At 47.4% G+C, this 72,089-nt stretch overlaps 1 long non-coding RNA gene across 1 annotated transcript; it reads left to right on the forward strand.

The window, feature by feature from the left end:
- The first annotated feature begins 919 nt into the window (after window positions 1-919).
- On the forward strand, window positions 920-58,964 carry LOC141992823 (uncharacterized). Its single transcript, XR_012640661.1, has 3 exons — window positions 920-954; window positions 56,570-56,606; window positions 58,757-58,964. It is a non-coding gene; the product is annotated as an uncharacterized LOC141992823 (long non-coding RNA).
- Window positions 58,965-72,089: the final 13,125 nt, after the last annotated feature.

The raw sequence follows: 72,089 nt of genomic DNA on the forward strand, positions 1-72,089 counted from the left end.
CAGACACAAGTTGTTGTGTTTTGCTTCTTTAATGACTGCCCATATTCCCCCATTACTACTTTGGCAAATTGGGAGCTCAATTTCCCAACAGCCCTATCCAACCTATGTAATGGGAAGTCTATGGTTAATCTCCATTTTGGCTCTGTCTTAAATTATTTATGGCTGCACATAGAGATAATTTTGAGAGCATCCGGTCACTATGTAAACTAGGTTTCTAGGAGGAAATTCCCCAGAAGTCTTCTTTCACTAGAGAAGGCCAAAATAAGTTTGATCTTCTTGTTGATTGGTAGAAAAAGAGGGATTTGAATATGGCTGTTTTCCATCTCTCCCAGAAGTAACTATTTAAACACGAGTCAAACCGTTAAACATTTTGGTTCAGGTCTAATTCAGGTTCATCAGTATTTTCTAACTCTCCGGTTCAGTGTCGGTTCAGACACTAACTTAGAATGATGGTTTGGTAACTAGTTCAACCATTTGTAACCTGTTTGAACTGATTCAGATACATTTCTTGCAGATTAATGTCACATACTCTTATCCTTGCATTGTAACTCCTAGCAAAAGAATACAAATACAAATATTTCTTTCACTGGAGAAATTTTTTTTATTTATATGCACTAGTACAATGTCCTCCAGAACTCTGTCAGTCATATTTGACTGCTATGGTAACAAAATGAATTTCAGCCCACAAAAATCCCATTTCTGTGCTGACATACCTAGCAGGAAGAGCAAACACAATGTTAGCCAATTGATATAGTTCAGGTCTCATTATTTTTTGCTGCTCCCAGTAGTGAAGAATATTTTCACTTTTACTGAAATAAGGCTCATCAACAAAATAACATAGGAAGGGACTAACATGTTTTTTGACCTTGCTTCAATCAAAATTTGTCTCTGGCGTCTTGGACTTCTCAGATGCTTTGAAGAGGCTGTTATCTGACTGTCCAGACTGAAAAATCGGTAAGTTCAACATTTGGAATATCAGACTGTAGTAATTCCCAATTAGCCCATGTTTGAGTTAGATGAATTTTACTTTTTTATTTGTCCTCATATGAGAGAAGCCTTTTGTACCTGGGGGTCAAGGTAATTACAGGATCAAAATGTATCATTGTCCAATAACATTTTCTTACAGTTCTTCACTGAGGCCACAGTGTTTCAATAAAAGGTGAAGACGACTCCTTTGACGTGTAGAGTTGGCCATTTAGCCAGGCTCTGTAAAAATCATCCAGAGTAAATTGTCCTGATTGAAGTGCCTTTGTTGTTAATATAGAAGGCATTAGTGCCTCCATAATATTTTTAATGGCCTTCCATTTCTCATCGCTCATATAAATGTCTTGGGTTGAAGAAATTATTTTATTTTTAAATCATAACCCCGCAAGTATCCTTAAGTTCTAAGTTGCCATCTGTCAAGGTTCCTTCTCCACTCTGAACTCTAGGGTACAGATGTGGGGACCTGCATTAAAGACCCCCTAAGCTTATTCTTACCAGCTTAGGTTAAAAATTTCCTCAAGGTACAAACTTTGCCTTGTCCTTGAACCCTATGCTGCCACCACCAAGCGTATTAAACAAAGAACAGGGAAAGAGCGCACTTGGAGACGTCTTCCCCCAAAATATCCCCCCAAGTCCTACACCCTCTTTCCTGGGAAAGGATTGATAAAAATCCTCACCAATTTGCATAGGTGAACACAGACCCAAACCCTTGGATCTTAAGAACAATGAAAAAGCAATCAGGTTCTTAAAAGAAGAATTTTAATTAAAGAAAAAGTAAAAGAATCACCTCTGTAAAATCAGGATGGTAAATACCTTACAGGGTAATCAGATTCAAAACATAGAGAATCCCTCTAGGCAAAACTGTAAGTTACAAAAAGACACAAAAACAGGAATATACATTCCATTCAGCACAGCTATTTTACCAGCCATTAAAAAAAGGGAAATCTAACGCACTTCTAGCTAGATTACTTACCAACTTTTTACAGGAGTTCTGAAGAGCATTCCTGTCTGTTCCCGGCAAAAGCATCCCACAGACAGACAGACCCTTTGTCGTCCCCCCCCCCACCAGCTTTGAAAGTATCTTGTCTTCTCATTGGTCATTTTGGTCAGGTGCCAGCGAGGTTATCTTAGCTTCTTAACCCTTTACAGGTAAAGGGTTTTTCCTCTGGCCAGGAGGGATTTTATAGTTCTGTATACAGAAAGGTGGTTACCCTTCCCTTTATATTTATGACACGCCCCCCAAATCACAGATAGGATGGAACACTGCCTGTGATTTCTTCCTGGAGCTCTAGGAGAAAACAGAGTTAGTAAGACACATGCACCTCTAAATATACTACCAGTGTATAAAGACTAACAATATTTTCCACATCTCAAGGACGATTTTCACCAGTTGATTCTGGAAAACTTTCACGGGAGAGTGCATCAGCCACTTTGTTAGAAGCTCCTGAGATGTGTTGTATGTCGAAATCAAAATCTTGGAGAGCTAAACTCCACCGAATAAGTTTTTTGTTATTTCCCGTGGCAGTATGAAGCCACTGTAGTGCAGCATGGTCGGTTTGCAGGTGGAAACGCTGTTCCCAAATGTATGGGCGTAGCTTTTCCAGAGCATAGACAATAGCATAACATTCTTTTTCACTGACTGCCCAGTTGCTTACCCTCTCAGACAGCTTCTTGCGGAGAAACACTACAGGATGGAATTCTCGATCCGGTCCTTCCTGCATTAAAACTACTCCCACACCATGCTCGGATGCATCTGTGGTTAGTAGGAATAGTTTGTCAAAGTCTGGGGCCCTTAGCACAGGGTCAGACATGAGTGTCGCTTTAAGCTGGTTAAAGGCCTTCTGACACTCTTTGGTCCACTGAACGGCATTTGGCTGTTTCTTTTTGGTTAGGTCTGTCAGTGGGGCAGCGATTTGGATGTATTGCGATACAAATTGCCTGTAATAACCGGCCAAGCCTAAGAAGGATTGAACCTGTTTCTTTGACTTTGGGACAGGCCACTTTTGGATAGCATCCACTTTGGCCTGTAGGGGGTTGATAGTTCCTTGACCCACCTGGTGTCCAAGGAAAGTCACTCTGTTGAGGCCTATTTGATACTTCTTAGCCTTAACAGTTAATCCTGCCTCCCTTATGCGCTCAAAGACTTTTTGTAGATGTTCCAGGTGTTCTGCCCAGGAATCCGAAAATATGGCCACATCATCAAGGTAGGCGACTGCATATTCTCCTAATCCCACTAGGAGACCATCTACAAGTCTTTGGAAGGTGGCGGGTGCATTCCGCAGCCCGAAAGGGAGTACATTAAATTCATACAGCCCGACATGTGTGGTGAAGGCTGATCTTTCCTTGGCAGATTCATCTAGCGGTACCTGCCAGTACCCCTTGGTTAAGTCCAAGGTAGAGATGAACTGGGCCCGTCCCAGTTTCTCCAATAGTTCATCTGTGCATGGCATTGGATAGTTGTCTGGGCGAGTTACAGCATTTAGCTTATGGCAGACCATGCAAAAACGTATCTCCCCATCTGGTTTGGGAACTAGAACCACTGGAAATGCCCATGCACTGCCAGAGGGGCGGATTACACCCATCTGTAACATATCCTGGATCTCCCGTTCTATAGCAGTTTTAGCTTGAGGAGACACCCGGTAAGGTTGGACTTTAATTGGGTGAGCATTACCTGTGTCAATGGAGTGGTATGCCCGTTCAGTCAGTCTTGGGGTGGCTAAGAATGTCGCTGCATAGCTAGTGCACAGCTCCTTGATGTGCTGTCGCTGCATACGCCCAAGGGTCATGGAGAGGTTCACCTCTTCCATACCATCAGCACTTTTCCCTTCGTAGTAGACACCTTCAGGCCACTCAGTGTCATCTCCTCCCTGGCCTGTAAACTGACAAACCTTTAATTCTCTGGAATAAAAGGGCTTTAGAGAATTAATATGGTACACCTTAGGCTTTCGGTTGGAGGTGGGGAATGCTATGAGATAATTAACAGCTCCCAGGTGCTCTTGGACCGTGAATGGCTCTTCCCACAACGCTTCCATTTTATGGGCCTGGAGCACCTTTAAGACCATGACCTGGTCCCCTACTCTGAAGGAACACTCTCTGGCATGTTTATCATACCAGGCTTTTTGCTCTTTTTGAGCATCCTGTAGGTTTTCTTTAGCAAGGGCTAAAGAGGTTCGGAGGGTGTTTTGTAGGTTGGTTACAAAGTCCAGAATGTTAGTTCCTGGAGAAGGTGTAAACCCCTCCCATTGCTGCTTCACCAACTGTAACGGCCCCTTAACCTCGTGGCCATATACAAGTTCAAATAGTGAAAACCCTAAACTGGGATGTGGTACAGCTCTGTAGGCAAGGAGCAACTGCTGCAACACTAGGTCCCAATCATTGGAGTGCTCATTTACAAATTTACGTATAATGGCCCCCAAAGTTCCATTAAACTTCTCCACCATGCCATTTGTTTGATGGTGGTAAGGGGTGGCAACCAAGTGATTTACCCCATGAGCTTTCCAAAGGCTTTCCATAGTTCCTGCCAGGAAATTAGTTGCTGCATCTGTGAGAATGTCGGAGGGCCAACCTACCCTGGCAAAAATGTCTGTTAGTGCCTGGCACATGGTTTTAGCCCTGGTGTTGCTTAGAGCTACTGCTTCCAGCCATCGGGTGGCAAAATCCATGAAAGTCAGTATGTACTGCTTTCCTCTGGGTGTCTTTTTCAGAAAAGGACCCAGAATATCCACAGCTACTCGCTGAAATGGAACCTCAATGATGGGGAGTGGCTGTAGAGGGGCTTTGACCTGGTCTTGGGGTTTTCCCACTCTTTGGCGCACCTCACAAGACCGGACATAGGTAGAAACATCCTTGCCCATTCCCTCCCAGTGGAATGACTTTCCCAAATGGTCTTTGGTTCTGTTCACCCCAGCATGGCCACTAGGATGATCGTGGGCTAAACTTATTAGCTTTACCTGGTACTGAGTTGGAACTACCAACTGTCTCTGAGGATGCCAGTCTTCCTGGTGTCCACCAGAAAGAGTTTTCTTGTATAAAAGTCCTCTTTCTGCAACAAACCTGGATCGATTAGAAGAGCTGAGAGGCGGTGGGTTGCTCTGTGCCGCCATCCAAGCTCTCTGGAGGCTTTCATCTGCTTCCTGTTCGGTCTGGAACTGTTCCCTTGATGCTGGAAACATCAGTTCCTCATTGGATTGTGGATCTGGGCTTGGTCCCTCTGGAAGCGATGTAGGGAATGGGGCTGTTTCCATTGACTGTGAACCGCTTTCCGCTGGTGCACTACATTGGGGTTCAGGCTCCGGCTGAGCCTCTTGTGTAGGGTTATCTGCTGCTGTCAGTGCAGGTTCGGTGGGGCCCTCTGGTGTTGGGGCTGCAAGCACTGGATTCAGTGCTGGCACTGGTTCTGGTGCTGGTTGTTCCGCCAGTTCTGGTTGTGGGACTGGCTCTGTCTGGGTCTCTGGGACTGGATCCACTACTGCTGTTGCTGACGTTGGCATGGGGTCTGGTTCCATTACCTCTGACTGGGTCCCGGTAGAAGTTTCCGGAACAGAGCTAGGCATGATAGCTTGCTTAGCCTGGCTGTGGGTGACCATTCCCACCCTCTTGGCTAGCTTCACATGATTGGCCAAGTCTTCCCCCAACAGCATGGCAATGGGATAATCATCATAGACTGCAAAAGTCCACGTTCCTGACCAGCACTGGTACTGGACAGGCAACTTGGCTGTAGGCAAATTGAAAGAATTGGACTTGAAGGGTTGAATTGTTACTTGGATATCTGGGTCGATTAAACTGGGGTCCACTAAGGTAGCATGGATAGCCGACACTTGCGCTCTGGTGTCCCTCCACACGGTGATCTTCTTTCCGCCCACACTCACAGTTTCCCTCCACTCCGAGGGTATCTGGGAGGCATCTGGGCCTGAGGACCTCTGGTGTGATTCCAGTGCAATGAACTGTAATCTGTTGGGGTTCTTGGGGCAGTTGGTCTTTACATGCCCCGGCTCATTACATTTAAAACATCGTCCAGCTGACGGGTCACTGGGGCAAGGTGGGTTGCTGGAGAATGGTGTGGCAGGACGATAAGGTGTCTGGAGTGTTCCTTGGTGTGTAGTTGGGGTCTTGGGCTGTCCCCGGTAGTAGGGTTAGGTCGGAGGTTGTCCCTTCTGGTCTCTGCTCCAACTGTGACCAGGATTGTTCCTCTCTCCTCCCTCCACCCGTTTTGTTCCGGTTTGCCCCTTCTGATATTCACCCCAACTGCTACTATTTTTTTTCTTTTCTACCACCTCCACCCATTTGGCTCCAATCTCCCCCGCCTCGATTACAGTTGTGGGCTTCTCATCTAGGATGTATCTTTCTATTTCCTCAGGAACACCCTCTAAGAACTGCTCCATTTGCATTAGGAAGGGCAACTCTTCTGGAGATTTAACACTTGCTCCTGATATCCAGGCATCCCAATGTTTCACAATGTGGTAGGCATGTTGGGTAAATGACACGTCTGGTTTCCACCTTAGGGCTCTGAACCACCGATGGGAATGATTGGGTGTTAGCCCCATTCTGACTCTCGCCTTGGTTTTAAACAGTTCATACTTGTTCATGTGTTCCTTAGGCATTTCAGCCGCCACCTCTGCTGAGGGTCCACTGAGCTGTGGCCTCAGCTCTACCATGTATTGGTCTGTAGAGATGCTGTACCCAAGGCAGGCCCTTTCGAAGTTTTCTAAGAAGGCCTCGGTATCATCACCTGCCTTGTAGGTGGGGAACTTTCTGGGATGGGAAATGGTACCTGGAGAAGGATTGCTAGGGTTTGTTAGTATATTCTGTTGAGCCTTTGCCTTCTCCATCTCCAGTGCATGCTTCCTCTCTTTTTTCTTCTCCTCCAGTTCTTTTTCCCTTGCCTCCATAGCTCTCCTGTGGGCAGCCTCTAGGGCTTTTTCTGCCTCTTTCACTGCCTCCATTCTGGTTAAATCCAGTCTGTGTTTTGCCTTGGTTTCTGTCATCGTAGCCTCTCTGTTTTTAACTAACTTTACACCCAAGAGTTAGAAAGAAAACCACAAAGAACCTGGCTTGTAAAATTTGCTGTGCTGTAATGTGATACCTATGTTCTCTGATAGCTATTCTCAGCCTACAGAAAAATCCTTTAAAAAAACCTCACACCTTTGTCTCCAGGCAAATAGACAGAAAACCCCTCTAGCTGCTCTTAGCTAAAAAAAAAAAACAACTCTTCAGGTCTGTGAAAACCTTGTGAATTTCCCTGCAGGTAGAGAAAACTCCAGCTCACAAAAGGAAGATCCCTTTGTTATGCTTGCTGCTGTCCCCTTTTACAAAACCCTTTAAAAATCCTGTTGTGCTTCTGGTTGAAAATGATCTAAAAAAAAATCTCAAAGTGATCTCAAAATGATCCCACCGCTCTGCCACCATGTCAAGGTTCCTTCCCCACTCTGAACTCTAGGGTACAGATGTGGGGACCTGCATTAAAGACCCCCTAAGCTTATTCTTACCAGCTTAGGTTAAAAATTTCCTCAAGGTACAAACTTTGCCTTGTCCTTGAACCCTATGCTGCCACCACCAAGCGTATTAAACAAAGAACAGGGAAAGAGCGCACTTGGAGATGTCTTCCCCCAAAATATCCCCCCAAGTCCTACACCCTCTTTCCTGGGAAAGGATTGATAAAAATCCTCACCAATTTGCATAGGTGAACACAGACCCAGACCCTTGGATCTTAAGAACAATGAAAAAGCAATCAGGTTCTTAAAAGAAGAATTTTAATTAAAGAAAAAGTAAAAGAATCACCTCTGTAAAATCAGGATGGTAAATACCTTACAGGGTAATCAGATTCAAAATATAGAGAATCCCTCTAGGCAAAACTGTAAGTTACAAAAAGACACAAAAACAGGAATATACATTCCATTCAGCACAGCTATTTTACCAGCCATTAAAAAAAAGGGAAATCTAGTGCACTTCTAGCTAGACTACTTACTAACTTTTTACAGGAGTTCTGAAGAGCATTCCTGTCCGTTCTCGGCAAAAGCATCCCACAGACAGACAGACCCTTTGTCCCCCCCCCCACCAGCTTTGAAAGTATCTTGTCTTCTCATTGGTCATTTTGGTCAGGTGCCAGTGAGGTTTTCTTAGCTTCTTAACCCTTTACAGGTGAAAGGGTTTTTCCTCTGGCCAGGAGGGATTTTATAGTTCTGTATACAGAAAGGTGGTTACCCTTCCCTTTATATTTATGACACCATCTAATTGGACAATTTTGTATTCACTTTTTAAAATTAAGCTTTTTCATAATCACCATAACTGTTGGGTTCCTAAGCCTTTGGCAAACCAAACATGCTTTTCCAACTATATGGTTCACAGAGCATTCTTTCATAGCATCCACAACAGCAAGTTGCAAGGTATGAGCAGAATGGAGAACTCCTCACAAAGCAACACCATTAGCACCTGCCATGTTGAAATCTGTCTCTTCTGAAGCTGGTCTTGTGTAACATCTCCGGGAGTCTCTTTTCCACAAAAGTCCTCATTATTTTCCTTTTCTTTTTGACACTTATCTTCTTTTTCCTCTTCTTCTTGATCTGCAATCATGCAGTTGACAGATTTGACTATATTAGCCGCCTTATCAGAAGTTATGCTATAGATCTGTTTCAGAGAAATTCCATAACAGCTTATGACTTTGAGTATAATTGCCTTCAGGTGTTCAGTGGGTGTCTCTCAGTGATCTGCTTAATAAGAAGTGTGTGGAGGATAATTTTCCACGTGCAGTATACTGCATATTAAATACTAATATGGTTCTATCAAGATGAGTAGTACAATCAATTTTCAAAGACATAAGCTTGCCCTTGGCCTCCTGCTTAATTTCATGACATACTCTGGTTGCAACGGCAGAAATTTTGTCTTGAATATTTTCAGAAATTATTGACAGTTTATTGCAAAACCTTCAAGAAGAGGGTTAAGAATTTTTGGAAGCCTGAATCTTCCATTTACTGTTACTAATTCAAGGCAAGCAGTAAGTAAAGTAGACTCCTCAATCTTCACTTTTATTGTCTTGCTTTTCAGCACAGAATCTAGAGTACATTGCTTTGAGGACAGGTTCATTGTTTTTGCACTGAGGGTTTGGATTATCATAATTGTTATGTGAACTTGTCTCACTTGGGGATAGCTTCTCTTGAGTAAGGACAGTACACTCATCAGTGTGATGTCTTTGTATCTGTTGCTCTAAATTTGATGCAGGTATTTCTGTCATAACAGTCCTGCAATTATCAACTTTACAAGTAGAAATATTCTTGGCCTGGTCAAATGAGAAGAACTTCCTTGCAGGATTCTACCAGGGCATACAGGAGACCTACCAATCCCAGAACCCCTCTCTTCTCATCTCCTCCAGTGGCTTCCTGTGAAGCGTAGTCTCTGCTGTTCTCTCTGTAGGGTTGGAGCAGAGAGATCCTCCCTCAGCTCCTGCTCATTGAACCTGTTGTTTTGAACTGGTTACTGGTTTTGCTTTTAGTGTTTGCTTTCAGTTTGGGTTCAATGTGACTGAGGTTTTCGGTCCGGGTTCAGTTCCGGTTCACTTAGAAAATCTCTCTGACCCAGTTTTCAGGTTTGGGTTCAGTTTGAGTCCCTGGGTATTTTCTTAGTAAAATCTTCCATCACGCACCTTAAACCTAGATCAGTGTGTTCACGGTGTTAGGAAATTTTCATTTGCACCCTACAAAAGAGATCACGGAAACTCCACCAGAAAACTGGTGTGAGCCTGGAGTGTTAAGGTAGTTCATGTCTATTCATGCACATGCATTCAGTGGGCTACATATGGATTATGTGTACTAACAAAACCCAGCAGGGGGTTCTGATGAGGGCGTCTGTCACAGAGAGTCAAATCAAACAAAAGAGCAGGGCAAGTTATTCCTTAAGCACCTGTCTATAATGGGTGGAACCAAAAGTTGTGTTGTTATGGGGCACCTCAGTTTGGTAGTCAGGCCAGAGATCTCATGCACCCGGTAGTAAATCATCAGTAGAGTTAGTAAAAACTATAGATGATAATTTTCTAGCACAGAAGGTATTGTACCCAACATGAAGTAACTATTGTGGAGCTCATTATAATGGCTAAAGAGTAACTGATCACTGGAAGTTGGTGGTAGCCTACAGACCATGACCTGATTACGTTTAATATGGGCAGAGAACGGTCCTGACCAGTAATATATAAATCTAGTTCTTTAAAAGGGCTAATTTTCCAAAGCTGAGGAAAATTATGAATGAAATTCACCAGGAGGAAAAACGTAGACATAAAAATGTGAATGAAAATTGGGAGTCCTTTATGATTCCACAATCAAGAGAGGATGACTTTGGCCAACAGCCCATCCTGATTCAATGGCAAAGTAAAGGCAGCAATGAGAAATAAAAAAGAAATATAGAACAAATGGAAAAAAGGAGTCAATGTAAATTAGAAGTTATAAAGCATAGAAAATTGATATGAGAAGCTAAAGACATCAGGGAAAAATCCATGGAGGGCAGAACTAAGGACAATAAGGAGTTTTTCAGTATATTAGGAACAAAATAAATCCTAACAATAGTATAGGGCCATTATTGGCTGGAGATGGTAAAACTGTTAATAGTGAGCAAAAGGCAAAAGGGGCCAATAAATATTTCTGTTCTGAACTGATGGGCAGGATCCCCTGGGAGAATAACATGAGGGGGAAAGGAGTCCAGGAAAGCTGGCTGTATTTTAAAGAATCCTTATTCTGGTTACAGGGACAAACCATCCCGATGTGTAGAAAGAATAGTAAATATGGCAGGCGACCAGCTTGGCTTAACAGTGAAATCCTTGCTGATCTTAAACACAAAAAAGAAGCTTACAAGAAGTGGAAGATTGGACAAATGACCAGGGAAGAGTATAAAAATATTGCTCGGGCATGCAGGAGTGAAATCAGGAAGGCCAAATCACACTTGGAGTTGCAGCTAGCAAGAGATGTTAAGAGTAACAAGAAGGGTTTCTTCAGGTATGTTAGCAACAAGAAGAAAGTCAAGGAAAGTGTGGGCCCCTTACTGAACGAGGGAGGCAACCAAGTGACAGAGGATGTGGAAAAAGCTAATGTACTCAATGCTTCTTTTGCCTCTGTCTTCACAAACAAGGTGAGCTCCCAGACTACTGCACTGGGCAGCACAGCATGGGGAGGAGGTGACCAGCCCTCTGTGGAGAAAGAAGTGGTTCGGGACTATTTAGAAAAGCTGGACGAGCACAAGTCCATGGGGCCGGATGCGCTGCATCCGAGAGTGCTAAAGGAGTTGGTGGATGTGATTGCAGAGCCATTGGCCATTATCTCTGAAAACTCATGGCGATCAGGGGAGGTCCCGGATGACTGGAAAAAGGCTAATGTAGTGCCCATCTTTAAAAAAGGGAAGAAGGAGGATCCGGGGAACTACAGGCCAGTCAGCCTCACCTCAGTCCCTGGAAAAATCATGGAGCAGGTCCTCAAGAAATCAATTCTGAAGCACTCAGAGGAGAGGAAAGTGATCAGGAACAGTCAGCATGGATTCACCAAGGGCAAGTCATGCCTGACTAATCTACTTGCCTTCTATGACAAGATAACTGGCTCTGTGGATGAGGGGAAAGCAGTGGACATGTTGTTCCTTGACTTTAGCAAAGCTTTTGACACGGTCTCCCACAGTATTCTTGCCAGCAAGTTAAAGAAGTGTGGGCTGGATGAATGGACTATAAGGTGGATAGAAAGCTGGCTAGATTGTCGGGCTCAACGGGTAGTGATCAATGGCTCCATGTCTAGTTGGCAGCCGGTATCAAGTGGAGTGCCCCAATGGTCAGTCCTGGGACCGGTTTTGTTCAATATCTTCATTAATGATCTGGAGGATGGCATGGACTGCACCCACAGCGAGTTTGCAGATGACACTAAACTGGGAGGAGAGGTAGATACACTGGAGGATAGGGATAGGATACAGAGGGACCTAGAAAAATTAGAGGATTGGGCTAAAAGAAATCTGATGAAGTTCAACAAGGACAAGTGCAGAGTCCTGCACTTAGGATGGAAGAATCCAATGCACTGCCACAGACTAGGGACCGAATTGCTAGGCAGCAGTTCTGCAGAAAAGGACCTAGGGGTTACAGTGGAGAAGAAGCTGGATAGGAGTCAACCGTGTGCCGTTGTTGCCAAGAAGGCCAATGGCATTTGGGGCTGTATAAGTAGGGGCATTGCCAGCAGATCAAGGGACGTGATCGTTCCCCTCTATTTGACATTGGTGAGGCCTCATTTGGGGTACTGTGTCCAGTTTTGGGCCCCACACTACAAGAAGGATGTGGAAAAATTGGAAAGAGTCCAGTGGAGGGCAACAAAAATTATTAGGGGACTGGAACACATGACTTATGAGGAGAGGCTGAGGGAACTGGGATTGTTTAGTCTGCGGAAGAGAAGAATGAGGGGGGGATTTGATAGCTGCTTTCAACTACCTGAAAGGGGGTTCCAAAGAGGATGGATCTAGACTGTTCTCAGTGGTAGCAGATGACAGAACGAGGAGTAAAGGTCTCAAGTTGCAGTGGGGGAGGTTTAGGTTGGATATTAGGAAAAACTTTTTCACTAGAAGGGTGATGAAACACTGGAATGCGTTACCTAGGGAGGTGGTGGAATCTCCTTCCTTTGAAGTTTTTAAGGTCAGGCTTGACAAATCCCTGGCTGGGATGATTTAGTTGGGGATTGGTCCTGCTTTGAGCAGGGGGTTGGACTAGATGACCTCCTGAGGTCCCTTCCAACCCTGATATTCTATGATTCTATGATTCTCTCGTATATTCTATTTTCAGTCACTACATTCACATATAAGGATAAATTAGAAATCAAAATGGACAAGCAAGCTTAACTCTGACCCATAAATGCATACCAACAACTACATCGCATCAAGACCTTGAGGTACGTGTTGCCAAATACCATTCATATGATGCACCTTCTCTTTTCTCAGGGCAATCCCTCTAAAGAGGCACCACTTGTTCCTTACTTTATCATTTATTCTGATTTCTCTCCTGGCTTGGCTTCTAGTACACATATTTGGAAATCCCATAAACTTGTATGTTGATAAAGTGGCTTAGTGGTAAATGGATCTCTTCCCAGAAGGATGCATTTTTAAATACAAGTCAGACACACAAAGATGGACTACAAGCCATCAGGAATAGCATCCCCGATACCATCACGGCAAACCTGTTGGCTGAACTTTGTGACTTTGTCCTCACCCACAACTATTTCAGATTTGGGGACAATTTATACCTTCAAGTCAGCAGGACTGCTATGGGTACCAGCATGGCCCCTCAGTATGCCAAGATTTTTATGGCTGACTTAGAACAACGCTTCCTCAGCTCTCATTCCCTTACATCCCTACTCTACTTGCGCTACATTGATGGCATCTTCATCACCTGGACCCATTGGAAGGAGGCCCTTGAGGAATTCTACCAGGATTTCAACGATTTTCACCCTACCATCAACCTCAGCCTGGACCAGTCCACACAAGAGGTTCACTTCCTAGACACTACAGTACTAATAAGTGATCGTCACATAAACACCATCCTATACTGGAAACCTACTGACCGCTATACTTACCTACATGCTTCCAGCTTCCATCCAGACCACATCACATGATCCATTGTCTACAGCCAAGCTCTAAGATACAACCGCATTTACTCCAATCCCTCCAACAGAGACAAACGTCTACAGAGTCTCTATCAAGCGTTCTTAAAACTGCAATACCCACCTGGTGAAGTGAAGAAACAGATTGACAGAGCCAGAAGGGTACCGAGAAGTCACCTACTACAAGACAGGCCCAACAAAGAAAGTAACAGAACGCCACTAGCCATCACCTACAGTCCCCAACTAAAACCTCTCCAGCGCATCATCAAGGATCTATAACCTATCGTGAAGGATGATCCCTCACTCTCACAGATCTTGGGAGACAGGCCAGTCCTTGCCTACAGACAGCCCCCCAACCTGAAGCAAATACTCACCAGCAACTACACACCACACAACAAAAACACCAACCCAGGAACCAAACCCCGCTACAAACCCCGGTGCCAACTCTGTCCCCATATCTATTCAAGGGACACCATCATAGGACCTAACCACATCAACCATACCATCAAGGGCTCATTCACCTGCACATCTACCAGTGTGATATGTGGCAAATTGCTGGCATGATTATGATGGGTCTCGCGCTTCCTCTTCTTGTGGGGGGTTCAGGGCACAGTTTTCTGCCCCTGAACTAGGATATCTACTGTCCCACTAGTAACCCAGAGAAGGGTAGTGGAGAGGGAGGGACCCAGGCCCGCCCTCTACTCCGGGTCCCAGCCCAGGGGCCCTAGGGAGAGTGGCAACCCACTTGAACTAGTGCTTCCTTCCCCTGGGCTACTTCCCGCTCCTGCTCTTCAGCTTGTGGGGCTTCCTGCCCTCTCTCTGCACAAGCCGGGTGTCTCTTTACCTAGGGTCTTGGTCGTCTAGCCAGCCACGGCATGTCTCCAAACTCTCCTCTACTTCAAATCCTCCAAACTGCACTCTGCTCCAACTCTTTCAAACTGCTCTCTGCTCCAACTCCAAACCACTCTGTTCCAACTCCTTCCCCTGGCTGATTGAAGCAGGGGGTTTTTACCAGGTGACTGACTTCAGGTGTTCTAATTGGCTTCAGGTGCTTTTAATTAATCTATAGAAACACCGGGACCATACGCTGCCATGCTTTGTTATGGTCCCGGTGTTTGTAGACCTGAGGTTGAAAAGGATCCTAAAGGGAGCAGGAAAGAATCCCCTAATTATCCTTCATGTGAGAACAAATGATATGGCTACATTCTCGCTAGAAAGTATTAAGGGAGACTATGCTAGGCTGGGGGAGATGCTTAAGGAAATCGAGGCTCAGGTGATCTTTAGTGGGATTCTGCCTGTTCCTAGAGAAGGGTAACAAAGGTGTGACAAGATTATGACTATTAACAGATGGCTTAGGCAGTGGTGCTATAAGAAGGGCTTTGGGATCTTTGGCCACTGGGAGGCATTCATGGACAAAGGACAGTTCTCTCGGGATGGACTTCATCTGAGTAGGGAAAGAAATAGACTTCTAGGATGGAGGCTGGCACAACTGATTAAAAGAGCTTTAAATTAGGAATTTGGGGGAGATGGTTGGGAGATGTCCAGGTAATCTCCACACCAGATTTTAGCATTGAGAGGGAAGAAAACGAAGTAAGAAAGGATACAGCCGTGGGTAGGAGAATGTGTATAAGAAGGAAGGGCAGTGTGGATACCAGATGCCCGAGAATGCAGTGGGGGGCCTCCAGGCACCAACCACTCCACCCCAGAGGACTGCCCAAGCAACAGAAAGCTGGCATTCAATAAGTTTTGAAGTGCAGTGTGGGCTTGTCCTTCCCTCCTCCCCTCCTCCACCACCCCACCCAGTGCTTCCCTCCTCCCCCACCCCTCCCGGGCTACCTTGGCAGTTATCCCCCCATTTGTGTGACTAATTAATAAAGAATGCATGAATTTGAAACAATAATGACTTTATTGCCTCTGCAAGCGGTGATCAAAGGGGGGAGGGGAGGGTGGTTGGCTTACAGAAAAGTAGAGTGAACCAAGGGGGCGGGTTTTCATCAAGGAGAAACAAACAGAACTGTCACACCGTAGCCTGGCCAGTCATGAAACTGGTTTTCAAAGCTTCTCTGATGCGCAGCACGCCCTGCTGTGCTCTTCTAATTGCCCTGGTGTCTGGCTGCACGTAACCAGCAGCCAGGTGATTTGCCTCAACCTCCCATGCTGCCATAAACGTCTCCCCCTTACTCTCACAGAGATTGTGGAGCACACAGCAAGCAGTAATAACGATGGGAATATTGGTTTCACTGAGGTCTAACCGAGTCAGTAAACTGCGCCAGCGCTTTTTTAAACGCCCAAATGCACATTCTACCACCATTCTGCACTTGCTCAGCCTATAGTCGAACAGCTCCTGACTACTGTCCAGGATGCCTGTGTATGGCTTCATGAGCCAGGGCATTAAGGGGTAGCCTGGGTCCCCAAGGATAACTATAGGCATTTCAACATACCCAACAGTTATTTTCTGGTCTGGAAAGTAAGTCCCTTGCTGCAGCTGTTTCCACAGACTAGAGTTCCTAAAGATGCGAGCGTCATGTACCTTTCTCGGCCATCCCACGTTGATGTTGGTGAAACGTCCCTTGTGATCCACCAGTGCTTGCAGCACCACTGAAAAGTGCCCCTTTCGGTTTATGTACTGGCTGTCTTGGTGGTCCGGTCCCAAGATAGGGATATGCATTCCATCTATCACCCCACCACATTCAGGGAATCCCATTGCAGCAAAGCCATCCACTATGACCTGCACATTTCCCAGAGTCACTACCCTTGATAGCAGCAGCTCAATGATCGCGTTGGCTACTTGGATCACAGCAGCCCCCACAGTAGATTTGCCCGCTCCAAATTGATTCCCAACTGACCGGTAGCTGTCTGGCATTGCAAGCTTCCAGAGGGCTATCGCCACTCGCTTGTGAACTGTGAGGGATGCTCTCATATTGGTATTCTTGCACTTCAGGGCAGGGGAAAGCAAATCACAAAGTTCCATGAAAGTGCCCTTATGCATGCAAAAGTTTTGCAGCCATTGGGAATCATCCCAGACCTGCAACACTATGCGGTCCCACCAGTCTATGCTAGTTTCGCGGGCCCAGAATCGGCATTCCACGGTATGAGCCTGCCCCATTGCCACCAGGATGGCCAAATTCCTGGGGCCTGTACTTTGAGAGAAGTCTGTGTCCACTCTCCTCACCGCGCTGCCATTGCCTACTCGCCTGCTTTTGCAGGTTCTGGTTCTGCATATACTGCTGGATAGTGTGCGTGGTGTTTAGAACGGTCATGACTGTCGCGGTGATTTGAGCGGGCTCCAAGCTTGCCGTGACATGGCTTGAGCAGAAGAGCAGAGTGGCAGCGGAAGTGGCAGGTGGATGATGATGCTGACAGCAGTATGGCGCCCGCACGGAAAAAGGCATGGAACAATTCAGCTGTTGCTTTCATGGAGGGAGGAGCAAGGGGTAGGCTGACAGCAGACAGTGCAGTACGACTGCTAGCTATCATCTCCTGTGTGATGGCGGTGCTGCTGGCTGGGAGAGCAGCCTAAGGCAGAATGGCCCCTTCAAGGATTGAACTCACGACCCTGGGTTTAGCAGGCCAATGCTCAAATCACTGAGCTATCCCTTTTCCAATATTCCAGGCAGGACTGAATCTCCATTAGACAAAGATTAAAGAAGAGAATGACCTGAGTCACTCCCATTTATGTCCAGGCACCCCTGACAGACCTCACTGAGGTCTGCCAGGAGCTCCCATGTCTGCTCAGGTGCCCCTGACAGACCTCACTGAGATCTTCCAGGAGCACCCATGTCTGCCCACGTACCCCGACCGACCTCATCGAGACCGGCCAAGAGCACCCAGGAGACGACGAGGATGGCTACCAGTCGTAATGCACCATCTGCTGCCACAAGACAATGAGCTGCTGCTGTGTAGCGATGCAGTCCCGCGTCTGCCAGCACCCAGGAGACGTACGGTGATGGTGAGCTGAACGGGCTCCATGCTTGCCATGGTATGGTGTCTGCACAGGTAACCCAGGAAAAAAGGTGCAAAACAATTGTCTGCCATTGCTTTCATGGGGGTGAGGGTGGGCTGACGACATGTACGCAGAACCACCTGCGACAATGTTTTTTGCTCCATCAGGCATTGGGATCTCAAGTCAGAATTCCAATGGGTGGCGGAGACTGCTGGAACTGTGGGATAGCTACCCACAGTGCAACGCTCCTGAAGTTCACGCTAGCCTCGGTACTGTGGACGCACTCCGCCGACTTAATGGTCTTAATGGACTTAAGTGGAGACACACACAATTGACTGTATAAAATCGCTTTCTAAAAAATCGACTTCTAGAAATTCGATCTAATTTCGTAGTGTAGACATACCCTAAGGTGCCACAAGGACTCCTCGTTATTTTTGCTGATACAGACTAACACGGCTACCACTCTGAAATCTTTTCACATGGACTCAAGGTTTTCTTCATAGAAACAATAAATCCAGTTAGTTAGTGGTGAACCTGTGAATTCTGCTCTTATCTCAAAGTTTGTATATGGGTGTCATTTATGGCAGAAGGAGAATTAGCAAAGAAAAAGGAGGAGAGGTTTCCATGATTCTGTTCCCTTCAACTTTTTAATGGTAATTAAAATAAGTAACTATAAGAAGCACTCAGCCTCAGCACCTCACCCCCTGGATACGCTGCACAATGAGCATGCACTGCTCAAATTGATAGAAACATAGCTGTGTCCACAGAGAAGATAGCAGGATGCGAACCTTCCCAGTCAAGAATAGATGATGTAGGGCCTGATCCAAAGACCACTGATGTCAATGCAAAGACTGCCATTCACTTAGATGGGTTAAGTGACCACTGGATTTAGAAAGGGGTTCGAGCAGATTATGGAGCAAAGACATGAGGTATCTGAAGGGAAAAGCTCAGACTTGCAGATGGAAGCAGGATTGAGGAATTCTGAGGGGAGACTGGGTGAGGAAAGTGGTGGGTGGAAGCATGTGACTAAAAGAACCAGGCAGAGGAAAAGACAGGCTAGTGAAGGGGAAATAGAGCTCAAGAACAGGTTTGCAGAGTTGGAAAATGAAGAAGGGGCTCAGCAGGTAGTCACTGAAGGTGGAAGGGCAAGGAAGAAGAGAAGAGCGGCTAGTCCTATAGGAAAAGGGAAAGAGTCAGTGGAGACTACACCAAATATGAGCCCCAGGAGGATACAGGATGGGTTGAAGAGGATTACAAGGGAGAATAGGAATGGAAAGAACTTGCAGCCAGATGGAACAGGGGACAGACTGGAGAATAGCACCATCACCAGGAAAAGGCAGGTCTATGTGATCGGGGACTCTTTACTGAGAAGAATAGATGGGCCTGTAACCAGAGCTGATCCAGAGAATAGAAGGGTATGCTGTCTTCCAGGTGCTAAGATACGGGATGTAGACCTGAGGTTGAAAAGGATCCTAAAGGGAGCAGGAAAGAATCCCCTAATTATCCTTCATGTGAGAACAAATGATATGGCTACATTCTCGCTAGAAAGTATTAAGGGAGACTATGCTAGGCTGGGGAAGATGCTTAAGGAAATCGAGGCTCAGGTGATCTTTAGTGGGATTCTGCCTGTTCCTAGAGAAGGGCAACAAAGGTGTGACAAGATTATGACTATTAACAGATGGCTTAGGCAGTGGTGCTATAAGAAGGGCTTTGGGATCTTTGGCCACTGGGAGGCATTCATGGACAAAGGACAGTTCTCTCGGGATGGACTTCATCTGAGTAGGGAAGGAAATAGACTTCTAGGATGGAGGCTGGCACAACTGATTAAAAGAGCTTTAAACTAGGAATTTGGGGGAGATGGTTGGGAGATGTCCAGGTAATCTCCACACCGGATTTTAGCATTGAGAGGGAAGAAAACGAAGTAAGCAAGGATACAGCCATGGGTAGGAGAATGGACATAAAGAGGAAGGGCAGTGTGGATACCAGTCTAATAGGTTATACTGGCTGTAGAATGACCGTGCCTAATAGGGTACAGAATGTGAGCGAGGCCAAACAGCAAAAATTAAGATGTTTGTACACCAATGCGAGAAGCCTAGGTAACAAAATGGAGGAACTAGAGCTACTGGTGCAGGAAGTGAAACCAGATATTATAGGGATAACAGAAACATGGTGGAATAGTAGTCATGACTAGACTACAGGTATTGATGGGTATGTGCTGTTTAGGAAAGACTGAAATAAAGGCAAAGGTGGTGGAGTAGCATTGTATATCAGTGATGAGGTAGAATGTAGAGAAATAAGAAGCGATGGAATGGATAAGACAGAGTCCATCTGGGCAAAAATTACATTGGGGAAGAAAACTATTAGAGCCTCCCCTGGGATAGTGCTTGGGGTGTGCTATAGACCTCCGGGATCTAATTTGGATATGGGATAGAGCCCTTTTTAATGTTTTTAATAAAGTAAATACTAGTGGAAACTGTGTGATCATGGGAGACTTTAACTTCCCAGATATGACTGGAGCACGAGTGCTAGTAATAATAATAGGGCTCAGATTTTCTTAGATGCGATAGCTGAAGGATTCCTTCACCAAGTAGTTGCTGAACCGACTAGAGGGGATGCCATTTTAGATTTGGTTTTGGTGAGTAGTGAGGACCTCATAGAAGAAATGGTTGTAGGGGATAATCTTGGTTCAAGTGATCATGAGCTAATTCAGTTCAAACTGAATGGAAGGATTAACAAAAATAAATCTGCAACTAGGGTTTTTGATTTCAAAAGGGCTGACTTTCAAAAATTAAGGAAATTAATTAGGGAAGTGGATTGGACTGAAGAACTTATGGATCTAAAGGCAGAGGTAGATCATGCCAAACCAACCTGATCTCCTTCTTTGAGAAAGTAACAGATTTTTTAGACAAAGAAAACACAGTGGATCTAATTTACCTAGATTTCAGTAAGGTGTTTGATACCGTGCCACAGGGGGAATTATTAGTTAAATTGGAAAAGATGGGGATCAATATGAAAATTGAAAGGTGGATAAGGAATTGGTTAACAGGGAGACTACAGCGGGTCTTACTGAAAGGTGAACTGTCAGGCTGGAGGGAGGTTACCAGTGGAGTTCCTCAAGGATCAGTTTTGGGACCAATCTTATTTAATCTTTTTATTACTGACCTCGGCACAAAAAGTGGGAGTGTGCTAATAAAGTTTGCAGATGATACAAAGCTGGGAGGTATTGCCAATTTAGAGAAGGACTGGGATATCATACAGGAGGATCTGGATGACCTTGTAAACTGGAGTAATAGTAATAGGATGAAATTTAATAGTGAGAAGTGTAAGGTTATACATTTAGGGATTAATAACAAGAATTTTAGTTATAAGCTGGGGACGCATCAATTAGAAGTAATGGAGGAGGAGAAGGACCTTGGAGTATTGGTTGATCATAGGATGACTATGAGCCGCCAATGTGATATGGCCATAAAAAAAGCTAATGCGGTCTTGGGATGCATCAGGCAGGGTATTTCCAGTAGCGATAAGGAGGTTTTAGTACCGTTATACAAGGCACTGGTGAGACCTCACCTGGAATACTGTGTGCAGTTCTGGTCTCCCATGTTTAAGAAGGATGAATTCAAACTGGAATAGGTACAGAGAAGGGCTACTAGGATGATCCGAGGAATGGAAAACTTGTCTTATGAAAGGAGACTCAAGGAGCTTGGCTTGTTTAGCCTAACTAAAGGAAGGTTGAGGGGAGATATGATTGCTCTCTATAAATATATCAGAGGGATAAATACTGGAGAGGGAGAGGAATTATTTAAGCTCAGTACCAATGTGGACACAAGAACAAATGGATATAAACTGGTCATTGGGAAGTTTAGACTTGAAATTAGACAAAGGTTTCTAACCATCAGAGGAGTGAAGTTTTGGAATAGCCTTCCAACGAAGCAGTGGGGGCAAAAGATCTATCTGGCTTTAAGATTAAACTCTATAAGTTTATGGAGGAGATGGTATGATGGGATAACATGATTTTGGTGATTAATTGATCTTTAAATATTCATGGTAAATAGGCCTAATGGCCTGTGATGGGATGGGATCTGAGTTACTACAGAAAATTCTTTCCTGGGTATCTGGCTGGTGAATCTTGCCCATATGCTCATGCTTTAGCTGATCGCCATATTTGGGGTCGGGAAGGAATTTTCCTCCAGGGCAGATTGGAAGAGGCCCTGGAGGTTTTTCGCCTTCCTCTGTAGCATGGGGCACGGGTCAATTGCTGGAGGATTCTCTGCTCCTTGAAGTCTTTAAACCACGATTTGAGGACTTCAATAGCTCAGACATAGGTGAGAGGTTTTTCGCAGGAGTGGGTGGGTGAGATTCTGTGGCCTGCGTTGTGCAGGAGGTTGGACTAAATGATCATAATGGTCCCTCCTGACCTTAGTATCTATGAATCTATGAGATCCTCTATTCTGACCCCCTGCATAACATATGCATAATAAATTCCTGTTTCTAATCCTGTCACTGTGGTTGAACTAGAGCATACGTTTCAGAAAAACATTCAGCCTTGATTTCTCCTTCTACATAATTTACTAAAAGTGGCATGAGAAAGAGACAGCAGGGCCAGAGGCAGGTCATGCCCCAAACCTAAAGCAAATCAAAAATCCTTGTGCAATGACTGTGAACTGTGCACACTTCCTTGGTAGAGAATAACCTAGGAAACTCAACCAGCTCAACTCTGAAAGTGCACAATGTTTATGTCCCTTGGGTTAAGAGCTGAAATGATCACTGGAAGTCTGTCTACATGGCAATCAATCAGGAGGTGTGAGTGCAGCTAGCGTACACATGCCCAAGCTAGCTCTGATCTCGACTTAGCTAGATCAAAACTAGCTCGAGTAGCCACAGCAGTGAAGCCCCGGCAGCAGGGAGAGTGGCACGGGCTGGTCTCCTGCCCAGAACCCTGGTTACATACCTGAGCAGCTAGCTACCGCCCATGCTGCTGCAGCTCACTGCTGTTATTACTTGATCCAGCTTTGTCCAACTGGAGGAACCATCAATCACACATATGAAAAAATCCAAAGCTAGGTCAGGTAGATAAGCTACATAAGCTGCAATACACCTCCTGATTGCAGCATAGAGTAGCCATACCCTGAGAGAAGATAGTAACTCATGTTCTCTGCCCTGTGCTGATGGGTTGTTTTCTCCAGTCCCCTCCCACCCACCTTTGCTGTCTGTTCACCTCAGCTTCATTCCACACCCACCCTCTTAACATCCTCCCCTCCCATGCCCTGTCGTCCTCACCCCCTTCCCTTCAATGTCTCTTCACCCTTTGCTTTTCTTTCCATTTACTATGAACCCTCCAAACTTACTCCCCCCCACACCAAAAAAATTGGGGTGCTAATATGACATTTGCCGCCATCATGGTGTTTATTATCGGTGGTGGAAAATGAACAGCCAGATCACCCCCTGTTGTGTGAATAGCAAGGTGAAGGACACGATATTGGAAATGGAAATAGAGGAGTGGCGGAGTCCGTGATTTCTGAAGGGGTGCACAAATAAACAGTTCCTGGCGCAAGATTAAGAGAAATGAATGTGCTCCCTGTCTCTGGACTGCTAAAGGTCTCTGTTTACTGTTAGAGTTCATTGTAATGGAAGGAAATGGCCGCCACTAATGGGCACAAACTGCGTAGACATTGGTTTGATGTGCAGTACACCGTGTGCCAGACAGAGTGCAGGAACTGAAAGAAAACCAGTTCTATCCCAGAGTCTGCCATCCAGACCACTCCAGTGGCATTATTTTAAGACGTTGGTTACGTGCCAGATTTGATTTACTAGCTCATACTTTCTGAGGGCACTTGACGAAAGACAGCAAACAGGGCAAAACCCACAACATAAACCTCCCCCGAGTTTCTGCCCAGGGCAGAGAGTACAGGGGAGGGATGAAGTGGGGGAAAGGGGTGGCAAAGCAGTTATTGGGACCAGTGCGGTATTTAGAAGAGGTAAAAGAGGAAACAATGAAGTGGCTTATTGATCAACAGTTCCCAGATAAAAGTTCAGTGCGATTACAGGATGTGTCCCCTGACGTGAGCACAGAAGGGTGTGGGTTTTGCTGGCCAGAGGAGGAGGTGCTGAAAGAGGATGCCTGAGATAGGAGAAGTGAAGGCTCCTGCCATGGCTGAGCCAAACAGTATCCATAAGGAGCAGGACAAAGGTCAGGCGTCACTTTCCCCTCCCTGGTAATACCGGCAGCTGCAAAACTGCACATCTCCCTTAAGGCTAAACCAGTGATTTTATTTAATTTATTTCTCGTCTGTTAATTAAGGAATTTACTGAGGAGGAGGGTGCTGTATTGAGGACCGTGTTGGAACTGCAAGCTCTCACTTTAAGAGTGAGAACGTTCCTGATCCTGCATGCAGGCTAGGGGGGGTCTGTAGGGAAGAGTCCTGGAGACACAGTCAGCCAGCAGCCAGCCAGCCTACATTATGGTGCGGTGAGTTGTGCCTCTCTGTTTTTTAGGACTAACTCAAGAATTGCTACTCCCCTTATAGGTTCTAGGATTAGCTGCTCCAAGAAGCAGCTAAGTAAAAACAAAGGCCAGGATTTTCACAAGTGTCTGGATGATTTTGAGGGGGTCTCTGTTCTTGGGCACCCAAGCTGAGGCACCTTAAAGGGGCCTGATTTTCAGAAAAAGCAGAATAACCACCCAGTGCAAATCAGGTCCCTTTACCGTGTCCACAACTGGGGGCAAAAATCGCTCTTTGCTTTTGAAAATCTTGGCATAAAGGAAGATTTCCAATAAAAAGAATAAATCAGCTCCAACAAAGGGCAAAAAATCAGCAACATTCTTCAGGCATGGCTGTGAGAGGGAAGGGAAATGATGCATTTGCTTTTTCACAGGTATTTTTTCATGACCAGCCTATGCCTTTTTATTGTGCTGAACCACTCTGAAAATAAAATGGCAAGCAGGCATGGTTCATACCCCTTCACAGACTCCATACAGAGGAGTAGCATGAAAGTCCTGTGGCTCTTCTGCAATAAGAAGTCTGTTAAGACGTTGTTAGCTGACTATTATCTAAATGATAATATATTGTTTGCTAAAGGGAGGGGACTTAATGGCAGAGAGTTCATAGGCTGTGTTTGCATAGCAGTTCATATGGATATCTGGGGCAGGAAAATAACAAGAGTTCACATACACCAGTAAAATGATTTGTCTGTGCCCTTGTAAAGTGTTTGTCCCTAAACGTCCAACTGCCAGAAACAGGATCCTGTGCCAGACAGCCCATGGGTCTGACCCAGGATAACCAGTCTTATGTTCTGATTCAGGGCTGGAACTCAGCTGGGGTGTAAAATTGGCTTAGCTATGTAAGCTGAGAATCAGGCCCTGAGTTCATATGTCTGCACATTCAGGTCTGGATTATGGCTTGTGGGCAACCATCCTGTATTGGAGAGAATGTGGAGGGAGATGCAATGCCCTGTGGGGAGCTGGCTGGTAGGCACACAACCTGTGTGTGCGTACCATGGCAGAGATGAAGCTGTCCTGACATTCCTCTCATCACAAGGGCTGCAATTCTGCCAGACCTTTACCCCGGCCACCCACTCAAGAGAGGATTCTTCATCCCTTTGCAACCATTCCACTCCTGCATAAGGCTGGACACAGCCTAGCCCTGGTGAGGTAATGGCACTATGAAGTGCCCAAGAACACAAATAATGAAGGGGACATGTCACAGTTTCCAGAGCGATCTGCATCACTTGGGAAACTGGGTGCAAGCAAACAATAGGTGCTTTAATATGGCTAAATGTAAATCTGTACATCTGGGGACAAAGCATCCAGGCCATCCTTATAGGGTGGGGGACTCTATCCTAGGAGGCAGTGACTCTGCAAAAGATTTGGGGGTCATGGTGGATAATCCAGTGAACATGAACTTCCAGTGTGACGCTGTCGCCAAAAGGGCTAATGTGAACCTGGGATGCATCAACAGAGGAATCTTGAGTAGAGAGATTAGTTTACCTCTGTATTTGGCACTGGTGTGAGTGCTGTGTCCAGGTCTGGTGCCCACAATTCAAGAAGGATGTTGATAAATTGGAGAGGGTTCAGAGAAGAGCCACAAGAATGATTAAAGGATTTGCAAACCTGCCTTATAGTGAAAGACATAAGGAGCTCAATCTATTTAGTTTAGCAAAGAGAAGATTAAGGAGCAATTTAATTATAGTCTATAAGTACCTACATGAGCAATATATCTTAATAATGGGCTCTTCAATTTAGCAGAGAAAGCTATAGCATCATCTACAAGCTGGACGTAGAACCTAGACCAGGGGTGGGCAAACTTTTTGGCCTGAGGGCCACATCGGGGTTCCGAAACTATATGGAGGGCAAGGTAGGGAAGGCTGTGCCTCCCCAAACAGCCTGGCCCCTGCCCCCTCTCCGCCCCCTCCCACTTCCTGCCCCCTGACTGCCCCCCTCAGAACCCCTGACCCATCCAACACCCTCCCCTGCTCCTTGTCCCCTGACTACCTCCTCCCGGGACTCCCCACCCCTCACCACCCCCCTGGGACCTCAACCCCTATCCAACCCCCCCTGCTGCTTGTCCCCTGACTGCCCCACCCCCTATCCACACACCCGCCTCCTGACAGGCCCCCCGGGACATGTCTGTCCAACCCCCGCTGTTCCCCTTCCCCTGACCTCCCCCCTAGAACCTCCGCCCCCTCCAACCGCCCCCTGCTCCCTGTCCCCTGACTGCCCCCCGGGACCCTCTGCCCCTTAACCAACCCCCCCGCTCCCTGCCCCCTTACCGTGCTGCTCGGAGTACCAGGACTGGCAGCCGCACTGCCCAGCCAGAGCCAGCCACGCTGCTGCGCTGCCCAGCAGGAGCTCGCAGCCCCGCCGCCCAGAGCGCTGGCGGCACAGCAAGCTGAGGTTGTGGGGGGAGGGGGGACAGTAAGGGAGGGGCCAGGGGCTGGTCTCCCCATCTGGTAGCTCAGTCCCAGGACAGTCCCGCGGGCCGGATGTGGCCTGTGGGCTGTAGTTTGCCCACCTCTGAGCTAGACAAACTCAGACTGGAAATAACGCATACCTTTTTAATGGTGAAAGTAATTAACCACTGGAACAATTTACCAAGGATCAGGGTGGATTCGCCATCACTGACCATTTTAAAACCAAGACTGGATGTTTTTGTAACAGATCCACTCTAGAAACTCTTTTGGGCAGGTCTCTGGCCTGGTTTGTGCAGGAGCTCAGACTAGTGATCACAGTGGTCCCTTCCGGCCTTGGAATCCCTATGAATCTAGATGAATCTATGAGGCTGTCTCTGGAAAGCTGATCTGATTCTGCTCCAGGAAACCCCTCTTTCAGCCACAGAGCCTGACAAATGAGAGAAGGGCTTGGTGGGAAGAACAGCGCATTCAGCTCATGGAAGCAAAAGAGGAGTGGCCCGATAAATATATACACAACCACCTTCCTTTTTGCCACATGTTCCACCCTCCCTGATAGTGAAGGCACATAGCTTTCAGTCAGGGTAAAGGCTACAGGGAGCATGCATGACACCTTTGTTGCCAGCAGAGCACTGGAAATGTCAGTTTTCTTTGTGCTTGTCTACACAGGGAGTCATTCTGGAATAGCTATCCCTGCTGAACTCCGTGTGGATGCTCTTATTCTGGAATAAGAGGGCCTTAATCCAGAGTGGATTAAGATAATTGAGAATAAAATTCTTTTAGTGCAGAATAAGAGCATCCACACATGGAGTTCATCAGGAACAGTTCATCTGATCGCAGTTCACACCTCACCTTATTCTGGATTAACTGTCTTGAGTAAATAAGCCCCTCTGAAACAGCCACGCATGCCAAAGGACAATGAATCATCAGTGAGGAGCATCAGCACTGTGCCAGGTTCAAGGCAGGGCGGCTCATGGCTCACTAAGCAAAACTTCTGTGAGTCTTAGCAAGTTCACTCAGGAAGGGGGGAAGGGTCTATGCAGACAGTAGCAGCCACTTGAAATTGACTAGACCTGGACTCCTGTTCCCATCTGGGAAAGTGACAGGACTGATCACCATATGTGAGGTCAGGAAGGAATTCCCCCCCAGGTCAGAATGGCAAACTGAGTGTTTGTTTTTTGTTTTTTGGCAGCATGTGGGCGCTGGTGGCTTGCCAGCATTATCTGAGTATATCTCACTTAATCCTTTCTCAGCTGTGTGGGGGCCATGGGCACTTGGTGCAACTCAGTCCCTCCTACTCTTTGCCTGTGGCATGTAATTGTCTAGTCTTCTATGGCTGTAATACTTTGGCCTCATTTTGGTTGTTGGGTTTAGAGTACGGTTCTGGGTGGGGCTGGTGGCCTGTGATATACCAGAGGATCTGGTGGCTCCTTCTGACCTTAAATGCTGTGACTCTATGTGGACTGGACATTTTACCTGCAGAATGCTATAAACCACTAAAGATTATGGGCTTGACTGCCTACTGTCACACACAACGTGAAGTCATTTATGGGAGTGAGTGTAAGATGCTGCCACCAATGTAAGTGAGTGAAGGCTTCTGATTTGATTTGGTCATGTTGCCCAGCATATAGAGAAAAGTAATGGAGAATCAGGCTCTCTACAACTCCATCGCTGGGAGGAGTTTTTAATGATGCAGTTAAAAGTAACTGTTTCCTGCCTATTTACTGTTCTGATCATGTGACGCGCTAACAATTACAAATCTCTTCTGGAAATCACATGCCAATAACACTGCGTAGTGCATATGAATAAAGTCTTTACAAAATTGTTGCCTAATTAGCTGGAATCAGATGACTTTATTGTGCTTTCATCATATAACCACAATGCCCCCTTTGCAAATTCTCAGAGCTCACTAAACCAAACAACCTGCACATTTATATGACAGAAAAATATGCCCAAACCTATGTAGGACCATTTTGTGCAATCCTCAAGAAGAGGGTGGCTTAAATTACATTATTAGCCTGTAACAATGAGTTTCCTAAAAGCTCGTGCTTCGAGATTTCAGCTGGCCACCAGTAGGGGTCAGGAAGGGATTCCACCCCCCCTTTCCCTGCTCCCCATGTATTCTGTTTTTTTTTTATTGCCTTCCTCTGAAGCATCAGGGACTGCCACAGCTGGAGATGGGACACTGGGCAGGGAGGGCCAGGGCTCTGAGGTGGCACTGGGCATTCTCTTTTGCAGGTGCTTGGCTGGCTGGTTCTTGCTCACATGCTCAGGGTCTCACTGATCATCACAGGTGGGGTCAGGCGGGAATTTCCTCCAGGTCAGATTGGCAGTATTTTCAGGGTTTTTTTTCCACCTATCTTCAGGGGTGAAAGTGGGTCGGTACGGGCTGGTACGGCATACTGGTTAGAAGCCGGTACCGGCTCGTACTCAGATGATGTTAAAGAGCTGCCACAGCAAAGGACCCACCTTAAAGCGCTGCCACGGCAGCTCTTTAACATCGCTGCCCCCCATTGGTGGCCCTGCCAGTAGGTGGGGGCAACAGGGGCAGCTGATGGGTGGCGTGGGCCAGGCAGCATGGATGGGCTGGCTTGTGGATGCTGACCCTCAGCCCTGCCCCTTCCGCCCGAGGCTCCAGCCCTTCTGGGGTCCCAGAGCTGGGCCCCCGTACCGGTAAGAATTTAATATTACTTTCACCCTTGCCTATCTAGGCATCGTGTGGGTGTGGTTCACTTGCCAGGATTAGCTGGTTATATCTCACTTCCTGCCGTTGCAGGGGTTTCGGGTACATAATAGTCCAGTCTCCTGTGGGCTATAATATTTTGGTCTCGTTTTGGTTGTTGAGTTTAGTGTGCGGGGACTGGGCGATGTCGGTGGCCTGTGCTGTACAGGCGGTCAACCTAGATGATCTGGTGGTCCCTTCTGGCTTTCAACTCTTTGACTCTAGCTCTCTTTCCTACTGATCAGCATCCTTAATGGCTGCAAATGGAACAACACTAGAACACCCCAATGGACTGTAGAGGGAAGGCCAGTCTTTGATTAAGGCCCTGGACTAGGACCTAGCAGCGCTCTCTCACTGACCTGGAACGTAACCTTGGGGGAGTGACTTTGCCTCTCGTCACCTTTGTTTCCTATCTGTAGAGTGGGGATAAGATTCTTGTCTTTCCCTCACCTCGTCTGTTTCACTTGTAAGCTCTTTGCGGTAGGGGGTGTCTCTGTCTCAAAGGGCACCTGGCACAATGCGTCCCTGGTCCTAGCTGGAACCTCTAGGCATTCCTGTAGTACAAATAATATTAGGTGAACACCCACTTGCTTTGGCAGCATGCTGTATTTAATCCAAAACCAAAAATGAAAGCAGACTCCTTGTTTCCTTAGACACGCCAATTCAGTCCCATGTACTTTCGAAATACTTTGCTCAGGAAGGGCAAGGTCAGTGATAACTGACCTTATGTCTTAACTGAAATTAACTAAATGAGCCCAGTTATTCAATGGACGCAAATTGTAAAGCCACAGAGCTTTCAACAAACTATATTGCTAACTTTCAATACATATAGATATGAAATATTGCTGAGTTAGAAAAAAATCACCACAGCCATTTCTCCGGGTGGGGAGAATTAGTGATCATATCTCAAGGATATACAGAGGCTCTGTAACCTTATCCTATATGCAGTGGGTACACTTAAAATATCATTCCACTTCTGTGACCTTTCTCAAATGCAACATCAACCAGTGTACTCATCCACAGCAGCATATGAAATGGACGCAAAATTTATTCTTCGTTCAGTAAACTCCTTGTTATCATGCCTGTGATCACCAAGTGACAGCGCCATTTCCAACTCACATTTCCCACTCACTTCTTCTACTCCTTCAACCCTGCCTGGGATGCAGACAGAGGGGTCTCTGGAGAGTCTTTTATAACAACCAGAATTTAGACTGTGAAGGACGGCTGAATGCATGAGTGCCATTGCCAGCCATCCCTTAGTCTCTGCTGAGGCTGCTGTGATGGTAGCTTATGTGATGTGAACATCTGTCTGCTAGGAGCTGTCCGCTGAGACCACCCCGGCATGTTACACAGCCATCCCCACAGCCAGCACATGGGCGTTATTGGTGACTACAGCCTGGAGCCCTGGGCTCAGTCTGGAAACTTGCAATACAATTCCAGGCCGTATTATTATTTGTCTTACAGTCATGCCAAGAGGCTCTAACTGAGATCAAGGATGTCCCAAAGACCTTACAAGCTAATTAGATAAAATAAGCAAAAGTTGATCTTTGCCCTTCAGTGACCCATTGTGCAGTAGGAACCCTGCCAGGAACTGGGGAAGAATCTGGATCTCCAAAATGACCCTACAGTTAATTGTGTTCACCTCCGGAGAGCTCAGTTTGGTTTTTCTGACCAAGGATAGGCATGACCCGTGGTTACTGTTAATTTTATAAATCATCTGATTCACGAACAGGAGCATAAGTATTTGTTTAGACTGAGAAGTTCCAGAGCCTGCTGCAGAGGGGTTGAAAAGAAAAACACTTACCCAGCTTGCAAAATCTTGCTTGCTCAGCAGGTCCTGCCAGATACAGAGCAGAAACCTGATAGTGCCATGTTAAGGGTGGGGTTTTAATCACACAAGGTGCGGTTTCCACAGCAGGTTAAACTCTCCCTCGGAGTGACTAAACAGATGGGAGAGGGGGATGAAAATGTACAGTGTCAGATGGAGCTCATCTCCATTCTCTCTGGAGAGCACCAGATCATATTAACTGGCAGGTATTTTTCCAATAATAAACTAAACTATTCCCTACCCTTGCCCTGATTCTTTAATGAGCATTCCATCTCCACCCCACCCCTCCATCTGCAAAATGACTCTGTTAATATCCTGCCACTAACTCCCATTTGTGCACAGAAGGAAGATCTTTCCATTATCGGACTACACAGCAGTATAACACGAAACGCTACCCTATACAAGGATGTGCGTTGAACAATATAGGACAGGGTGCAGTGTAATTTACACAGGGGCCTGAATTGCAGAGTTATGATCTGGATGGCTTTCCCCAAGGTCAGGGGCTGGGTTTAAACCCAGTCCCATCACCAGTTTAAACACAGAGGGGCAGATTCTCTGGTCCAACGAAGCTGCGTTTGGCACAAGACCAGAGGGAGGTTGCAAAGGTACCATACAGCCATGTCTACCTTACCCTGATGCCAGGGCCACTGGGTGCTGACCTGATCCCCAACATACAGTGAAAGCAGGCTATGGCATTCAGACTGTGACAGGTTCGGTCACAGAGACCCTTGGGACTGTCACCTGATGTGCTGAAACTACAGAAACACAGAGATGCTTGGGACTGTCACCTAATGTGCTGAAACTACCTCTGAGCCCATTTTCCCTGTCAGCCTGGGACTCCAGAACCCTGCCTTGTTAAGCCAGACATGCTAGCCTGCTTCAACGCAGACCCAGGGTCTGAACCACACGCCCAAAGCTGCAGACTAACTGAAAACAGCTCAGCAAGTACTCCTGTCTCCAGCTCTCAGACACCCAATTCCCAATGGGATCGAAACCCCAAATAAATCCATTTTACTCTGTATAAAGCTTATACAGGGTAAACTCATAAATTGGCCGCCCTCTATAACACTGATAGAGAGATATGCACAGCTGTTTGCTCCCCCAGGTATTAATCACTTACTCTGGGTTAATTAATAAATTTATTAAGTATAAAAAGTAAGATTTAAGTGGCTTCAAGTAATAACAGACAGAACAAAGAAAGTTACCAAGTAAAATAAAACAAAATACTCAAGTCTAAGCCTAATACATTTAAGAATCTGAATACAGGTAAATCTCACCCTCAGGGATGTTCCAATAAGCTTCTTTCACAGACTATACTCCTTCTTAGTCTGGGCCCAGTCCTTTCTCCTGGTACAGTCCTTGTTAGTTCCAGCTCAGGTGGTCACTAGAGGATTTCTCATGACTGGCAGCCCCTTTGTCCTGCTCCACCCCCTTTTATAGCTTTGGCACAAGGCAGGAATCCTTTGTCTCTCTGGGTCCCCACCTCTCCTTCTAAATGGAAAAGCACCAGATTTAAGATGGATTCCAGTATCATGTGACATGGTCACATATCACTTTAAGACCTCATTCTTCATTACCCACCTCAGGTATACAGGAAGGCTTGCAGGTAAATAAACCCATTCACAACCAATTGTCCTAGTCAATGGGTGCCATCAAGATCCTAAGCCACCATTAATGGCTCACACTTTGCATAATTACAATAGGACCTCAGAGTAATACTTTATATTTCTAGTTTTAGATACAAGAATGATACATTCATACAAATAGGATGAACACACTCAGTAGATTATAAACTTTGTAGTGATACCTTATAAGAGACCTTTTGCATAAAGCATATTCCAGTAACATTATATTCACACTCATTAGCATATTTCCATAAAACATACGGAGTGCAACGACACAGATTACTCTACTGTATCCCAGCTACCCCTAGTCTCCAGTGACCATTCCTGTAGCCAGGGACACAGCTGCATCCCATCCACACATTCTTTCTCCTGGGCACATCCTCAGCACTGCTGGCCAGGAGAAGCCAGCACAGGGCAAATTTAACACATCCAAGAATTGGGCCCACATTACTTTTTGGTTCAAATGTGCAGAATTCTTGCTAGTTGGGAACTGATTTTTTTCTCCCCTTGAAAAATTTTAATGAAAATATTTTGTTTTGTCACCAATCTTCTTGGGATTTGGGGGGTCGGGGGGGTCATAAAAAAATGAAACCTGAAAATTTGGCAATTGAAAAATGTCATGTTTTGGCTTTCGGATTCACCCCCCCCCCCCAATTTCAAATCTTTGATGTTCAATCAAAAACTTTTTTATCACAACACCGCCCCAACCCCAAAAAATTAGAATACAAATGAAAATCTTTAGGCAAAAATATCCATTTAATCAAAAAGGAATTAATGTCCCCCCCAAAAAATTTCAATGAAAAATTTGTAGCCAGCTCTATACAGTGTTTCAATAGAACCCATACAGAAAAACATGCAGTTTCATTACCACCACATCATACATACACAGTGTATGTGCCACTCCAGAGTTGCATGATCTTGGAATGAAAGCCTGTCATGTAATGGATATATGTAAGAAGGCAGAATTAGAGTTATTATGGCAAGATTAATGTGATGGAAATGGCAACCTGCCACATCAGTGCATACTCCAGATTTAATGGTTTGGATAAACCAAGCCAGCCACCCTGGAAAGAATGAGCTATTATCATAACAGCAGAACACAAGGAAATCCCTTCAGGCCTGTTAGAGATTAGTGATTAAATAACTGTAAGATAAGCACACAATGGCATCAGCCAGTTATGTTTTCACTTCCTTATCTGCCTGCCTAGGCAAGAAATATTTATTTTCCTACATTATCGCTGACATTCCTTGTCAGGTTTCAGTTTAGATCAGTGATCAGTTCCTTCTTATTTTTATTGGTAGCACCTGTGATAATTATTTCTATTGTGTCTTCCGTCCATCCCAAAGCACATTACAAATGATACAGATGAATATATAGTCTAAAGCAAAGGCTTCACGTCCAAGACAAAGGCGAGGTAACAGCTTCTTATTACACTGATCATAATCATCTACCTTGTACGCCCTCTGTCTATTGGCTCCTGTTGGTTCTCACCATATAGCTTAGATGCTTGCATGCCCTTTGGAACAGGAGCCATCTTTGCATTATATGTATGTATAGCACCTAGTGCAATGGGGCCCATCATCCCTGCCAAGGGCATGTAGGTACTACCACAGTACAAATAATAATAATAAATAATGTGGTTAAGATTTTTCATGAGCCATTAGCCACAAATGCAGATTTAATGGGATATTTTAAAAAAAAACTTACCCTCACACACACTTGCTGCTTGACATCTCTCTGGGGGTGAGTGGCTTGTTTGCCATCATTGTGTCTTGCTTTGGAATCTTTTGTACCCAGATTATGGGTGGCGTTAGTTGCGAACATTTAGGGCCACTATTCAGGGTGACCAGTAGGGGGCACAAAGCAAGGAGGGAAGGTCTGTGTAAACAGGTAGTAGAGACAATCTTGTATTGCATTCACCCCAACCATAGCGTCCTGGGCCTCTGATGTCTTTATATGGAGTCAGAGTGGGATTGAATAGATCCCACAGGTCACAGCACACCCCTGCAAAAGGGGAAATGGGGAAAGGACAACAGACAAGAAAGCCCTCCAGCCCAGCCAGAGCAGCCACACATCTGCACAGAACTAGCCGCAGAACTAGCAGCGAATCCAGAGAGAACTGCTATGGGGAATCTAGGCTACAACAGGGGATGAGGATAGGAAAGTAATGACACTGCAGCTCAGGTGAGGCACACAGCAAACACCAGGTTGCTTCCTGAAAGAATCACACCACCTCACTCCACACAAAGGAAAAAGGGAATGGGGCGGCAATCTTCTAGTCTGGTAAAACAGTGGACATAGCTACATCTGACCTAGCCTTTCTCCAATTACCATCCCCAGCAGAATTCGATTTCTGGCCCCCTGAGGGACGGTCACTCTCGGTAAGCAGCTTCCAGAGGATCTGCCAGGCATCTAGCTGGTTCAGATCAGCAATCAGAGGTGAAACAAGTGAATACCCTGCTTTATACGATAAGACCTGCAGTGGAGGACATTATCCTTTTCAGAAGTCTCACAGCTGTGCAGATGAAACAGTGCAATACAGCTAAAGTAGAACTGGATGAGTTTTTAATGTCAGGCCACAATGTGGTTTAAGAGGCACGATTTCATTTCGCCAACGTGAGAAGGGGGAGCCAGCGAATGATTTCATAATGGCCCTGTATAACCTAATCCAACCCTGTGGCTATGAGGAGATGAGTGAAGAACTCATCAGAGACAGGCTCATTGTAGAGCTGAGGAACAGCCAACCATCATAAAGACTCCAAAATGATCCTAACCTCACACAAGAGACAGCCAAGAATAAAATCCTCCAAAGTTAGTGCATAAAGAAACAACAGAGTCTTCTCAGGAATAACTTTGAGGAGGAGCCCACTGTAGAAGCCATGGACAAGGAGAGGAAAATATCTCCAGATGCCAAGAAACATTTCCTACCCAGGTCAGAATGAGCACAAAGGGACCCAGAGAGGGCTATGTTAACATAGAGTAAAAAAAAGGAATACAAGAGCATGAAAGAATTCCCACAGTGCGACAAACCTCACAGCAAGCAGCTTTGTCCAGAAAGGGACACCACATGCAGGAAACATCTAAAGAGAGGATATTATGCAACAGCATGTTGGCCTATATGCATAGTAGATCTCTTTAAGGAAGACCTAAAAATACTAGAATCATACAACTTACAGCCATATTAGAGAATCAAAAAAACTACCATGGATCACCATGATCATCTTGGGAAAGTAGAAAATAGACTTCAAAACATGCTGATGTAATAGGAATTCCAGAATTACTTTATAGAAGGATGAAAGCACCGACACATCAAGAGTCAAAAAGGATATTGAAAGGCCCAGGAGAGTCCCCTTAAACATGAAAGGAAAATTTTTGGCCACTCTAAAAATAGTAGACTTGATTACATCCCAAGAGTTCTATTTTGAGGATGGCCTATGCACTGCTCTACCTGGCCACCTAGCAATTACAGCCCTAGGCCTGGTTATAAGGGTTAGAACCAGTCACCATAGACTTAGAACCCGAGATCAGGAAGAGGTTCACCACATTATTCCAAGGCAGGAGAAACTAGAGGTAAAATACCACATTAAACTCATACCAAATGCAAAGCTGTTTGCTCTGTCAATACCTAGGAGAGTCTCCATCCCTTCACTGCCCAGGGTGCTAGCAGAGCTCAGCTGCACGGAGAAGATGTTGTCATTTCCAGAAGAGACATCCTAGCTGAATGGCATGCAAGCATGGTAGTGGTCCCAAAACCAAACAACACAGTTTGGATCAGTGTAGACCTTACCAGGCTCAATGAGGATATCTGTAGAAAGTGACAAGTACTCCCATGTGTTGAAGTAAAAGTCTTCTCAAAATTGGATGTCCCATCTGGGTTCTGGCACTTGCTACAGAATCTGCACTACAAACAAACTTCATCACACCCTTTGGAAGGTTTTGTTTCAATCAACTACCAGCACATCATCTCTTTCAGAACACTTCCAAAAAAAAGTCTCAGTTCCTGGAGGACTTGGAAGGGGCTCTTTGCCAAATGGATTGTATCCTTATCTATGGATCAACTCAAACCCAACATGACCAATGTCTCTTTGTAGTCCGAGAAAGACTGGAGAAAGCAGGCCTAACACTTAATGACAAGTGTCAATTCTCAAAAGACAGAATCAAATTTTTAGGCTAGATCATTGGTGGAGTAGGGGTAAGACCAGATCCAGAGAAAATGAAAGTGACAACCCAGACAATGAAGCATTAGAGTGACAGTGAAGAAAAAGAAAAAGGATCAGTGCAGTGGTGTGTCAGTGGGAATCATCCATTGAAACTGGTTTAATCTTGTTGTGTCACGAGGTGGACTGCCACTACACCTGGATTGCTACTTCAAGACTGAACCTGTGAACATCACCCCTTGCCCCCCCTTCCATGGGGAACTACCAGCATGTCCCCCACAGCCTCTCCCTGAGAGCAGATATTTGACTGGAGACAGACGGCCTCCTGCATTCCTGGAGGATTACATAAGATCTTGAGAATTCAAGGAAGTCAAAGGCCTAGTGGCAAAATGGCTTAAAAGGGTAGAATTGAAGCTTTGGGCCATCTACCCCATCCTTCATAGGGCTGTTTCTTCTTGTTTTCTGTTCCCATTTCATTCCTGTTACTTGTTGTTCGGTCTCACCCTTCCCTTTTCAGAAAGGTTTGTTGTGAATGTTTAGACTCACTGTTCATGGTTGTCATATAGAAAGGAGGTCTGTGTAAATAGGAAATAAAGACAGTCTTGCATTCACCCCAGCCAAAGTGTCCTGGAGCTCTGTAATCTCTACAGTCTAGTACAGGGGTTCTCAAACTGGGGGTTGTGACCCCCTGAGGGGGTCACGAGGTTATTATGTAGGGGGTCGCAAGCTGTCAGCCTCCACCCCAAACCCCACTTTGCCTCCAGCATTTATAATGTTTATAATTTATAAACATGCATTCTCCTGATAAACCAATTAATTAATTAATAACCATTTATAATGTTGATCATTTATAAACATGCATTCTTCAGAAAAACCAGTTAAATGAACTGTATAAGGCCCAAAACCAGTGACAGCATCAATGAGCAGACTTTAAACAAGGGACAAATCCATTTCAAAGTACATGGGTAAATTCGTCCCAGATGTCACTCCATTGCAATAAAAGGCTGATCTTAGGCTAGTGCTGTATGGCTACATCCTGCCTTCATTTAGGGCTTGTCTAGGCAGGCAAAATGAGTGGCATGTTAGCACATGTTAATTAGCCCCACTGTTCCCTCTAAGCTGTGTGCGTGTGCATGTGCACACAGACCTTAAACCTCGCGCACACGGCGAAACACCACCTTCGGCGGCAGCACTCGGCTCTTTTGTTTGTTTGGTTTTTTTGTTTCAGCGGCGGCACAGAAGAAATTTTTTGCACACACAGTCAGTTAAAAATTAGAGGGAACACTGATCAGCACAGGCTGATCCTAGGGTTGACTATGACCAGCTAATGCATTTCTAGACATCATTGTCTTTGTCTTCACCAGGTGCTAAGTGGTGTTTAAAAACATGCTAACAGGCTCTTTTCTCCAAACCCTTCCTGCCCCCTCCCTCACAAGGTCGGTCTACATCAGAGTTAGAAGTTCCATTTCCAGCTCAATGAGCCATACCCCTGATAGCTGTGATCCAGCTGGAGTGCTGAAAATAGCAATGTAGCCACGGTGGCATGAGGGTCTAACCACCCGAGTACATACTTAGGGTCTTGGATGGGATCATACTTGGGCTGTCTAGTCCCACCCACCACTCATGCTGCCACGGCTACACTCTATTTTTAGCATGCGAGTTAGATTTCAGCTAGCGCGGGTATGTCTGCTCGAGCTAGAAATTACACCTTCTAGCTTCAGTGTGGACATACCCCCACTCTCTTCACCTCAGCCTCACCCCCCAAATGATCTCAATGCCAATGACGAACGCAACAGACAAAAGAGACTGCCCTGCACCGTGACACACTGCCAGGACCACAGCAACAAAAATCATGGGGGAAAGTAAGCTGATAGCAGTGCAAGCCCCTGGTTCTTAGCTGAAGCTGTAGTAGCATCTCCGGCTTTGTATGTCACTCCTGAATTTCATGGGCAAGGCAGCAGATGGACATTAAAGCCTTTAAAACTAGGAAGGACAGCACAAGCTTAGTTGCCCCTGTCCACAACAGTCACTGGCAAATTAGCAATCCCTTTTCCTTTGACTGTTGCAATGCCAGATATGTCACTCGAGGTGCAGCTTCGCAGTACCCAGCTACTGCGCTACAAGCGTTGACATCAGCCTGGCTTGTGAAACACGTGGGAAAGCACAGAGATGACAAACTGATGTCAGACATACATCCCGCCCCCTTCCACCCACGTTACCTGGGAACACTCAGTGAGTAACGAGCCCAGCCCAAGGTCAAAAGTGAGGAAGCAGAGGCTGAACAGTTCAGACACACAGCAAACAATGAATGAACCATGAGACCGCCACCTGTGTGCTGCTCACTGTGGAATGTGAAGGTTCCCTTGGCAACCCCCACTGTTCCAAAAGAGAACCCAAGAGCAGCAAGTAGTTCCACCCCTCCAGCCGGAGGGAGAGGGTTGAGAGGCAGAGTGTCCCCACATGCGCAGGTGTTTGATGTAGTACAGTGGTTTGCCACTTTTTTTCATTTGCAGACCCCTAAAAAATTTCTAAGGCAGGTGTGGACCCCTTTGGAAATCTTAGACATAGTCTGTGGACTCCCTGGGATCTGTGGACCACAGGTTGAAAACCACTGATGCAGTGCGTTGCCTGCTGCTCCAGGAAGGCAGACAAGTGGTGGGATGATTGCAGACCATGGCCCTGCCCTCTGTCTTTGGTTCCTCATTGCAGCAATGAAAAGTTTGATACTGACTGAACCTGACTGGTATGTGTCGGTACCCACAGTCGCTCGTTGATGGGAACAATTGCAGCCTGCATGCTGGTTTCTATGCAGGCAGCAGAGTATGGAGGGCATGGGTGGTAGATTCAGCCAGCTGGTGCTGATGTACCCCTTGCATGCATTCCTTTTCTTCCTCACCCATGGGCTAATGTTCAGCAGGAAGGCAGCTGATAGCCACTTGCCCAGGCACAGCGTACTTGGTCAGGTATGCCTGTCAGCCGCTCTTGCTCTGACTGTGCTGCACAGGGCTCTGAGCCGACACTGCTAGCTGTACATGACGGGTAGTTCACTTCCAGCTGATACAGCGCTGGCCAGACCTATTTCTCCTCAACTGCCAGGGGAGCAGACAAATGGAGGTGCAGCCATCAGCATGGGATCATGGCATACCCCGCTTTCATCCTCTGTGTATTCACAGCAGCAGACTCCTCAGAAGTACAGGGGACAAGTCCACAGTCCTCAAGGACATCCCCGACATCACCAGCAAGGACTTTTTGCTCCTGCTACTGTGTTGGCGACGCCCTAGTTTACCCATCTCTGGGAATTCTGGGTACCCTTATTTCAACCACCAGATCTGCCAGCCGAGGCTGTAATTGGCTGAGGTCTGCCTCCCCAGCTCCCAGGGGAGAAGGAACCCATAGTGGATTTAAATCAGAGGTCAGGGTACATGGCCACAAGGAAATGTGCTTTCCCTCTAATGGCTTTTATGTGGCAATTACCAGAGATAACAGGAATACCCCAGTGATGTCATTCTGGTGGTATGCAATCTGTGTGCGACTCAGTTTCTTCTCCAGGAGGCAGACTGAGGGTGTAACCTGACTGAGCAGAGAAGAATGAGGGGGGATTTGATAGCTGCTTTCAACTACTTGAAAAGGGGTTCCAAAGAGCATGGATCTAGGCTGTTCTCAGTGGTAGCAGATGACAGAACAAGGAGTAATGGTCTCAAGTTGCAGTGGGGGAGGTTTAGGTTGGATATTAGGAAAAACTTTTTCACTAGGAGGGTGGTGAAGCACTGGAATGCGCTACCTAGGGAGGTGGTGGAATCTCCTTCCTTTGAGTTTTTTAAGGTCAGGCTTGACAAATCCCTGGCTGGGATGATTTAGTTGGGGATTGGTCATGCTTTGAGCAGGGGGTAGGACTAGATGACCTCCTGAGGTCCCTTCCAACCCTGATTCTATGATTCTATCAAATCCACTTCATTCTTCTCTTCTGCAGACTAAACAATCCCAATTCCCTCAGGCTTTCCTCATAAGTCATGTGTTCCAGACCCCCTAATCATTTTTGTTGCCCTCCACTGGATGCTTTCCAATTTTTCCACATCCTTCTTGTAGTGTGGGGCCCAAAACTGGACACAGTACTCCAGATGAGGCCTCACCAATGTCGAATAGAGGGGAATGATCATGTCCCTCGATCTGCTGGCAATGCCCCTACTTATACAGCCCAAAATGCCGTTAACCTTCTTGGCAACAAGGGCACACTGTTGACTCATATCCAGCTTCTCATCCACTGTAACCCCTAGGTCCTTTTCTGCAGAACTGCTGCCTCGCCATTCGGTCCCTAGTCTGTAGCAGTGCATGGGATTCTTCCGACCTAAGTGCAGGACTGCACTTGTCCTTGTTGAACCTCATCAGATTCCTTTTGGCCCAATCCTCTAATTTGTTTAGGTCCCTCTGTATCCTATCCCTACCCTCCAGCGTATCTGCCTCTCCTCCCAGTTTAGTGTCATCTGCAAACTTGCTGAGGGTGCAATCCACGCTATCCTCCAGATCATTAATGAAGATATTGAACAAAACTGGTCCCAGGACCGACTCTTGGGGCACTCCGCTTGATACCGGCTGCCAACTAGACATGGAGCCATTGATCACTACCCGTTGAGCCCGACAATCTAGCCAGCTTTCTATCCACCTTATAGTCCATTCATCCAGCCCATACTTCTTTAACTTGCTGGCAAAAATACTGTGGGAGACCGTGTCAAAAGCTTTGCTAAAGTCAAGGAACAACACGTCCACTGCTTTCCCCTCATCCACAGAGCCAGTTACCTCGTCATAGAAGGCAAGTAGATTAGTCAGGCATGACTTGCCCTTGGTGAATCCATGCTGACTTTTCCTGATCACTTTCCCTTCCTCTAAGTGCTTCAGAATTGATTCCTTGAGGACCTGCTCCATGATTTTTCCAGGGACTGAGGTGAGGCTGACTGGCCTGTAGTTCCCCGGATCCTCCTTCTTCCCTTTTTTAAAGATGGGCACTACATTAGCCTTTTTCCAGTCATCTGGGACCTCCCCTGATCGCCATGAGTTTTCAAAGATGATGGCCAATGGCTCTGCAATCACATCCGCCAACTCCTTTCACACTCTCGGATGCAGTGCATCCGACCCCATGGACTTGTGCTCGTCCAGCTTTTGTAAATAGTCCCGAACCACTTCTTTCTCCACAGAGGGCTGGTCACCTCCTCCCCATGCTGTGCTGCCCAGTGCAGTAGTCTGGGAGCTCACCTTGTTCATGAAGACAGAGGCAAAAGAAGCATTGAGTACATTAGCTTTTTCCACATCCTCTGTCACTAGGTTGCCTCCCTTATTCAGGAAGGGGCCCACGCTTTCCTTGACTTTCTTCTTGTTGCTAACATACCTGAAGAAACCCTTCTTGTTACTCTTAACATCTCTTGCTAGCTGCAACTCCAAGTGTGATGTGACCTTCCTGATTTCACTCCTGCATGCCTGAGCAATATTTTTATATTCTTCCCTGGTCATTTGTCCAAGCTTCCACTTCTTGTAAGCTATTTTTTTGTGTTTAAGATCAGCAAGGGTTTCACTGTTAAGCCAAGCTGGTCACCTGCCATATTTACTATTCTTTCTACACATCGGGATGATTTGTCCCTGTAACCTCAATAAGGATTCTTTAAAATACAGCCAGCTCTCCTGGACTCCTTTCCCCCTCATGTTATTCTCTCAGGGGATCCTGCCCATCGGTTCCCTGACGGAGTCAAAGTCTGCTTTTCTGAAGTCCAGGGTCCGTATTCCGCTGCTCTCCTTTCTTCCCTGTGTCAGGATCCTGAACTCGAGCATCTCATGGTCACTGCTCCCAGGTTCCCATCCACTTTAGCTTCCCCTACTAATTCTTCCCGGTTTGTGAGCAGCAGGTCAAGAAGAGCTCTGCCCCTAGTTGGTTCCTCCAGCACTTGCACCAGGAAATTGTCCCCTACACTTTCCAAAGATTTCTTGGATTGTCTGTGCACTGCTGTTTTGCTCTCCCAGCAGATATCAGGATGATTGAAGTCTCCCATGAGAACCAGGGCCTGCGATCTAGTAACTTCTGTTAGTTGCCAGAAGAAAGCCTCGTCCACCTCATCCCCGTGGTCTGGTGGTCTATAGCAGACTCCCACCACGACATCACCCTTGTTGCTCACACTTCTAAACTTAATCCAGAGACTCTCAGGTTTTTCTGCAGTTTCATACCAGAGCTCTGAGCAGTCATACTGCTCTCTTACATACAATGCAACTCCCCCACCTTTACTGCCCTGTCTGTCCTTCCTGAACAGTTTATATCCATCCATGACAGTACTCCAGTCATGTGAGTTATCCCACCAAGTCTCTTTTATTCCAATCACATCATAATTCCTTGACTGTGCCAGGACTTCCAGTTCTCCCTGCTTGTTTCCCAGGATTCTTGCATTTGTTTATAGGCACTTAAGATAACTCACTGATCGTCCCACTTTCTCGGTATGAGGCAGGAGCCCTCCCCGCTTGCACTCTCCCGCTTGTGCTTCCTCCCAGTATCCTATTTCCCCACTTACCTCAGGGCTTTGGTCTCCTTCCCCCAGTGCACCTAGTTTAAAGCCCTCCTCACTAGGTTAGCCGGCCTGCTTGCGAAGATGCTCTTCCCTCTCTTCGTTAGGTGGAGCGTGTCTCTGCCTAGCTCTCCTCCTTCTTGGAACACCATCCCATGGTCAAAGAATCCAAAGCCTTCTCTCCGACACCACCTGCATAGCCATTCATTGACTTCCACGATTCGATGTCTCTACCTGGTCCTTTTCCTTCCACAGGGAGGATGGACGAGAACACCACTTGCGCCTCAAACTCCTTTATCCATCTTCCCAGAGCCACGTAGTCTGCAGTGATCCGCTCAAACTCATTCTTGGCAGTATCACTGGTGCCCACATGGAGAAGCAGGAAGGGGTAGCAATTCGAGGGCTTGATGAGTCTCGGCAGTCTCTCTGTCACATCGTGAATCCTAGCTCCTGGCTTCTATGTTGATGGTCATCTGCGGGCTGATGTCTGACTGCACCTGTGCAGATCTCTGGACACAGAAATCCTTCATGGTGGTAGCTCTATGCTCATACAATCGGGCTAGCATGTGGAAGGTAGAATTCCACTTTGTCACCACCTCCTGCTTCATCTGGGAACAAGACGACTCTTTCACAGCTGGGCAAGACCAGTTGAAGTGGCCACAGATCATTCCCCGTCCCTGTCCAGGCATTCTCAACAACAAGGCTGAGTGAGTGGGCAAGACAAGGTGTGAGTCTCCCTCTGTCATGCACTGCCTTTGTGACCCTGACCCTGCTGCCTGTAGCCACAAAGCCACTGGGAATGGGGCTCCAACCGCTCCCCAGTAACAGCTCCCAGTTGCTGCCAGCTGCTGGTCTCCTCCTTGACTGCCAGGGTGGCTGCTGCTGAGCCAGTGTGCTATGAGAGGTGGCTGTGGTCTGATCACAGGCCTATGTGTCTGCGGTGGGAGAGGTGTCTTCCCATCAGCTCAGGCATCACAAACCACCTTCCGCACAGCAAGACATGGCTCTGGCATGGCCCTCTTGGGGAAGAAGGACTGACTGGGTCCTGTCTACCTCGGAGTCACAGCAGTGGGAGCAGCAGATGCCCTGAAGTCCTCATCCGCCACAGCATCTCCACAGCCAGCACCTTCACATAGGCTGTGGTCAGCAACAAATTTATGTCTCTTCAAAATGCTCTTGCTAGTGTAACCCACACACCTGCTGGGTGTGGTGTTCTGTCCCGTCTAGTGGCAACGAGACCACTTAAAGAGAGGGATAAAATGAATCTGCTCTACAGCCTTAGCTAACAGGCATATGGCTTTTAGCTCATGCAGTAGAGGCTCATACCCTAAGCTCTAGAGGTCACAGGTTCGATCCTGCCCGCCGACGACCAGGGTCTGTCGGTGTTACACTAGCATCTGCTGGCTGCTAGTCGAGGGCAGCACCCCTGTGAGCAATAGTGGGTGTTTTTGCTCTGGACCTATGATGCTGGTGCTGCTGCGTTCTCTGTTTGATCCTTCCTGGTGGGCCCAGCTATTTCTTGTCCTGCCCCAGACGTGGTGTGCACTGTGAGCACCCTGCCCGTGTCACAGACCTGGCTGAGTCCCCCTGGTGGACAGTCACCAGATTGCTGTAATTGGACCCAACTCTTAGACCCCATGTGCTTCCAACCCAGCTGGGTCTGGCCTAAGTCCAGTCATGGCTTCTCGCGTGGCAGCACCTATGGCACTCACCCAGGTCAGCACTCTCGTCTGGTGCCCTTCCTGGGACGAGGGACTCTGCAGTCTAGCTGCCATAAACCCTGAAGCTGAAACCTCCTATATCTCCCCAGTCACTTATGCACATTCTCCAAAGTCCACCTTGCTCTGGATGCTCTGGTCACAGGCGCCAGCTTCCTCCTTTGCCCAGTGGTGATCAACCCCCGCTCAGCCTCAGGCCTCGCCCCCCAGACCCACCCCTTCCCCTAAACCCCTACCGCCTCTTCAGGCCCCTGCTCCACCCCAGGCCCCGCCCCCACTCCACCCCTTCCCCCAAGGTCCCACCCCGCCTCTTCCTGCCCCTGTTCCATCCCACCCCACGCCCCACCCCCACTCCACCCCTTCCCCAAGGTCCCACCCCACCTCTTCCTGCCCCTGTTCCATCCCACCCCACGCCCCACCCCCACTTCACCACTTCCTTCAAGACCACATTCCTGCCCCATCCTCACTCCTCCCACTTCCTCCCCAGTGCTTCCTGCACACCGCAGAACAGCTTAGCACCCACTAATTTTTTTCCATGGGTGCTCCAGCCCTCCAACCCCTAGCAAAGGCATTTCTTAAATGCACCCAGTTCGCTCTTAGGGTATGTCTGCACTGGAGCTCGAGGTATCACTTCTAGGGCAGGTTACTGAGTTTGTGTGCTATAAATATCAGAGTAGCCATGGCAGTGTGAACGGCGGGAGGGAGCTAACCACCCCGAGCACATTCCCATCCGCGACCTTAGGTACGTACTTGGACGGCTAGCTCTTCCCACTGCCCGTTTTAGCTCACTAGCTTGATCAGAGTATGCCTACCATACTGGAAATTGCAGCTCCAGCTCCAGTGTAGACATCCCCACAGCCAGCACAGGAGACCCACAGATATATGGGGAACAACAACTGCCTGAATACAGTCCTCCATCAGAGTCCTCCCTGCTCTGGCAAGTCCCTGGTTTGGTCAGTGTGTTGGGGGGAAGACAAAGCCTTGCTCCACCTTGGTCTTCTGTTTCTGGCGATGGCCTGGCTCCCTTTGCTTACAGGTCATGTCTCTTTGAAAGCAGCATCTGACACCTTTTCTATCTCGGGGGATTTTCAATGCTCCAACTTGCTGCCCGTTGCTGGGCAGAGAGTTGTTCAAAGACAATGACTCTGCCAGTAGCAACCCCACCAGAGCAGACCTATTCGGGTTCGACGACCCCTTGATGGGCCTGTTTCAGCATCGCAGACGTAGCCTGCCCACTCAGGGGCCCATTCTTGCTACACAACAGAGGCTCTAATCCACGCTGAGGCTTACAATCATAATTTCTAGGCACAAAACAAAACGGAATTCATAAATGGACATAGAGATCGTCCCCAAACTGTCCCACCGTTTACCCGAAATACCTTCATAGTCAGGGGACTGCTTCTGTTTGCTTCCTAGGCTTGTCACCTGGACTCTGAACGAAAGATGCTGCCAACCATTTGCTTGGGCACCAGCATGCCCAGGGGAAGCGTCACAGAATAAAGCAAAAAATAAGAGAACGAAGCTTCACAGAACGCAGCAAGCGAAAAGAACTAACATAAACTGCTGAAAACCGAAAATGTTCCATGCTAGTGACATGGTTTTGTGGCATTCTTTTTGTTTCTGAAAACCAGCTGGTTTGTTGTGGACTAGCGCTAGCTCTCAGTCTTCCCAGACTAATTTTCAAGAATAAAGTCTAACCACTTCCAGGAAAAGGATCTCCATGTGCATTTGCTTGACCGGTTGTCAGCCGCCTCCCACCTGTGGTTATGCTTATGAGGAAGTGTCTTTGGTGAACTGGGAAAACACATGAACAGCTGCCTGCAACCTCTTTCTCCTCCTTTTTGCAGCACACGTGCTCCTGGGCACATAGGGCTAGACAAAGGTGAACAAAGGCCATTCGAGGGGGAGCCCCTTGGCTGCTCATCCCTGAGACAGGTTCGTACTATCGTGTTAGGTCCGAATCCTCGGCTGCTGCAAAGAGCCATGGGTTCCAGTGAAGTTATGCTGATTTGATGGTGGAGAATCTGCCTGAAAATGCAGTGCCTCAAATGAAAACGAATACTGATGAGTTATTTTGGAGGATCCCCCAAAAGGTGCTAAAATAAGCAAAAGAGACAGTCCCTGCCTCAGAAAGCTGGCGATCTAAACTGGAGGAGGGGAGATTAAACACACTCATTTGGGCACAGATACATAGGAACTGCACCAGACCTATGGCCCAGCTGACGCCACACCCTGGCTCCAGGAGTGGCAAGCTCCAGCTGCTGCAGAGGAGCAGGGAGAGCCTTGCAGTAGGCAGTTATGGGATTGCCTGCACCGAAAGGAAATGTCTTCACAACTCCCGTTAGTTAGGGTATGGCTACACTTAAAATGCTTACAGCTGTGCTGCTGTAGCACTTCAGCAATGGGAGGGGTTCTCCTAGCGCTGTAGTTAATCCACCTCCCTGAGAGGCGGTAGCTTGGGCGACACAAGAACGGCTACCCTGGGGGTTAGGTCGACACAGCGTAGCTATGCTGACATACGTTTTCAGTGTAGAGCAGCCCATAGTGGGTGGTTTCTGCCCTGAAGCAGGAGGCATTTATGCTGCTCCCAAAACTCTTGGTTATTTTTGTTACCTACTCTAACAATGGATGTTTATATTATCTGTAACATCCATTTATAATCCCACTAGTCTCCTGGGCTCTGTGGTATCTTGTGGCAGTGAGTTCCAGTGGCTAATTATGCAGCATGTATGCAGAAAATATTTCCTTTGACCTGTCTCACGACCCCATTTATTCCTCACCTCTCCGCAGCAGATGGGCTACACCGGTGTTGTATATACTGCTAAGCAACAGGGATACAAATCCTGTAAAACTTCCATTGGCCTGAATGGGAGTTTTATCCGAAGAAGGCCGCAGGGGCTAGCTGAAGGTTGATGATCATTTGAATCATCACCTAGCAAAAGACCTTGTAGATGTAGTGATTAAGGACATAAACACATGCATTTTCACAGGTCCTTACTCAAAACTGAACTGGGATGCCACAAAATCAGCCCCCACATTCACCCAAAAAAAAAAAAGAAAAAGAAAAGAAAGAAAGAAAAGGGGAAATTCAGATTAGTCACAAAGAAGTTCCCCGCCTGCTGCTGCTGCTGCTGCTGCTGCTGCTGCTGTATGTATAAAACCCTGAGCCACTCCTGAAGACACTTTGTTCATTTCATTTGGGGACAACGCATCTACTGCTTCTGCTTCATTCCCCTCAAGAGATTTGCCCTTTGTGCAGAAGCAGGGGAGGGCTTTTTTTTTCGTCCAGTTGGGCTGGCAGGTTGGTGGCAGGGAGGCTGGGATGGAAGGGATGCTGGAGATGGAGGCCCAAAGGCTGGAAGAGCAGCTGGAGCTGGAGAGGAGACAGGTCAGAAGGAACAGACTGCAGCTGGTGTCTGCAGTGGCCCAGTGGATAGTATTGCTCTCCTGCTTGGTCTATCTTGGTCTTGGTTTCCTGCATCCCCCTACGGTAAGACCATATGATAAACCTCATTGCCTTCTTCCCCACTGTAAAGCTCTGTGTATAATGAAAGCATTTAGGGCCATCACTTTGCATACTGGCAAGCAGAAAACCCAATTCTTAACCCTTGCCTACTTATGAGCCCTTTTTTCTGCACCACCCACCACAAAGTATGTTCCTACAGACTGCCGGGTTGGTGCTGTGTTATCAGGCAGTGGAACTGCGCATGCAAAATTGCTGGCCCAGTGACAGAGTCAATAACTGGCCTCAATGGGAGTTCTGCCCAAGGAAGGACCGCACGACTTGGTTCCCCAAGGTCAATTTTGGTCGCTCGAAAAAAATATATTGAATTACTACCTCACTGATTGTTATGGGCCTGGTTGTGCTGGCCTTACTCATGTTGAGTATCAATTACACACGGGAGTAGTTGCAGTCAACTCCATTGTACTACTTGGGTGAATAACTGCTGCTTAATGGGCGTAACAGTGGGAGAATCAGGTTCTGTATTATTTGTAAACATCTCATGTACTGCTTTAATCTACGCTATATAGCTATATAAGAAAGAGAGAATGTTTGTTGCAACTTTTGCAAAAGCTGGTGAACACAATTCAGTGTTCCCAGGAGTGATTCTTTACATTAAGCCTTGGATGTAATTATAGCTATAAATGAAAGTGTGTGTTTAGAGAGTTTCATTTATTTTGAACTAAACCCCAAACTCAAAACAATAAGAACTAGCCTGTTGCTGGGACTGCTTTTGGGAAAGTTGTACCAAATATTTTCTTTGTTTCTCATTGCTAACAGTCTCTGGGTCCTCAGCACTCTTGTTGTTATTTCAGTGCAGATCATGCCATAGCTGCTTCTCCTCCTACACATTCCCCAGGTGCTTGTGTTCACTATGTTATGCTTCACCTTACAGTCTTCGTTCTTTCCTCCCACTTAACTTTGTAGGTAAAATGAACCAGATCTATAAACCACACTGGTTAAAATGGCTTTAATGCTCGATATCTCTTGCTGCTGAAGTGAAATCCATCTTTCCTATGCCAGATGCATCTCAAAAACAGTTCCACTGAATTTATGAGTCATGTAACAGAGACCAGACTATCAAAAATCTCTCCCAGCCCATTTCATCCTTTGCACACAGCAGAAGCTATGTGTGAACTGAATCTTTCATTTCTCTCTCCTCTCTTCTCCATTCTCTCACTCTCTTGAAGAGAGTCTTCCCACTTTTGGGCAATTGGGAAAGGCAATTTATTTTGCTCAGTTAATGAAACAGCATCACATTATACATAAAAATACACGTCATTCTGGCATTGCCTCTTAGCACCACTTAGTTCTGTAATATTTTAATTCAAAGCCCCTTCGCACTGAGAAGGTTGATGTTGGTGGCACATGTGAAGTTTATGAAAACAAGACAACAGTGAATGTGCAGGAGACATAGTGCATGTCTGGACTTGCCATTCCTCACCAGAACCTAGACTTGAATGGGGTATTAAAGAGGCAGTCCCTTGGCAAAGTTGCTGGATGACCCTTTGAGTTTTAAATGCACACTTGCTAAGCACAATTTTAAAAAAAACAGGTCCCATTATTTTAAATAGATAATCATGGTCTCCCGTATAGACAGCACCAGGCATTGCCCAGGAACCCAGCAGGCCTTTTGAATTCTGCACAGGGGTCACTGCACTGAGATGGAAGGCATCGGCTAGTTAAGAACACCCAGAAACACAACACAGATGTCTAGGACAAGAGGCAACAGAGTTGCACTGATTGAATCTGCTGGGGAAAATTAGGAAGAAGATTATAATAGATTCTCAGACTGACAGGTGCACTCCAAACTGCACTGGAGCCTAGCCAGGAAGGCCTTTTCTCAGGAAGAATGCATTATGTTTGCCAGTGGCAGAGAGCCCAGACGTAACCTAATTGCAGGAAAGAGATCATGTATTTCTGCTGACTATAGTTTTGATTGCTATTTTATAGTTATTGTACAATTGCATACCCTTATATGAGATGAACCTGTTGTATCCAATGGCCGATCAACTGCAGAATAACCTTACACGGATTCATGTGACACAGTCATGGACTATATTACATCATCCACACAAATATTAGACTGTGTTTACCAAAAGCTGAGCTGCACTCTAGACAGCTTGCTTGTAAGAGCATACTGCTTTGTTTAAAGGAAACATGCACACCCTGTCCCTCCACCCCAGAAAAATGGTCCATGACCTATAGGATGGTTTGTTACTAAGGATGTTCCATAACCCAAGGATACATCTATATTATGGGTCTGATCCAACACCTGTTGAAATCAAAGGGAGTGTTCCCATTGACATTAGATCAAGCCCTACATTAGGATGAAATATTGGCTGTCTGGCTTATTCTTGCAGTAGTTTAGTGTACACTCATTCACACAGTCCCCCTTCCAACTGCGGTTGTACCAGTGCAGCCGGGAATGTCCAAAGCACCTACCTCATAGTGCACTGCTCTGGTGTTTGAAGCACAAGCTTTGGGGGTAATTTCCAAATGATAAGCATGCTGCAATCAGGCAGAATCTCTGCACCTGCAATATTTGTGACTTCCCAGCCTCGCTGGGGTTAGCCCCCTGGAGATGGCACTAGTTTGACTAGACCTAATCCAAAGACCTGATCACAAGCATTGTGATCCATGCATCCAGCCAATTCTTGTGACACTCCCAGGGTGGTTGATTTGGTCAGACAAATGGCCTTCATGGTGTTGCACATTAAAAGCCTTCTCATGAAGGTTTGTTGCAGCACTCTTTTGCTAATGTATATCAATCCTGAGGGAGGTGTAGGTACAGTAAGTAGAGGCATTACCCACAGGCTCAGCATAGCCAGGAACAGGACAGAGTTACAGAATAGCCATGATTCTGTGATGAAATGGTGTTATCCAGTTCTAATTAGCTCTCACTCTAGCTCGACCACATGTTATCGGGCTAGGTGCAGGAATCAGTGGGGGACGGATGGTTCGATGGCTTGTTTTATGAAGGACGGCAGATTAGATTATCATAATGGTTCCTTCTTACTTTAAAATCAATGTATTTATGATTTTGCTCGCTGGGTTGGCCTTATGTGATACACACTTCATTCCTAGGGGGACACCTGCCATGCAATGCTACTCCATGAATACAATAAACAATACAAACATTACAACAATAAAAGATCCATGGGAATCTGCATACATAGTGTCTCATAGAAAGAGATATTTAGGGGACTCTAAACAGGCTTAAACGATTGTGTGAATACTGCATCGAATTCTTTAACTGAGGTACATTAGTAACACAGGAACCTCTCAAGGTTCCTTCAGTGACCCGACTGGGTGCCAATAGTTATGGAGCGCTGCCTCCTTAAATCCTTTTCTGTACACAGTCATACTGGGCAAACAGAGAAAGAATGGGGCAGGAACTGCTAGCCTCTCCTGATTTATTGATTGCATCGCTACAGATTCTATAAATGGGCCCATGGATCCCCACGCCCCAACCTCCCAGAATTTTATGTTGGGTAATTAACGTTTGTAATGTGCTTTGAGAGCCTGAGATGAATGTGGCTGTGCTGGTGTAAAATATTAATGTCCCACATAGTTTGTAAAACATAAAATAAGGTAGAATTAAAATAATATAGCGCCCGAGCTGAAAGCAGCCCGTCACATTTCAGTCTACATCAGCAACTGAGTGAAACCCTTTAAACTAATACATTTGGGGCCCAATCCTTAAGTAACTGCTCATGTGAGTAGTCCCACTGAAGTCAATGGGGTGACTCATGCAAGTAAAATTATGCAGGTACTTAAGTGTTTGTGGGATCGGGCCCTTAGACTTGAAACAATGAGAGACTGGTATTAAGTAACACTAGAGGGTGCCAGTGTCACACCCGAACTCCCCAGGTTGGATCAACAGACATCTTCATATCTCCGAGAGTTGTGCTGCAGCATACAAGCTGACTGTACACAAAGCTATAGGAAGCAATCCCTCCCACACGTTGATCCCTTTGGTTTTGTCACAGGCATGGAGTTCAAACTGAAATTTTAGTTGTGTAGTTTCTTGTGTATTAAATTCTTTGTCCAAGTGCCTGGAGTGAGCAGAATGATTTGTTCCTATAACAAATCAGAATGAATCAATCAGATGCATACAAATCAATGAGTTTGCACACTGCATCCTCCGTCTGGTCAGCTCATTCCTGTCATAGAAAAGCCAAGGAAAGGGTAAAGTGAAAAAAAAAAATACACCCTTGAGCCTGGCCCTACATTTTTTATCCAAGCAAAACTCCCAGTACTTGTGGCTATGAGGAGACTGCAGATTTGGGTCCCCTGTGGTTAAGATCAAAGATGGGTCTGAGATTTGGAGTGCAGATCCCAAATGATGCTGTATAATACTGATGTTCTGCCTGTCTTATTGGTGTGCTACTGTATTAATAATGAGTTTGAGTCACTTGTTCTGCAAGGCCCAAGTCAATTATTATAAATTATAGATCTATCTGAACTTTTTATTGGACCATCAAGATGTGCACATGCCATATGGGCATGTTCCAAACCCCTCTTGAACTCAGTGAGAGTACTCAACTCACACTCTTGAAGTCAAGCATGAAGTCAAGGCCAGAGTGCTCAGGCCCCTGCTGGCTCACACCCTAAGAGCTTGATACTCCTGCCAATGAAGTCAGAGACAAAACTCTCCTTGACTTCTTGGTCCAAGGTCAAGACTCTGTGATCTTATCGCTGGAGTCCTTGTCTAGCTTCACCCCACTGCCTGTTAACCTCATTCTCTGCCTCCTGTCTAAAACTAGTACCCAATCCCACGGGCACTGAGGCAATTAGGTAACTTTCCTCCCCTGCATACTTCCATCCCCACAACGACCGCAGCCCAGGAGGCTCCCAATTGCAGTATAAAGTGGCTCCTCCTGGTGATAAAACACAAGGGAGGATGGCAACAATGTAGTGAGACAGTGCATGGGCCTTGTTCTGCCCTGAGCATGGGGTGAATTCTCCCTCATACGAACATACTCATGGCAATAAAGCTCTTTGCTGCTCATGATTCGTTATTTACTATTCACCACCTGTATTTGTTATGCCCCCTTCTACAAAAGTTTCAGTGATCCAGTCAGGGAGCAGAACCACCATGCGACCGAGGTGATGACTCGCAGGCCACAAATAACAAATAGCAAATGAGGAATAGTTTGCAAGCCCCTCAGAGGTTAAAAATTGTTCAGCCAAGCCATTTGGCAAATGCAGGGTCACAAATACATCCACTGAGTCTCAAATGACCTGTGAATAGGAGAAAGGGCTAAATTCATAAATTTCTTTACAATGCATAGTCTGACCAACTCCAATAACGAGGAATGTTTCAAAGGATTTAAAAATTATTATTTAAAATTCTGATGTAAACAGCTTTTTGTTTGGATTTATTTGGATTTAAACAGTCCTCTACAATGTCTGAAATTTGCAACATTTCATCAGTGTGTGGGAAACCTCCCCAACTGAAATATCCTACAGAATTTAGTAAGGATGAAACCAATGGGGATAGATAGGAATGGAACCGACATCTATAGAAAGAGCTCTAAAAACCTTTATGACTAGCACCTCAGTGGGTGTAAAGTGATGTAGTGCCATTGAAGATTATGGAGCTACGCAATTTACACTAGCTGAGGATCTGGCCCATATAATTTAATAGAAACTATCTGATAGTTGCCAACTCATTATTTTAGCATGAGTTTCATGATACTTGATAATTTTCTTAAAGCCCTAGCTGCTGGAGTCAGGTGATCATGTGAGTAGTCCAGCTTTCTTTCTTTTTTTTAAAATAAGTTTCTAGCTCTCAGGATTGTGGAGAAAAGCTTGAAAATATGATCCCTAAAAGCTGAAAAACAGAAGGAAAATAAAAATTAATTCTTTTAAAAAATCTAATAATTTTCAGCCAATCTCATGATTTTTGGATGTTGGGGTTGGCATGCTGCTTCTTTTTTAACCATCTTATGGAATGCCATACCAGGAATAATAATTCACTGTTCTATAGGCTACTTAAAAAAACCCCTATCACAAGGTTATCATTTGAAATTACAGTCTATAGAACCTGCCCATCAGAGCTGAAAGTGAAATTGACTAGGAATCAACATGAAACTGTTTTGACTGAAAGACTTATCAAAAGCAAACAAATAGCACAAATAGCTAAAAATAAATTTGAACTTTTAACATGTTTTGCACTGTAGTAATCCATAGCTGCAGTAATATTACAAGGACAGACTTTTTTTTTTTTACATTATTATTTTTAACCTACAATGTCCTTTTAAAAGATTAACTAAATGCTTTTTAAATTACAATAGTTGAAAGATCCCAAACCATGGCTCATTGTCTTCAGTGAGGTTTGGATCAGAATCAAATGTATAGTCTTAAAAATTACAATTCAAGGAGGACATCCTGCAGTCTTTACTCCCACACTGAAGAGATTTGCATGAGTGATAGAGGATTGGGGGCCGCATTTTAAAGGCAAACGCTCCTAAGAGCAGACGTCAAACTTCTGTGTGTTCCCTGCCCTCACAAACAGCAGCGTCCGGTACTCCAGCTCTCTGCAGGCAGCCCACCATGCCCTGGGATACAGCTGTTCAAGCAAGGGGCTGTCCCACAATGGGACAAGAGGGCGAACAAGAGCGAGGAGGCGGTGCCTGGGAGGAGAGAGGCACAGGGAGCGAAGGACCAGGAAATGAAACTGAAAGCAAAAGAGACTCACACTCACACCCACTGCTCCGCCGGATGATGAAACCAGCAAGCACCAGTTGCATTTGCATGTGCCAGGGCGCTGCTGCTTTCTAGATCGCAGCTGCAGACTCCGTTGGGTGCAGCGTCACCAGAGCAGCAGGAAAACAAGGCTCCCCCGCGCTGGCCCTGATTACAGGATAGCGCTGGGACCAGGCGGGAGCCTGGGCCACAGTGGGGAAATGGGTAATCAGGGGTTATCAGGCCTTTTAGCAAGAATGGAGCTGCTCCCTCCACAGCTGGAGACAAGGGCCTGCAGGTCCCGGTTACACCAGAAACAAGAGCTGGCACTGCCAGTAGTTTTCAAACACAGCTCTCCGCTGGCCCCCTCCCCAGCTGAACTCCACTTGGGTGAAATGGCCTGTTTAGTCCCAGCTGAGCTGTGAGGCCGCTGGCCTCCTGCTGTGCTGAGGTTTGTGTGTGTGTGTGGAAGGGGAGCTGAATGAACAAAGTTTTCAGGCACTGCACCAAACCCAGGTGCTCTTGGCAGGAAGAGCTTGTTGTTTCCCCAGTACTCCAGCCTCTCTGCTCCAGTGGGGCTGGGGGTGGAAACACTTGGGCCTGGGGAAGGAGAGAGTATGCTCACATTTTTGCAAATACTCCCAGTGCAGAGGGAAGTGTAGTCTAGCAGACAGAGCACTGGCCTGGGACTGAGGAGACCTCGGTTCTATTTCTGGCTCTGCCACTGGCTTGCTGGCCCGAGTCACTTCCCTGCTCTGTGCCTCAGTTTCCCCATCTGTAAAATTGGGAGAATGATGCTGACCTCCTTTGTAAAGCACTTTCAACTCCACTGAGGAAACAGTGCTCAATGAGGGCTCGGCGTTATTAGCGTAATTAAATCTGGTTCTATCCAGAAAACTGCCAAGCAAATCCAGCTATGAGCCAGAAGCCAAAGAGAGGCACAATGCCTGGGACTGCAATGCCCAGAGCTGCTTACATCTGCTGCAGAAAGGGTCAGCATGCACTCCATCCCATTGCATGATAGCAGGAGCATCAAGAGGGGCTCGGCTGGGGTCCTGGACAGCTCCCAGCCTGACTGGTCAGGCTTCCTTGGCCACTGGTGGGAATGTCCCCTGCATCCTGGAGAGCTAGAAACTTAATTTTTTTATTAAAAAAACATGAAAGCTAAGATTCTCATGTAATCACAGGATTCCAGGAGCTGGGGTTTAAGAGAAACACAAAATGTCATGAGACTTGCCATAAACAACACTGCAAAAAGCTCTTTCCCCCTCCACTACACGTCTGCATGGAGAGCTGGAAAGTTCTCCCTGTATTTGTAGAGGTTATTAATCTGGTTTTTTGTTTTGTTGCTTTTTAGACTCCAAAATCCCAGTGGATCGAAGTTGCAGCCACAGGTGTGTATTTGTTTATTATAACTGATTTTTTTTCAAGTTTCTATTTCACTGTTTCATTGAAACATCCCTCTCCCTGGAAAGAAATACAATGGTGGGAAATTTCAAGAAAAATAAATTGAAGAAAATGTGTGTGGGAAATAAATGACATTTTTCGCCGGCTCTTCCTCATGTTACCACATAAGTGGTAAGTGCCCATAGACTCAGTCTCCTTGCTTCCTGTCACCCATCTGGCACAGGTAAGACACAGCTTTAGATGGCGGGATGCTCTGTGCTGAGTGCAGCGTGTAAGTATCCTGAACTGCTGCCCTGGGTTTTCCTCTCCAGGGCAGTGCAGGGCCTGATCTAAAGCCCACTGATGTCAATGGGAATCTTTCCATTGACAGCGGTGGAATGATGGTCCAGGGGCAGGTCTTTAATGGCGAACTCCAGGACTAGAATCCCAACAGCAAGCAATGCCAATCCTCAGAGGAGAGAAACAGGAGACAATAAAGCTGTGTGCCTTTATGAGCCTTTTAAATATTTATGCAAATGAAGATGCAAATGAAGTAGTTTCCTTGGATTGGGGGTTTGCGCTCCTCTGCGTTACATTCCCTGGTCCTTCAAATATGCATCCATCCCCACCCTTTCCAGCTCTCCTCCTCGCTCTTCTGCTCTCTCTAGCTCTTCTAGCTCTCTCCCTGTCACTTTTGCTCTCTCTAGACCAGGGATTTTTGAACATCAGGGCAAGGCTTGTACAGGGCCCTACACATTGGGGCCCCAATCCTGACACAGCCCTCTGGATGTTACTGTAATATCCATATTCACGGCTGCTACTACATTTTCACAGTGTGAACCCCACCTTCACAGAGAGATGCTAAGATTCTCATTCCCACTGAGGCCATTTTACACCCTGTGGAAGGCTCCTTTACACTACTAGAGCAAGAAAAGGCCCATAATGTTACTGAGAATCAAACCCAGAGCATCTTGTGGTCCTCTCCCATTGCTTCCCTCCGATTCTCAGGCTCTTCATTTCATCTTTCCCCTTCATCAGTTCTGTTCCTCTCATGTGGATAGGATACAGAAGGACCTAGACAAATTGGAGGATTGGGCCAAAAGAAATCTGATGAGGTTCAATAAGGATAAGTGCAGGGTCCTGCACTTAGGATGGAAGAATCCAATGCACCGCTACAGACTAGGGACCGAATGGCTAGGCAGCAGTTCTGCGGAAAAGGACCTAGGGGTGACAGTGGACGAGAAGCTGGATATGAGTCAACAGTGTGCCCTTGTTGCCAAGAAGGCCAATGGCATTTTGGGATGTATAAGTAGGGGCATAGCGAGCAGATCGAGGGATGTGATCGTTCCCCTCTATTCGACACTGGTGAGGCCTCATCTGGAGTACTGTGTCCAGTTTTGGGCCCCACACTACAAGAAGGATGTGGATAAATTGGAGAGAGTCCAGCGAAGGGCAACAAAAATGATTAGGGGTCTAGAGCACATGACTTATGAAGAGAGGCTGAGGGAGCTGGGATTGTTTAGTCTGCAGAAGAGAAGAATGAGGGGGGATTTGATAGCTGCTTTCAACTACCTGAAAGGGGGTTCCAAAGAGGATGGCTCTAGACTGTTCTCAATGGTAGCAGATGACAGAACGAGGAGTAATGGTCTCAAGTTGCAATGGGGGAGGTTTAGATTGGATATTAGGAAAAACTTTTTCACTAAGAGGGTGGTGAAACACTGGAATGCATTACCTAGGGAGGTGGTAGAATCTCCTTCCTTAGAGGTTTTTAAGGTCAGGCTTGACAAAGCCCTGGCTGGGATGATTTAACTGGGAATTGGTCCTGCTTCGAGCAGGGGGTTGGACTAGATGACCTTCTGGGGTCCCTTCCAACCCTGATATTCTATGATTCTATGATTCTATGTGGAAACAAGAAGAGCCAGTGCTGAACCAGCAGTCTGTGTGCCACAGAGCAAAACTGGGGAGCCTCTGCCCTAGACCTTCCTCCCTCTCTGCATCCCTCTTCATTCCACCCCATTTCTAGTTCTCCCTCTTTCCTTCAAGATTTCTCCACTCTCTTTGTTTCTTCCTATGCCCAAGACACATAAAATCATCCTCTTCCAAGAGGGTTTGAAGGACTCATATCTTCATGGGTTTCTGTTTGCTTCTTCCACTCCAGATTACGTCCCCAAGGAGAAACGCATCAATATCTCTTGGAATCGAGGCACCATGAACGTCAGTAACCTCTCCATCCCGATCTACTGTGATGGCTTCTACCTGGTCTCCCTGAAGGGAGCTATCAAGGTAATGGGCCAGAAGAATGTCTCACTGAGCCTTAAGGTGTACAAGCGGTCCCAGGAGTCCATCTTGCGTGTGAAGGTCACAGAGGAGGTAGTAGATTCGGTGACAGTGTCCGAGATGCGGTATAAAGATGAAGTCTACTTGGAGGCCTACATAGATGCCAATTACAAAGATTTGACACTGGGCCTCTTCTTACTGACTCCTCGCTCATACTGCGTAGACGACATGGATGAAATGTAAAGTAATGCCCCTGCGATCAAATAAAACTGGGAATTGGAACCCAGCACCTAAACTCATGGGAGGGTTATGACCAATAGGCTGTACATGTGCAAAAAAACCTACCCTGGCCTCACCTCTCAGGGGCTTGTGGTATGTCTGAGTGAGAGAGTTCTCATGGCTAGTGCAAACAAGCCAATGTGCAAATGGTCTTTATACAGCACATGTCCTGTTCCTCTCTTTGGGGCTCACCACAGCTTATTTGTTAGCTGAAATGGGAGAAATGTACAGTGCCCTCAAGAAGAATGAAGAGGACCCCACTGAAAATTACCAATGCTTGCCTCAGAGTCAGAGGAATCCTGGATTCTCTATTTATTTGATAATATTTGTATATAATTGAAATTCTGTGTACATTTGCTGAAAACAGTCACTTCAATCAAGAAGGGACCTGGTTTGTCTTGAAGCCACCTGGGCAAGTTGAAGACTCCAGGGACCCAGCACGCAATCTTTGCCTCGTTGTGAAGGAAAAGATGAAGAGATGGCAGGCAACGCATCCCCTGCGGTGATCCAGATAAATGTGCTCTGAAAGACTCAGGAAATGAAAAAATACGAGTGTTTGGAAGTGAGAGAAGAAGGCTGGAATGGACCAGTGAGAGACTGTTAGGAATGGCTTTTAAAAAAGAAAGAGACAAATTAAAATGCTGGCAGTGTCTAATCATCGGCAAACTCAATGGCACCATATGCCCGCGCGCGTGGTCCAGGCATGCAAGTGGTCCAGTTGACATCAACAGGATACTCCTGTTTGAGGTTAGGCATGTGCATAAGTGCTTTGCTGGTCAGGGTTTGTACAAGTTCTTGCTCCTGTGTGCCCAGAGGTTAGGAATGGCTGCTGCAAACCTGGTAGGTGTGCATGAGGAAGCCCCCCAGAGATGCACCTTGGTGACTGCAGATGCTAGCATTCGTTACTCACACATCCCATGTGCAAGAAAAAACTTCCCTCCTGCACATAGATGCCAACTCCATGGGTGCTCCGGGGCTGGAGCACCCACGGGGAAAAATTGGTGGGTGCGCTGCACCTACCGGCAGCTCACCTCCGCCTCCACCTCCTCCCCTGAGCATGCCACCACATCCTGCTTCTCCCCCTGGCTCCCAGCACTTGCGCTGCAAAACAGCTGTTTCGCGGCGGCAAGTGCTGGGAACGCAGGGCGCTTAGGGGAGGAGGCGAGGCCAGGGCGGGGGCGGACTTGGGACAGGGACTTCGGGGAAGGTGTTGGAATGGGGGCAGGGCAGGGGTGGAGTCGGGGCGGGGCTGGGGGTGCGCGAGCACCCACCGGCACCAGGAAAAGTTGGCGCCTGTGCTCCTGCAGATTTCCTAAGGTGTCAAGCAGGGCAGGGCATTCTTGTGGAGTCTAGTCAAACATTTCCAGCTATGGAATGAACACATGCTATTGCCTTAGTTGCAAGCCAGGAGAACTTTGAAGTCCTGGCAAGTGGAGCGCCTTCTCCCCCATCTTTCATCTTAATTAAAAAAAAAAAAAACAACCCCAGGAAATTCAATTTAAGTAACAACTGTTAAGAGAATGTTAAGACTCTATGGCTAATCACTGATATATCAGGGAATGCCACAGTTAGTGTTGCATGCACAACCTGAACCCAGCTCTCTTGCATGTATACCTATAACAATAAAGTCTTTAAACATCCGATCTCATACTGTTTCTCAAATAATACTGCATATCATACACGTTTTCTTCAACTTTAGATACACATTTGTAACATCTTCTAGTGCTTTGTGTACGCCAGACAAAAGAGTTCGTGTAATTCATTTGCATGAAAAGTATATACTAGATGCAACTTACCCAATGTAAATATAGCAATATGGAGCAAAAGTAAAAATGAACTAGGGGGTGTGTGTGTATATATATATATGCTAATTAAATTTGCAGCTAAGTTAATTTCATCCCCTGAATGGAAGTTTGGGTTGCTGGTTGAAAAGATAGTATATAGATGCTGACAAAACTACTAAAATACATTCTGTAGGAAGAAAGGACTACACCTTGTAAAACCCCTACGTCAATAAAGATAGAGGCTGGGTTTTCAAAGCTGCCTAATGGAGCTGGACCAGATTTCCCAATAAGCGTACTGGGAACAGGGCCTCCAAATCATTAAATGGCATTGAAAAGCTTTGCTACATATTAGGGGACTGGAATGACAAATAAGTAGTGTAAATATAAAAAAAAAAGATGCTAATATTATGAGTAGGTAACATGTAACTAGGTTTGTAGAAAAAAACATAGGATATATTGCATCACCTGAGAAATAGTATGTGAACTTTTAATTAGAGGAGGCATTGTAATACAGGTGGGTTAGGGGGTAGAGTTATGGTTGCTTGTACAACTGACTGGAGTGCTTAGCTGTGCAACCATAACATCTGCCTACCATTGCTTTTGTATGGGATGTGTTGTATACGCTGCACAGGCACTGCAGTGAATGTAGAACTGACCCAGCCTCAGTCAATCCTCACCTCCATTGACCATCTCCTGCAAACCTCCCTCCCCCCAGGTGAGGCTTTCTGTCCCTCTTCCCATCATGAAAGGCCATATGGTTCTATGAACTGCTAAAGCTCCCAGCCACTACAGGGTGCTAACCAAATCCAAATCCTCGGGGCAGGTTCATGTGTAGAAGAGTCAGTTTTTTCAGCTTGGGTTTACAATGCAGTTCTCACCACCTTCGTCCTACCAGTGACACTGACTAGTAAGCACTAGGCCAGTACATACACTAGCAAAGCAGGAGGACCTTTCTCCTGCGCAGCTCTCTGGCAGGTTCAGCTGCACTAACTTCTGCCAGCCAGCTAGCTAGACAGTCATTCAGTCCCCAGGGAGACCTTTCATTTGTTACCTGAGCGGGGAGGAGTCTCCTACTCTCAGAACCCCCTTCAGTCCTCCTGCTTTCCAGACAAGTGCCCCAGTGGAACCCCCAGGGAGGATGCTGCACTCCTCATCTCTCAGGATTTATAGCAGAGGCTGCTGAGGGTCAGGGCAGAGGGACATCATGGCTTTCCTCGTTCTTTCACCTCACAGATACTCTACCAGTTGCACTATGCCTGAGGTGTGCTGCCAGCCTAATAGCCACCTGAGCACCATATCTCATCTTGTCTCCTTCCTCAGTCCTTGGGCCAAGTGAGAATGTGTTTCCATTACTGAGAAATAATAAAACATTCCTCTGTCACCTGTTGGCTTGCATTTCACTTTGTTGGGGGAAAGGGGGGATTAGAGATGAATGGTCCTGGGTGGAGCAATGCTGGGGAGAATATACATTCTGCTGTATGTTTTCAGACAGGGCCACACCTTGGGGGACACACGCTTTTTCACCAACCTGGCTCCCCAAGTGTGTGCAAACCAGAGTTTCCTACCGATATTTGTGGGCACAGCTGCAGCCTGCACACACGGGCGGATTTGTGTGAACTAGGCATCAACAAACGTGCACAGGCCTGTATGTGAATTTGCGCCCATATAATTCATAGATTCATAAACTTTAAGACCCAAAGGGTCATCTAATCTAACCTCCCGCATTGCACAGGCCAGAGAATGTCACTCAGTAATTCCGGCACCAAGCCCCGTTCTTGCGGTTGAGCTAGAGTATATTTTGTAGAAAGGACACATCCAATCTTTAGCTACCTCCAGATTCCAACCACTGGCTCTTGTTAGGCCTTTGTCTGCAAAATTAAAGAGCCCTGTATGATTAGAAATCATCTCCCAATGCAGGTACTTCCAGACCGTGATCAAGTCACCTCTTAACTATCTCTTTGGAAACAAATAGCTTGTTCCTCTTGTGTCCCTCAGGGTACAGCAGGCTTCCAGATCTTGCATCACTCTTGTAGATGGTTACTGGAACACTGTGTCCAGTTCTGGTGTCCGCACTTCAGAAAGGATGTTAGCAAATCGGAAGAGGTTCAGAAACAATCTTGCCAGCCCTGTATATAGAGGTAATATCAGCTCCCAACTCCTACTTGATAGTCTCTTGCTTATGCATCCATCAGTCGCCATAGACCTCTTAGCCATAGCAATGCACTGGTAGTGTATGGTCAGCTGGTTATCTACCGTTACCCCAACTCCTTTCCTGAGCCACTGCTTTCCAGGATACAGTCAACCAAGCAATATCTGTTGACTGGACTGCTATTTTCAATCAGCATCAGCTTCTTCCATCACAGTTCCCACAATGACCTTGGTTTACAGATCGACCCCAGCTGTATAGCTCAGCTGTCTTAGGGTCCGGCAGGAGCCCTGTAGTTGGGTGGCAGTTACGACTGAGAGATGAAAGATGGGGTTGCAATTAAGGCACTGGGTTCGGATGGAGGAGATCTGGATTTGTTGCTGCCTCTACCATGGACTTCTCGGTGACTTTGGACAGCAATCTTTATCTTCCTTGTCTGTTTCAACTTTAAGCGCTGCAGGGCAGGAAATGTCTCTCCCTCTGTGTTTGTACAGCACCTAGCACAATCTCAGTTGGGGGGACCTCCAAGGCACTATGGTAATATAAAGAATAATAAGTAATACTAATAAGAGGTTGTACCCTCTACCCCCTTCCCCCAAGTGACTACAGTGCAGAGTCTGAGAGGGGCAAACTGATGGCAGCCTGATCTGTTCCTATTGTTCCTGAAATTAGCTTCTGAATTAATCTGCTGTTGTACTGTCAGTCATTCCAAGTGACATTTCCAGGGCACAGACCTCTTAACAGAGGAGATGTTAGTCACATTACTTAATGCATGACTGGAAATGCCCAAATACTACAGTGATGTGCACAGTACAAGAACCTATATAGAATAGAATAAAATAGAAAGGGGCTTTTGCTCTGTGTAGAGGTGATTAGCCAGCTATTTCTAATCTTCCCTTTATATGGCCTTTGCTCTTTAAAAAGTCATTTCCTTTTCTACTAGAAACTGTTACCAATCACCGTGGATGTGTTTGTGGTTTTCAAGGGCCACTTATATTTCATCAGTGGTCATGAGTCATAGCCCTTGGGCAGCCCTTAGCAAAAGGGAGAGAGAGCTGAAGACTATTTAGTAAAGTGAAGGAGTACTTGTGGCACCTTAGAGACTAACAAATTTATTTGAGCATAAGCTTTCGTGAGCTACAGCTCACTTCATCAGATGCATTCGGATGCTTATGCTCAAATAAATTTGTTAGTCTCTAAGGTGCCACAAGTACTCCTTTTCTTTTTGTGAATACAGACTAACATGGCTGCTACTCTGAAACCTGTCATTATTTAGTAAAGTGTAATCAATCCAGCCAGTGTAAACAGAAGCCAATCAAGATAACACAGTCAAATGGCAATAAAGACTATCCCTACTAACCATGTTCAGGCATCTGAAGGGAGAAGAATTGTCTAATGTGGTGTAAAAGGGCATAACCCTGTGGTGGCTGGGGTGGGTTGGATGGATGATATGATTTATTTATTAGATTTATTGGGTTTATTAGACCTTTTCCCCAACTCTGACTTCTGTGGTTCTGAAATGAACCACCCACAATATTCAGGCCCGCATGGCAATTCTTTGAGTCACCAGCTGTCTCCCAAATAATACAAATTATATTTATGGTAATTGATTCTAATGGCAGCAGGAACGGTCCTGGAAGGTGCTTGCTTTTAATCTGTCATGGGAGTTATGGATTCCATGATTTAAAAGAAGATATCCCTGATGTTAGCTAGATTAACATTGAGTGCTGCTCAGCTAAACCTTGGGATGCAGAAGAGAGGAGTTTAGCAATAACATAGCAAGGACCAATCTGGTGAATTCCAGCATGAGAGAATTCTTGCAAGGGTGATCAGGCATCTCTCTTTGCCAAAGAAAAACACCAAAAGGGGGGAAATAAAGAGCGAGCATTTACTCCCATGAGTAACGCTATTGACGTTAGTGGGAGTAAGTGCTCTCCAGAATGAGTGAGTGGCTTTCTAGGGCTTAGAGCACAAGCGATGTTCAGCTCCAGCCTTCGGTATGTTCAGATCTATTCACGAGTAAGGCTGTTTATCAGAACTGATGCCCTTATTCACAAATCATAGTACTTAACACTAGGCGTAATCCCACAGAAGTCACTGGAGCAGTGGCTATCCTGCCAGAGATATGAGTGAATTGTAATCATTGGAAAGACACAGGAAAGTTAAGTTAAGGACCTGTTTGGCACAAGAACATATGGCTATAAACTGGCCATCAATAAGTTTAAGCCTGAAATTTGACAAAGGGTTCTAACCATCATAGGAGTGATGTTCTGGAACAGCCTCCCTAGAGGGTAGTGGGGACAAAAACAGAAAACAAAACAAATAACGAACTTGTTTCAAGACTGGACTTGATAAATTTATGGAGGGCCTACACTTGCATATGGCCCATCCATATCTGCTATTAGCAAGTATCACCAACAGCTGGAGATGGGACACTAGATGGGGAGGGCTCCGAGTTACTACAGAGAATTCTTTCCCAAGTGTCTGGCTGGTGGGTGTTGCCCACATGCTCAGGGTCTAACTGATCACCATATTTGGGGTTGGGAAGGAATTTTCCCTGGTCAGATTGGCAGAGACTACGGGGGGTTTTCACCTTCCTCTGCAGCATAGGGCACAGGTCACTTGCTGGTTTGAACTAGAGTAAATTGTGAATTCTCTGTAAATTGAAGCCTTTAAATCATGATTTGAGGATATCAGTAACTCAGCCAGAGGTTAGGGGCCTATTATAAGAGAGGGTGGATGAGGTTCTGTGGCCTGCGATGTGCAGGAGTTTAGACTAGATGATCATGGTGGCCCCTTCTGACCTTATAGTCACGGAGTCTATGGGCTGGGTAGACTCAGTGAATCACAAGTAATGCAATGGCTCCCAGCTCGTATGAGGTCACCACTCAGGAAGGAAAAGTGCTCTGCTAAAACTGCAGGCATCTATGAGCCAACAGACACAGTGGGGAAAACAGGAAGCAACCCAATGTGAGTCTGCTGAGGTGCCACAAGTGCCAGAGGGTATGAAGACAAAGACTAATCCTGAGACCAACCCTGCAGGACTGGAAGAGACTGTGCAGGGATGCAGGTTACCAGAGGAAGAAATGGATGGTAGAGACACAGTATTGAGATCCATGTCCAATTACCTGATGAAGAAACCACATTATCTCTGTGATGACGTGTTTACTTGAGTCCATGATAGAGCTGTGGCTCTGACTAGACTGAGTGCTAGTAACCAGAAGCTTTGTGGGGCCTGGGCAAGAGCAAGTGGGGAGCCCCTCCCCACCCCTTCCGTCTCCAGTCCTACCCCCATTTCATCCCTTCCCCCCAGGGCCCTGCCCCATTCCATCCCCACACACACATTGCGGCTCTGCATAGGTCCAGGAACTAGAGGTGCAGGGGTGCTGCAGCACCCCCAGGTTTTACGTGGGGCTTTGCTCCTGGCCCCACATCCAGGGTCCCGGCTGCCGACCCCGCACCCGGGGCTCCGCGCTTGTCCCCAGCTGTGGCCCCAGGCCCAGCCTCAGCCCCCTTACTCTTGTCAACATCCTCCCCTCCCAGAGCCATGGCCCTGTTCCTGGCCCTAGCTCTACGGGGTGGCCGGGGCTCTGCCCGCCTGGTGCTCCTGCCAGGGAGTGGGGTTGGGGTGTGGGGAATCCTCCCTACCCAGCGCCGCCCACCTGGCGCTCCTGCCACAGAGTGGGGTCAGTGTATGGGGGGTGCCCATGTTTCCAGGGCCCACCAATTGGCCGGGGCCCCAGAGCACTGGCCCCGTTTGCCCAGTGGCTAATCCGCCACTGCTAGTAGCTTCTAGCATGTGGGTGCTTTGTGGCATTCGGAGTTAGTTCATTATTCGTTATTAATTGGTTTATAAAATGGGAGAGATGTACAGAAGCTCCACGGGTTACGCAAGACCCGACTTACGCAAAGTTGCACTTACGGAAAAAGTTCCATAAGCTAGAAATTGGATTTTCGAGTTGCGGAAATTTTTGCATAACATATGGGTACACGTTTCCTACTTACACAAAATTCAAGTTACGCAAGGCTTTCTGGAACAGAATGATTGCGTAAGTCAGGGAGCGTCTGTAGTGTGATGAGTGGAACTGGAGAGAGAGGGTCAGGTGGGTCCTAGTTTGGTGTGACACCGGGGCTGAGGGAAGCAAGCCTGGTCTAGGCTGCTCCCACTAAGCAGCAGACTCCCAGATATAACAGTGGCCTCTCAGCTCACTTAGTACAGATCTCCTTCCTACAATGCTGCCTGCCTCCTGCATTTCTGGTGGCTTATGGCACAGGCAGCCCTAATACAGGAAGCTGTGCTGCATGGGAGTAAGGGTGTCCGAATTTGGCCCCAAGTAACTGTGGCTCATTAATTTTGCCTCTGGAGACCAATACTGTACAGAGCTGCACCAGGCCTTTGGCTCAGGGCCAGAGGTTCTTTCCTAGGAGAGAAAAAGCCCTAGTTGTGTGCAGATGTCACCCACCCACAAGTATTCTAGGAACCAGCCCACCACCATCACTCAGCTCCTCTCCACCCGCATGGAAATGACTATTAACATGTTCCAAAGGAGAATGGAGGCGGGAAGAGATCGGAGTGCATCTGCAGGGACTATGGCTGAGATTTTCAAAGCCATCCAGGAGATATAGACACAAACCTTCCATTCAAATTAACACTACATTGAAATGAATGGGCGACATGACATAGGGGACACCTACATCCCCTAGATGGCTTTGAAAATTTCAACCAATATATTCCAGTAAATCCCATGACTTAGTAAGCAACCTTGCCTTGTCCTTCACTGACATCCCTCTGCAGATCCCTGCTGGATGGAGATGAACTAGCAGGGACAGTCCTCAGAGGAAAGCTGAACTCCGTCATTTGAAGGTCTAAGAACGTCTCTCCTCAAGCAAATCTTTGACCTAGCCTCTGAGTCAAGAGAATCATGCTCAGTAGGGATAGAGATCCCAGTAGCAGAAATCATGAATAGATACAGGACTGGACCATTGAAAGACTACCATCGACTTCTATGGTTTTTGAAGCAGGCTCATATTGCATACCGTGGCAGAGCTCCAACCTTGTCCCTGTGGACATAAGCTTCCAGGTAGTTTATGCTAGCTTCAGAGGCTCACTGCAATCCTCCATGTAGCCCTTCTCTCTCGAGGGCCAGGGATACAGCCTACTGAGCCCTTTTCATCATAAGCCAGCAATGGAGGTTGGTGAGAGAATTCCCACCGTCTCTGTTGCTCCTACAGCCTCATGCCAAAACAGTTTAGCCTCCTGTCCTGACAGGGGCCTGTTTTCCCCTCCCAGGAGGTGTTTCTGTAGTGGTGGGTTGGGGGGGGACCCAGGCCCACCCTCTACTCCGGGTTCTAGCCCAGGGACTCTAATGGTAGCAGCTGTTGGCAGCCAACCTTTTACTGCCAGGGTTGCTACATTTCCGTGGGCCACTTGCCCACAGCTCTCCTGCTTCTCCCTTACTAATGACTTGAGGGTATCTTCATTAACCAGCCCTTCAGCCATATTTCCTCTCCTCTGGCTCCTCTCTGCCAGACTGGAGTGAGCCTTTTTATATTATCAGAGGGGCCTTAATTAGAGTCAGGTGCTCACATTAGTTTAATGGCCTCACCTGACTCTTTGCAGGTTAATTGGAGTCAGGTGTTCTCATTAGCCTGGAGCAGCCCCTGCTTTGGTCACTCAGGGAACAGAAAACTGCTTATCCAGTGCCATCTACTGGGGGAGTGCACAGGGACTCTGCAGACCACTGTGGAGGGGGCCTGAAGGCTGAGTAACTTCTGGATTGTGCTCTTGTGGTGGGGGTTTTGACTGTGTGTGTGGGGGGGCACAGGGGGTGTGGCGTGGAGCCTGCCTCCCAGTCCATCTGTGTGTCCCCCCCACCCCCACCACCATCATTGCTGCCCTCTCCACCACCTCCAATAGACACTTACCATCTGCCTCAAGCTCCTGCCTCTGGGACTCCGCTGCTTGCTTGGCCTGCCGCGCCCTTTCACCACCTTTTGGGCCTGAAGCAGCAGCCAGCCTGCACTGACTCTTTGCAAGCGCATATGCCCCCCGGACTGGTCCCCTTCAGCAAGCCCCCAGCTTTGTCCCTTGCTACCTGCCCCATTTGCCCCTTGCAGCCTTTTTGCCCTCCCTTTTACCCCAGCACCTCACTAGATTCAGTTGGTTTGCCTGCCCCACCCTTTTCCCTCTGCAGCATTTGTTTGTTTGCCCCACCCTGGCCTCTGAAGCTAGCTCCTTGGTTCCCTGTCCTATTGGAAAACCCGGGAAGTGAGTGGCCGCAAGCCCACCCACTGCTCCCTGTCCTGCCTTCAGCCTGGTTCTCCCCCCCTCCCCACGTGGTACCCCTGCCCCGATTGGCCCCTTACTCGGTGCGCCCATGCCCCCTCCCATGCGCTTGTGCCCTTCCCCTGTTTGAGTTTGCCCCTATTTCACTGCACCCCCCCCCACAACGTTGTTATGACCCCTCTCCCCTAGTGCAGCTAGAGGAGCCGGATTCCTATCCTGAGTCGGTGACTGTCCCCCACAAGCCCCTGCCCAGCCTTCCCCTTTTGGCGCCCTCCTCCCCTGCCTACAGCCTAGCGGGGAGGAGTGGTTGACCTGCCTCTCCTTTCCCCTCCTTTCTCAAGTGTTTTTCCCTCCCTCCCTCCCTGCTTATTATGGGGGGGGACACGATGGGTGGGGCCCCTCCAGCAGCCCCGGATACCCATCCCCCACCTGCCCCTCCGTCACCCCCCCAAGCCTCTACCTCAACCGCCACTGCCAAACCACCTGCCCCCGCTGGGGCGCCGGCAGTGGCGGGCACTGGAGTTACTTCTGCTGCTGCCACGTCCCTCGCCCCCTCAGATTCTGGGGGAGCCCCCCCAGCCGGCGGGAAGGGCCAGGGTAGGAAGAAGGGGAAAAGCCCTGTCAAAAAGACCAGGCCCTCCATGGCAGGGACTGTCCCCACTGCCACGGCCCAGCCACCGGCTGCGGCGTCCCTCCCTGCTGCTCCCTCCACCAGCTCTGCGGGTGCCCCTCCCCCAGCCCCCAGGGTGTACGCACAGGAGGCGGCACCCCCCTGCCTGCCGCTACGTCATCTCTCCCGCCCACCACCTCTGCTACCAGCTATAGCAGCCGGGGCCCCTTTCCCACCATGACCAGGAAGCACGGCGTCCGTTGCCTCCTGGTACCCGCCTCGCCCCACGTGGAGACATACGTGCAGGCGTTGGCGAGGGTGGTGGGGCCCATGGCCATTGTGGCAGCCTCCAAAATGTACGGGAAGGTCGTCTTCTTCCTGGCATCGGAGGCTGCTGCCCAGGAGGCGGTGGAGAAGGGCCTGACGGTGGGGGGCATGTTCGTCCCCTGGAGCCGCTGGACGACCTGGGCGTCCGCCTGGTCCTAACTTCCGTCCCTCCCTTCCTTCCCAATGCCGCCCTGTTGCCCGCCATTTCAACCCTGGGGAAGCCCATCTCTGTCCTGAGCCCTCTCTCCCTGGGCTGCAAGGACCCCGCCCTCCGTCACGTCCTCTCATTCCGCCGGCAGGTGCAGCTGCACCTGCCGGCGGCGGCAAGGGACGGAGAGGTGCTTGAGAGGTCATTTTTGTTCCCCTACCAGGGGGCCCATTACCGGGTGCACTATTCCTCGGGGGAGGCCCGGTGCTACCTCTTCCAGGCGATGGGGCACGTCCGGAGGGACTGCCCCTTGCCCGGCACGGAGAGGCATCCAGGACCCCCGAACCCCAGCAGGCTGCCGGTCCCATCATCGCCAGCGCCCCTGGCTGCCCGGTGCCCGAAGCCACCCCTCCTACTACTCAGTCCACCACTGCTCCCGCTCGGGCCCAAGGGGCGCTCCCCCCAGCATGCCCAGACAAGCAGGAGAGCCCCGCCTTTGCTGCCTGCAATCTGGCAGGGCCCCTAGAGGAGGGTGCGGCAGGGATACGGCCGAGCATGGGAGAGGGCCTACCCCAGGGGGAATCTTCCCTCTCTCATGCCGCCCCACTGCTGCCTCCCAAGGTCCCTGAGCCATCGTCCCCGCCCCCCGACCCGACCCCTGTTAGCTGGCCCCCCGATGATGCCATGGAGGGCTGGGCCCTAGTCCAGGGGAAGCGGGGCAAGCGGAAGGCTCGAGCTCCGCTCCTTTCCACCGATGCGGAAGCCCCCCGGAAGGCCAGAAAGGGGGGCACTGATGCTGAGCCCTCTGCCTTGCCCACGGGCACGTGCCATCCCCTGGTACCGGCTGGGGAAAACGTGGCAGCATGGGAGGGCAGTACTGTCCCTTCATTGGAGTCCCTTCCCTCCAAGGCCCCCGATGGAGTCCCACCTGCCCCGTTACCATCCGGAGCCCCTGTGAGCCCCGGGGCGAGTGTCACCTCGGGCACTGGGCGGGGAGACCTCCGGGGTGGTGGAAGGAGAGCTCCTGTCCATTTACGAGGAGATCGAGGCCCTGGGTCTGACCCTGGTCACCCAGGGGGAGGAGGACCCTCTGCCAGCGGGCCTCGATCTGAGCGACATCACCCCGGCCCCGCCTTCTCCATGCTCCCTCCCCCAACCGCTGCTTCTGCTCCCACCTCCGAGGGTTCCCTGGGCTCCTCCATCTACCCAGCCGCGGGTGGCACCCTGCTGTTGGCCGTCGAGCCCACCGAGGCGACCGCCGGTGCCGTATGGCTGGGACCCGAGCCACATGGGCTGTCCCTCATGGACGTGGGGCGACCAACCTCCTTCCCGGGCGGGGACCCCACTGAAGATGCTGTGGCTACTATGCCGGCTGTCGTGCCGGAGCCCAGCGTAACGGAGGATCCCCTTCCCCGCCCCCAGGTCCCTGAGTTCGATCGAGAGGGGCCATTTCCCAGAGGCCTGGCTACTGCGGCCCAGGATCCTGCCTTTGCCCCTCTCCCTGACTCTGCACCCGACCCCTGCCTTGCTCCTACTCTGGATCCCTGCCCTGCCCCTGATGTCAACCCCGTCCCCGCCCCCTCCACCTCCCGTGATATCATTGCCGTCCCTGGGGCCGTCATCTCCTCACTCCT

Source organism: Natator depressus, chromosome 8 (assembly GCF_965152275.1).
Source record: "Natator depressus isolate rNatDep1 chromosome 8, rNatDep2.hap1, whole genome shotgun sequence".
NCBI classification, from domain to species: Eukaryota; Metazoa; Chordata; order Testudines; family Cheloniidae; genus Natator; species Natator depressus.